Raw genomic sequence first — 72089 nt, forward strand, 5'->3', positions numbered from 1 at the left:
TCTCAGTAAATTGCAGATCACAAGCAAAACGTGGTCTCTTGTGTGTCTTGCATATTTTTCATCATGTTTAGTGCCTATAAAACCTGAATAACATTACGGGGCCCATACAAAGTGCCACTAGTGAGACTAGAAGTGCTTCAAAGAAGCAAAGTCATGACATTACAAAAGAAAGTTGAATTGTTTGATATGTACTGTAGATTGAGGTCTACAGCTGCAACTGCCTGCCATTTCAAGATAAATAAATCCAGCATAAGGGCCCTTGTAAAAGAAGAAAAGGAAATTCATGAAGCTGTCACTGCAGCTATGCCAGTAAGCACAAAAATCTTGCACTTTTTGTAAAATGCCTTCTTATCTTATACTGAAAATACAGCTTTTATGTGGGTGCAAAACTGCTATAAGAAAGGCATACCTATAGACTCTAATATAATTTGAGAAAAAGTTAAGTAATTGCATGAAAACTTAAAGGAAAAGGAAGATGAAGGATCTACATCTGCAGAACTTACCACCAGCAAAGGATGATTTGATAAATTTAGAAATTTAGATGATTTGATAATTTAAGCCTAGCCAGAGGGATTTGGCTTAAAATATGTCAAGATAACAGGAGAAGCAGCTTCTGCTGACCAAGAGGAAGCAAAGTTATCAGAAACCATTAGGAAAATCACAGAGGAGAAAGGGCATCCTTCCGAAAGGTTTTAAATGCAGACAATAGTTGACTGTTCCGGGGGCAAAAGCCACAAGGACATTTATTAGTAAGGAAGAGAAGTAAGTATCACTATTTAAGGCAGGAAGGGATATAGGCTAACCCTACAATTTTGTGAAAATGTAGTCAGGCTTACAATCAGGATATAAAGCTGCTAACCCCTGAACCTTGAAGGGAAAGATAAACACAAGCTGAAAGTGTTTTGTCTCCATACCAAGAAGGCCTGAACAGTAAGAATCCTTTTTTTTTCTGCATTGGTTTCAATGATACTTTGTCCCTTAAGTCAGGATGGACCTTGCCAGTAAAGGGTTGCTTTTTAAAGTTCTTTTGACGTTGGACAATGCCCCTAGCAACCCAGAACCTCACGAGTTCGTGTCAAAGTGGTCTACTTGACCCCAAACACACCTCTAATTCAGTCTCTAGATCAGAAGTTCAATGGTACCATTAAGGCTCATTACACACTGTACTTTTTGGAAAGAATTATTAATGCTATGGAAGAGAACTTCAATAGAAAGAACATTATGAAAGACTGGAAGGGTTACATCATGAAGAAGTCATCATTGTTAGAGAAAGAGCTGTGAAAGCCATCAAGCCTGAGATAATAAATTCCTGCAGGAAAAATCTATGTTCAAATGTGGCTATGACTTCCCAGGATTTAGGACAGAACCAATCCAGCAGAACATAAAAGAGATTGTGGATATGGCAGGAAAAGGAAAAAAAAAAAGCTGTGTGGGGGTTGGCGGGAGTGCTAACGACTTTCTAGATATGAATCTTGGAGGAATTTAAGAACAGATAGACACTGCAATGGAGGAATTAACAGAAGATGACTCGGTGGAGGTGACTGCTTTCAGGTCAGTGCCAGATGATGAGAAAGAAGAGGTGCCAGAGAAAAAAAAATGACATTATCTGTCAGAAGAGTTCCAATTATTCACAACTGTTTTTGACATCTTTTACAAGATGAACCCTTCTATGATAAGAGCACTGAAACAAAACAAAACAAAACAAAAAAATAATGCAATAAGGATCGGTACTGTGTAGAAACATTTTTGGAGAAATGTGAAAGCAAAATGTCAGAAATTACGATGTTTTCCAGTTACATGGAGTGTGCCTGCCTCTCCTGCTTTCCCTTTCAGCTTCTTTCCTCTTCTACCTCTGCCACCTCTGAGACAGAGACACCAACTTTTGTTTCTCCTCCTCCTCCTCAGTCTGCTGAACATGAAGCCAGTGAGGATGAAGCTTTGAATAATGATCCAATTCCACTTAATGACCAGTAATTATGTTTTCTCTTCGTTATGGTTTTCTTACTAACATTTTTTTCCTCTAGCCTACTTTATTATAATAGTGTATATCTATATAACATAGAAAATATTTGCTGACTTCTGGAAATACATAGAAAAATAGGAAACAGTACCCATTTTTTAAGACATTTCAATGCAGAAAAGAAACTGATTATTTATACTGAGATGTGATATCCTATATTAAAGGTATAAACAAAAGGTTATGGAATGTAAAGAAGGGGATAATACAGATTTCAAGTTAAGGGGAAGGGATTATTTTAAGAATTAGAGACTAGCTTAGAGTTTTCAAAAAATTAAGGGCTGCTGAGAACCCCTCTCTGCCACACTGTTATTACATATACCAGTAACAGGAATATTATTCATTTATAAGTTAATTATTTTGAAGATGTTCAAATAAGGACTTATTTCCTCCTAATTATAGAGGTAACTAATTTAAAAATTCTGAGTATTTCTATATGGTTTTGTGCTTAAAGAGCCAAGATATATAATTCAACAAATTCTAACAGTGATACTTTTACATTTGGCTAGAGATACTTGGCAATTTGCAGAATTTATCTAACTTGAAATAAAATCTGATTGCAACTTACCCTCATTCTTATATATCCATTAATATTAATAGAAATCTTTAAAGTAGTATTTAGAAACTAAATGCAAATTAATCAAGGCTATCACTTATGAACCACTTCAAATCGAATCTCTTTCATATGCCCTTTCTCCTCTACAGTGAGCAATTTCTACCCTTTCTAACCATTCAGCATTCACTTTTTGGGGCTACATTATGGTAATATTTTATCCTATGTAGAATCTACTTTTCCTTGATTGGGACAGTCTTTTTCTCTTTTTAATGTGTGTTGTTTCATTTTTCTTGGCTTCAGAAAATTCAACCTTGAGCATAATAAGAACTCATATTCCTTTCTTAACATTTTATTTTGAAAAAAAACTCAGACTTACTGAAAAGGTGAAAAATAATACAAAGAATCCCCATGCAAATCACAGATATTCTCCCAAAGTTAGCATTTTACTGTATTTGCTTTATTATTTTCTCTTTATTTCTATTCTCTCTCCAAGTGAGTACTTGTGTGTACGTGTGTGTGCGTGTGTACTTTCTTCTGTAATGTTTAAGTGTAAGTTGTCGAGCTGATGACATATTGCTAAATAATTTAATGCATATTTACTAGAGTCAAGAAATTCTATTCCATAACTTCAGTTAAATTTTCGAAATCAGAAAAGTAATGTTAATACACTATTAATACCTAATATATAGGCATTCTAATTTTGTAATTGTTTCACTATTTTTCTTTATAGAAAGAGAAAGAAAGATTCTCTGGTTCAGGATCCAATCCAAATGAAGATTGCATTTCATTTGGACTTTCTGTAGTCTCCTTACTTCAGAATAGAAGTCTTTCTTTGACATTCATTACTTGACTGTTTAGAAGATTAGAGGCCATTTGGTGAAAGGTCCCTTTATTTGCATTTATTTGGTGTTTCCTCATGATTACATTAACTTGATGCAATTTTGTCTAGACTATCACAGAACTGATCCTCTGGTTTTTTTTTTCAGTGAATCCTATCAGGAAGTTTAAGATGTCAGTCAAAAGTCATAGTCTCTTATTTGTGTTACAAATAGATGAACATTCCCCCAGTCCCCAGAAAATTGGACATAATTAGATTAGAATAGTACAAATCAGGATATCTAGTATTGGCATAATTTTATTTTTTTACTTTTTAAATTTGTTTATTTTTATTTTACTTTAAGTTCTGGGATACATGTGCAGAACATGCAGGTTTGTTACATAGGTACACATGTGCCATTGTGGTTTGCTGCACCTATCAAACCATCATCTAGGTTTTAAGCTCTTCATGCATTAGATATTTGCCCTAATGCTCTCCCCACCCTTTCTCCTCACCGCCTGACGGGCCCTGGTGTGTGATGTTGCCCTCCCGGTGTCCATGTGTTCTCACTGCTCAACTCCCACTTATGAGTGAGAACATGCGGTTTTTGGTTTTCTGTTCCTGTTAGTTTGCTGATAATGATAGTTTCCAGCTTCATCCAGGTCCCTGCAAAGGACGTGAACACATTCTTTTGTATGGTCGCATAGTATTTCATGCTGTATATGTGCCACATTTTCTTTATCCAGTCTATCACTGACGGGCATTTGGGTTGGTTCCAAGTCTTTGCTATTTTGAATAATGCTGCAAGAAACACACGTCTGCATATGCCTTTATAGTAGAATGACCTATAATTCTTTGGGTATACACCCAGTAATGGGATTGCTGGGTCAAATGGTATTTCTAGTTCTAGATCCTTTAGGAACTGCCACACTGTCTTTCACAATGGTTGAACTAATTTACATTCCTAGCAACAGTGGAAAAACACTCCTATTTCTCCACAGCCTGTCCAGCATCTGTTGTTTCCTGACTTTTCAATGATCGCCATTCTAACTGGCGTGAGATGGTATCTCATTGGGGTTTTGATTTGCATTTCTCCAATGACCAGTAATGATGAGCTTCTTTTTTATGTTTGCTGGTCACATAAATGTCTTCTTTTGAGAAGTGTCTGTTTATATCCTTCGCTCACTTTTTGATATTTTGTTGTTGATGTTTGTTTGTTTGTTGTAAATTTAAGTTCCTTGTAGATTCTGGATATTAGAACTCAGTCAGATGGATTAGATTGCAAAATTTTTCTTCCATTCTCTAGGTTGCCTGTTCACTCTGATGATAGTTTCTTTTGCTGTGTAGAAGCTCTTTAGTTTAATTAGATCCCATTTGTAATCTTAACTTTAATTTGACATTGAATTTTTAACTTTCATTTGGTTTCCTAAAGAACAATTTATAAATAATTAGGATTTGTTTTATATATGCTGAATTAATTCATTGCATAGAAATACTGACAAATACATAATGAATCTATGTGGAGATATATATATATATAAACACATATATGTAGTTTTTTGAAGTGTATGTATTTCACAGGGGTAAAACACTTCAAGATCTGTAAATATGTTGGGCATAGGCATGAAATAGAATATCACTGAAATAATTTTGATCATATGTTTTATTAGTGATAACATATGTATTTTAATTCAGGAGAACTGGTATCAATTCTGGGTATCAGGATTCTTGGGTTCTAACATCTGTGCTGACTTTACAATGACTGTAAAACTTTGTGTAAGTTAACAAATTCATCTAGGTAGCACGTTCCACAATTATTTAGCGAAGATAATAGAATAGAATATTATGCCTTTTTTCCCTCTCAGGGAGTTTTAAGGTTAAAATTAAGCTAATACATAATATTGACTTTAATTAAAATTACTATTGGAACATAGTATTAGTTTATAAATCAATAGTTCACAAGGGAAGAAATTGTGCTAATATAACTGAGAGAAATGTTATCCCATTTATTTTGTTCGTCAGTAAGTGGATGTGGTGTTTCATTAAAAAATGATTGTCTACCTACCATAAAAACTTTAGATCATTCTTTGAGAGAAATAGACCAGTAAAACTCTGGGATTTTGACATGAGTTCACTTTTTAATATTTCAGTTATCAAAAGTCACTGCCTAGATGAGAAAACAGTAGAATGTTTATGAAGGTTTATAGCTGGCTCATTTATAAATACCCAAAACTCTTTGCAGACAATAAAACTGCATGCCAGGTTAATCGTAAACCCCACCTGCCTCTCATATATTTTTGGTAATTAAACTTACAGAGCTTTCAGAGAATTTTCAGTCGTCTCTTAATATGCAAGGCTGCTGCAAATGCCTTTCCCGTAATGCTTATATTTTCGCTTTTGGTAATGTTGGTTGTTGGTTATTTTTACAGTTGATTTTTAAAAAAACTTCATCAATACCTCAGAGAGCACATATAGCTTCAAGTGTCTTCCCTGACTAAATCTGTACTAATCTTTTGTCCAATTGTTGACCCCTCCACTCTCTACATATCTCATACACATTTGTACTGTCTGTTGTTGGGTCTTACGTTAAGTGTGTAAGTTCCTTTAAATCTGCTCCCTGTTCTCTAATTTCTTTGCCCGGACATAATTTCAGGTCTCACCCTTCTTGTAATGGAGTATGTTAGTGACCACAGGATGGCATCCCTACCTTCTCTCGGTTCTTTCTTCAAGCCACTCAAATGTTTCCAAAGTGCAATTAAAATCATTGTACCTTCTTGTCCACATCCTTCTAGGAATATCCACTAAATACCAAATCAAATACTAGACCTTTGTTTAAAAAGAAGCATTTGGTGAAGTGTATAATATATGGGCTTTTGAATAGGATATGGATTGACTCTTCGTTTTTCCCTGAGCAAGGTTTTGAAACTCTGAAAGCCCCACCTTTCTTATTTGTTTTAAAACCTACCAGATGACTATGAAGATTTATATCAGTTAATTTATATAAGGCATCCAGATCACTGCTTGATGTACTGCCTGCACTCAAATAAATGCATCCTTCCCACTGCCCTAAAATAGTCACATACTTCTCCTTTTCGGCTTCCTGTATATACAATGTTCTTTCTTGTCTCCTACAAAGAAGCCAAAAGAGGGGTGTGTGTATGTGTGTGTTTCTTCTTCTCCATTTTTTGTTGTTTTTACTTCTCTCTTTCCACAACTTAGAATATTCACTGACTGTTATGTGTCTTCTTGTTTTCTCACCTATAAAAATGTTATCTGATCTTCAAGGTTCATTTCACATTCCAACTACTGCGTGCATTATTTTTCAATTTCTTTCCACTGAAATGTTGATTACTTTTTTTTTTTTTTTTTTTTTTTTTGAGACGGAGTCTCGCTCTGTAGCCCAGGCTAGAGTGCAGTGGCCGGATCTCAGCTCACTGCAAGCTCCGCCTCCCGGGTTTACGCCATTCTCCGGCCTCAGCCTCCCGAGTAGCTGGGACTACAGACGCCCGCCACCTCGCCCGGCTAGTTTTTTTTTTTGTATTTCTTAGTAGAGACGGGGTTTCACCGTGTTAGCCAGGATGGTCTCGATCTCCTGACCTCGTGATCCACCCGTCTCGGCCTCCCAAAGTGCTGGGATTACAGGCTTGAGCCACCGCGCCCGGCCGATTACTTTCTTTTGAAACTCCATAGTTCTATATTCTTTGCTTATGATATCTGGCACATTCAACCTTGTATTATACTATTTGAATTTTTGTTGCTGAACTCCACTCCAGATGGTTAGCAGATTCAGGGACAACGTATCTTAAGGCTTCCAGCAATTTCACAAGCTAGAAAGCCAATAAATATTTATGTGACAGATTATACTTTCCAAAGATGGCTGCAACAATAACTCCCATTGCACATATGTTATGTAATGTAACATTGGCTATTCCCCATCAAGAAGTAGAGTATCTCTCTTCTCTCTCTTGAACCTGGGCAGAAATTTTGACTATTTGGGGTAATTAGAATAGGACAGAAGTGAGGCTGTTCCTCTTGGTAGCTTTCACTTCCTGACTCTTAGAATGTTTGCTCTTAAGATTCTCCCTTCCTGGAACTCCTTTTTCTCTTTGTGTTTCAGTTTGCATAATTTCTGTTGATCTATCTCTATATATCTCCAATACACCTTCAAGTTTACAGATTCTTTTCTTGGCTGTGTTGAGTCAATAATAAGCTTGTCAAAGTCAGCCGGACATGATGGCTTATGCCTGTAATCCCAGCACTCTGGGAGGCTGAGGTGGGCGGATCACCTGAGGTCAGGAGTTCAAGACCAGCCTGGCCAACATGGTGAAACTCCATCTCTACTAATAATACAAAAATTAGCTGGGCTTGGTGGTGCATGCCACTAATCCCAGCTACTTAGGAGGCTGAGGCAGGAGAATTGCTTGAACCAAGGAGGCAGAGGTTGCAATGAGCCAACATCACGCCATTGCACTCCAATCTGGGCGACAACAATAATGAAACTCTCTCTCCCAAAAAAAAAAAAAAAGCGCATTTTTCTCATATATTTTATTTCTCACATTTTCATTTGATTATGTCTTGTAGCTTTCATCTCTCTGCTAAAATCACCCACCAGATTATGCATACTCTCCACCAGAGCACTTAACATAGCAATCGTAGTTTACCTAAAATCAGTTTGATACTGTAGCATCTGAATCATATTGGCTATTGTCCTCTTGATTACCTTCTTTACACTGCTTTTTTTTTTTTAATTGAAATCTATTTTGTGTAGGATATTGAAGGCCAAGATAAGCAGCTTTATACCTGGAAATGGGCCTGCCTTTCCTTCAGCTGAACCCTTCATGTGAAGGCCAAGGGATAAAGTAAACCTAGTGACACGGTGAACTGGATTTGAGATTTGTTGTTGCTGTTGTTATCTTTAGTGTACATAGGCCTCGGATACCTCAAGTATTACCTTATTTTTAGTGTGAGAAAAGCTTTGTCAGTGGGAGTTTCTCAATATCTGTTCCATCCTCAACTTTAGGAGTTTCCTTTCTGCTTCACCTCAGACAGCATACTCTCCAAATTCTTGCCACATTCCCTGCCATAGTCAATTTGTTAGCTGGTTACCTCGCCAGATGGCACTCTCTTTCATTCTCATTAAGTTCCAGTATTAGAGGTGGGGACTTCTTAGTAACACTGTTTCAGTCTTAGTTAGTAGATCTACTGGGCCAACATGTATGCCTGCCACAGTTCCAGGAGTAGATTTTATTTTCCTATTAACTTTCTGTAGATGTAGTGAGCTTTCAGTGATGGAATATGGGTGACAGTTTTTGTTGCCTTATTTAAAAAATATATATATATATATAATTTGAACTTTTATTTTAGATTTATGAAAGATTTCTACAAGGAGAACTACAAAACACTGCTGAAATAAATGATAGATGTTTGTTTTCTTTCTCCAAAAATCGAAGGATTTAATTTGCAGAAGAGACAGGAAAAAATGATCTAGATGAGGCTTCCTTTACACAGCAGCTGCTGTTCTCTCTGTCAGGTCTGTGCCATGAGGCATGGGCTCCTGTTTCATGGAAACTCTGGGATAATTAATGTTTGTTGTTTTAAATCCTAAGTTTTGGGCTAATTTGTTACCTAGCACTGGATCTCAATAAATATTATCTGCTAGCTGCTATCATGTGGTGAAAAAACTTAAGACTCTTATATTAGGAAGACTTGCCTGAGGAAATAGTTTTAATAGGAAAGCTAGAATTATAAGTTAATTCTCACAATGCAAGATCTGGGTATTTGTCTACCGTATTATACTATATCTGATTATTTAACTCTTAATTAACATAAATCTATTGATTAAGGTATGTCTCCTATCACTTCAAGTTTACATGCTTTCAACTAGTCATCAAATCAGCTGTGTTTAGAAGTAACCTACCTCTTCTAAGAGCAATAGTTACTATAAGATGACATAGCTGCTTAGGATTCAATAGAAGTTTATTGTCTGCATAGAAAAACCTGAGTCTAAATGAAAGCGAAGATATCAGTGATTCTGTGAATAGCTATCACATGGCTTCTGAATAATAAAAGGGGAATTTCTGTGAATTTACCAATGCCAAGTAAAGTAGTTTGTTTTAGCTGAAGTGAAACCAGTAGAAATAAGCGAAGCTAAAGCCAAATGTTGATCTAAATAGCTGAAGGTCATACTAAGTGAGTAAACATACTGCAATTTAATAATTATGAAATACTATATTTCTTAAGTATCTGTTTAGCTATAATGTTTGGCTTGATGATTTAAAAACTAAAGATGTTTTTAGTTAGGGTGGACTAACTGCTATAAAAACAAACCTAAAATCTCAGTAACTTACCATAATTAAGTTTTATTTCTTACTCACGTCACTGGTCATTAGTAAACTAATGCCTCATTGAAGTAGGTGTTTTCCGATTAGGGCTGCTTCATGCAGGTATCATGGATCCAGGCTTCTTGTACCTATGGTTCCACACGTTTTAAGGGCTCAGTTTTCTAAATCTGTCTAGCAGAGAAGTGAAATTCAGACTGTGGTGAAAATACATATGCTCTCAATTACTTTTGCCCAGTGGTGACACACATCAATTTCATTTTCATTCCGTTATTGAGAACAATCACGTCTGATGGGTAAGAGGTCTGGTCAAGAAGATCTAACAGTGTGTCAAGATGAAATAAGTGTTAGGAAATAGCTAGCCAGTTTATACTACAAGATACATGTCTATATAATTGCATTTATGTTTTATGATTTCCTTTTACATCAAGAAGAAGTCAGAAAGGATTATGTATGAAATTGAATGGGAGAAAATTGTGATGTGTGAAGTAGAACAGATTAGGTAAATACATCTTTAATATCACTATTATTTCTTCTTCAAATGTTTGCTATAAATCCTTAATGTTGGCTATAATTTGATATAATTTACCAGTAAATCAACTGGAATTCAAGTTGTTTTTAAGGCATTTATTTACAAATTTAATTTAAAAAGACAGATATAGAACCATTTAATTCTCAATCTTGTTGGACATAAAATTTTGTAAATAGCAATTAGCTCAAATTAGGTTGTTCAGATTTGTATACTTACTCATATTTTGTCACTTTAATTTCAACTACTAAGAGGTATTAAAATATCTAACTATGATTGTGAATTATTTCTTCCTTTAGTTTGGCCAGGTTTTCCTTGTGTATTTTGCAGCTCTGTGATTAGACACATATATGTGAATGCTTATTACAACTCCCTGATAAATGATTTTTTTCACAATCATGAAATGTTTCCCTCTGTCCCTGCTATTAACTTTTGTTTTCAAGTTTATGTTGCCTGATCTTAATATAGCCATACAAGCTTTCATGCTTACTATTAGGATGGTACATTGCTTTACATTCTTTCATTTCAATGAATCTGGGCTTTTATTTTTTATTTTATTTATTTTTTTTTTTGAGACAGAGTCTCACTCTGTCACCCAGGCTGGAGTGCAGTTGTGCAATCTCAGCTCACTGCAACTTCTGCCTCTCAGTTCAAGTAATTCTCCTGCCTCAGCCTCCGGAGTAGCTGGGATTACAGGCATGCACCATGAGGCCTGGATAACTTTTATATTTTTAGTGGAGACAGGGTTTCACAATGTTGGCCAGGCTGGTCCCGAACTCCTGACCTCAAGTGATACGCCCGCCTTGGCCCCCCATACTGCTGGGATTACAGCCATGAGCCACCATGCCTGGCCTGTGCTTTTATTTTAAAGTGTATTTTTAAAGGCAGAAATAGTTGTGTGTGTTTTTTTTAAATCCAGTATGACAATAATTTCCTTTTAATTTGAATAGTCCATTTGTGTTTAATGCAATTATTCATGTGTTTAGACTGATTTCTATTATTTTGTTATTTGTTTTGTATTTCGTCTCTTTTTTGTGTTATTTTTAATTTTATTTCTGCTTTCTTTTGAATCAGTAAAGTACTTTGACATTAATGCATTATTTCACTTTCTTTTATTTGTCCTATAGCTATGTCCCTTGTATTATTTTTTATTTGCTTTTCAAGAGATTGCAATAGATATCCTCAAACTGTTAACATCTATTTAAGTTGTTATTGTGTCCCCATTTAGTGTAAAATGTGACTTAAAGAATTTTTTTTTTTTTTTTTTTTTTTTTTTTTGAGATGAAGTCTCACTCTTTCACCCAGGCTGGAGTGCAGTGGAGCAATCTCAGCTCACTTCAACTCCCATGTCTCAAGTTCAAATGATTCTCCTATCTCAGCCTCCCAAATAGCTGGGATTACAGACGCATGCCACTACGCCTGGCTATTTTTTGTATTTTCAGTAGACATGGGGTTTTGCCATGTTGGCCAGGCTGGTTTCTAACTCCTGACCTCAGGTTGTCTGTCTGCCCAGCCTCCCAAAGTGCTGGGATTAGAGGCGTGAGCCTCCGTGCCCAGCCAACGTAAAGAAATTTAATAAAGTTATTATCCTTCCCTGTTTTTGGTCATGTATTTTACTATTACTTCATACTGCCCCTCAGCTATCTCAGGTCTTTGATAAAGTTTTAATATTTTTATTTATTATTTAGATTTAATAATGCTTATTAATTTTTCTCCAAGTTCATCAGTCTTTTCTTTTGTAGGTGTTTAATGCTGTTATTCCAATCCAGGCTACTTTTCGTTTCAGATCATGTACTTTTAAGTTACAGAATTTCCATCCATTTCTTCGTAACTTCCTATTTCTCAAGATTTCCCACTTTTTCATTCACTTTATCCATTTTCTGCCTTGCAGTCCTTTGATATATTTTAGCAACTTAAAAAACAAACAAACAAATAAACAAAAACCTTGTCCCTGCTAATTCCAACATCTTTTCACCTTGGTGTCTCTTTTGATTTTTTTTTTTTTTTTTCTTGATCATGGGCTGTATTTTTCTACTTCTTTACATAGATTGTAAGTTTTTATTGTATGTTGGACATCATGGGTGACACTTGCAATATGTGAATTATGTTGTTTTCCTGTAAAAGTTATGGTGATTTGTTATGGCAGGCAGTTTGATTATGAAGCATCCTCTTCATTCTATCAGGCTCAATTTTATTTTTTCTTAAGACAGATCTATTTTAGTTTTGTCCTAAGAATTGCCCTTACTCTCACTTACTTTTGTAGTCTCTCAAGGTTTACCAGAGCCTCCCAATTTTTTATATATATCTGTACTGAGAAAGTTATCATACCTATGTTTGGCTTCCAAACCCACAGCAGCCATTCTCAGGTAGTGCTCATGGAGTCTACTTGCGCATATTACAGCCCAGCCTTTATTTAAAGATTCCATGCCAATGTCTGCTATTGCTCCTATGCACAGGTTTTTCCCTTTCAGACCCTGAAATCCTCGCCTCTTGTCCAAGCTTGAAACTTGCACTAGCAGTGTGGTGAGATTGTTGTCTCTTTTGGATTTGTTCTCTCTCCAGTGTGCAGTGAAAAGTGCCCCCACGCTGGAATCCAATCCAGAAACAGGTATAAAATGATATGTTTTCCTTTTTCAAAGTCATATGCCTGCATTTCAATTTTTGTTGTCTCAAATTTTTCCAGTTTCATAGCAGTTTATAGAGGGAGACATATCTTTTTCCAGTTCCTCTATTATGATAAAAATTAGAAATCCCAGTTGAATCAACTATCGTAATAAATAATTAATAGAAGGTGAAGTCTGTTTTTCTCTTCATGTCTTGTCTTTTTTTGCATCATGTAGCTCAGGTAATATTATTATATGAATACAATGTAGAGTCCTGGGTGCTCATTTTTACAGCTAATTACAATGATTATAATTAATATATAAATACTAATCACCCTATCTAATTTTTAAAATTAAAAAACCAACAGCAATATCAATTCATCTTTAGATGCCACTTATTCAATAGACAATCACAGCAATTGCCTTAATTAGAAAAGTTATTGGTAGAAGAAAAGACAAACAATAAAATGAAGACTACAACTTTCTGAAAACCAAATCAGGCCTTTTTTTCTTTTTTCTAAAAATAACTGTGTCCTTTGATGAGTACTTCTATAGATACAATACCATAGGAAATAAATGACAAGTGGGAAAGGGAGCTTTTTCAAATTCACACAGGTTCTCCTACTCTGCCAGCATGAAAATGCTGTTGATTATAATAAAATGTGATTTTGTTTTCATCATACGCTTCCAAAAATCCGGTATTAATAATAAATAAATTAAACTGAATAGGATTTAATATAGGAAATCCTGAGTTATAGCCAACTGGAAACCAGAGGTCTTAGAAAATGTAAGTGCCAGTTCCAATGAAAAAGTATGTAGTATATCCTACTAGTTGTCTTTGGAGTATATACGCAGTTAATTAAAATAATTTGACTTCTAAACCCTGTACTGAATGAAAATCAGAATCGAAACCATCTTTCTTAGCGAACTATCACAAGAACAGAAAACCAAACACCGCATGTTCTCACTCATAGGTGGGAACTGAACAAGGAGATCACTTGGACTCGGGAAGGGGAACATCACACACGGGGGCCTATCATGGGGAGCGGGGAGGGGGGAGGGATTGCATTGGGAGTTATACCTGATGTAAATGACGAGTTGATGGGTGCTGACGAGTTGATGGGTGCAGCACAGCAACATGGCACAAGTATACATATGTAACAAACCTGCACGTTATGCACATGTACCCTAGAACTTAAAGTATAATAATAATAATAAATTAAAAAATAAATAAATAAATAAATAAAAATTTTAAAAAAAAGTTTTAGTTAGCTACAAAGCTAATGAAATTTCAGTTTTGTTAAAAGAAGCATTTAAAACCATTTTTACGGCCGCGCGCGGTGGCTCACGCCTGTAATCCCAGCACTTTGGGAGGCCGAGGCGGGCGGATCACAAGGTCAGGAGATGGAGACCACGGTGAAACCCCGTCTCTACTAATAATACAAAAAACTAGCCGGGCGTGGTGGCGGGCACGTGTAGTCCCAGCTAGTCAGGAGGCTGAGGCAGGAGACTGGTGTGAACCCCGGAGGCGGAGCTTGCAGTGAGCCGAGATCGGGGCCACTGCACTCCAGCTCAAAAAAAATAAAAATAAATAAAAATAAAAAAATATAAAACCATTTTTACTATGTTGGGAGTATTATCTATTCTTAATTATTCCAAATTTATACTGTATATCTTATTAACTCCTATTTTCTTCATTTTAAGACTACACATTAATTTCACTGGTTTATTATTTGGATTCAGACACCACAAAAATTAATTAGAAGATATTTTAATGTAACTGTGATTTATTAATATTCTTATATTTATATTCTTAGGTATCTTAGAAAGGTACTTCAATGTGACTTTAAATTCTGTAAGAGCGTCTTTTTAAAATCTTCTCTACTACTTTTATTTATCACCACTTATTACACATCACAATAAATACTTATTTCATATATTTTTCATGTTGTATGTTTGCTAGTATGTATCAAGAAGAAAGAATGGAAGAGCACTCAAGCTTTCTCCAATGCTGACATTTTGAAAATGTCATAGTTTATAAGGAAATAACGAAAAACCCTATTACATGGCAGAACATTCTGACCTTTTGCTTGGAAATTGATACGAGTTCTTGGGCAAACTCTGTAAAGAAACTCAGAGGTAAAATTCAGTTACTAATAAGTAATCGAAGATTTCAAAGGTCACAGCACAAGCAACAATTTGGTCTACAAGCTAGGGCATGGAATAAATTTATTTTTCAATTATCAATTTCCTCTCTAATGTTATTTCAGGGCAGCAGACATGTGAAGGTGTGTGTGCGTGTGTGTATGTGTGTGTGTGTGTGTGTGTGTGTGTGTTTTAAGGCAGCTTTGGATATTGATTTTTAAAGTATTTTTTAAAGGTTACATTGAGATATAGTTGGCATATAACAGGTTGCGCATAATTAAAACAAACAACTTGATAAAATTTGACATACGTATATACCTGGGAAACCATCATCATGATCAAGATAATGAATGTGTACGTTACAGGCAAACTTTCCTGGTGCCTCTTTGTACTCCATTCTTCCCTATCCCAACCCCTAAGCAGTAACTGATCTACTTTCTATCACTGTGGACTATTTCACATTGTCAAGATATTTTTGTAAATTAAATCATACTGTATGTTCTTCTTAATTATCTGGCTTCTCTCAACAAAATTATGTTGAGACTCATTCATGCTGTAATATATATCAACAGAAGATTGTTATTTATTGCTGAGGAATATTTTGAATGTACATAATACGGTTTGCTTTTTCACTCACCTGGTGACGGAAAGTTCAGTTGTTTCAAGGTTTTGGCTATGTTAAAGTTGTATAAATGTTTGCATACAAATGAGATGGCTGGATGAGAGTAGGCATATTTTTAACTTTTAATGAAACTGCAAAATGGTTTTCTAAAGCTGTTGTAACACTTTACATGCCTCCCAGCAGTATATAAAAGTTCCAGTTCCTCAACCTCCTTGCCAGGATTTGAAATGTTCAGGTTTAAAAATACTTTTTTCAACTTTTATTTTAGAATCAGGAATAACACATGCAGGTGTGTTACAAGGATACATTGCATGATCCTGAGGTTTGGAGTACAAATGAATCTGTCACACAGGTAGTGAGCATAGTACCCAACAGGTAGTTTTTTTCAACACTTAACCCCCTCTCTCGCTCTCCCCTATTACATTCTCCAATCTCTGTTGTTCTCATTTTTATGACCATTTGTACCCAGTGTGTAGTTTGCCCTTACAAGCAAGAACATGTAGTATTTGATTTTCTGTTTCTACATTAGTTTGCTGAGGCTAATGGTTTCCAGCTGCATCCATGTTGCTGCAAAGATCACGATTTCTTTCTTTTATATGCCTACATAATATCTGATGGTACATATGTACCACATTTTCTTTATCAGATCTACTCTTGATGGGTACCTGGGTTGATTCCATGTGTTTGCTATTGTGAATAATGCTGCAATGAACATATGAGTACACATGTATTTTTGGTCAAATTTTTTTTTCTTTGGATATATATACTCAGTAGTGGAATTGCTGAGGTGAATGTTAGTTCAACTCTCAGTTCTTCAAGAAATCTCCAAACTACTTTCCACAGTGGCTGAATTAATTTACATTGCCACCAACAGTTCATAAGTGTTCCTTTTCTTCACAGCCTCACCATGTTATTTTTTTTAAATAATAGCTATCTGTATTTTTTAAATAATAGCCATTCTGACTCATGTGAGAGTTGTCTCATTGTGATTTCGATTTGCATTTCTCTGATGATTAGTGATGAAGAACATTGTTGTATGTTTAGTGGATGCTTGTATGTCTTCTTGTGAGAAGTGTCTGTTCATGTTCTTTGCCACTTTGCTTTTTCCTTGTTGATTTAAGTTCCTTATATAATCTAGATAATAAGCCTTTTTTGGATGCATAGTTTGTGAATATTTTCTCCCACTCAATAGGTTGTCTGTTTACTCATTTGATAGTTTCTCTGTCTGTGCAGAAGTTCTTTAGTTTAATTACAGCCTATTGTTACAGGAAAGGGGTTCCGATGCAGATCTCGAGAGAGGGATCTTGGATGTTGCACAAGAAAAACTCAGGGCGAGCCTGTACAGTAAAGTGAAAGCAAGTTTATTAAGAAAGGAAAGGAATGAAAGAATGGCTACTCCATAGACAGCGCAGCCCCAAGGGCTGCTGGTTGTTCATTTTTATGGTTATTTTTTGATAATATACTAAATGAGGGGTGGAGTATTCATGTCTCTCCCTTCTAGACCATATAAGGTAACTTCCTGATGTTGCCATGGCATTTGTAAACACAGTAGGTCAGCTGTGTCTAAACTCCAAAGGGAGGAGGCTTCAATGAGTCTTGTCTAATCTTCCCCACTTTCTGTAAGGGCCTGAACTAATTTTTCAAGTCTTTGGAATCCTCTTGGCTGAGAGGGGCATCAATTCAGTCAGTTGTGGGGATTAGAGATTTGTTTTTGGCTTACAGTATTGTATCCCAGCAATCTTTGCGTAGTCTAGAAATTTTAAAATTTTACATTTCACATGTAGGCATATCATCATTTGACTTAATTATTGTATATGACGTGAGATTTGGATAAAAGTTAATTTAAAATTTTTTATTTTGTATAAGTTATTTCAATGGTTCTTTCACAGTTTTTGAAGGCTATCTTTCCCAACTAAATCGCCTTGTAGAAATCTGTTGTCCATGTATATGTGGCTCTCTAATCTCTTCCATTCAACTATGTGTCTATCTTTATGTCAATACTACACTGCATGATTACTATGACTTTATGCATCTTTTGTACTTGGTCATTAGCTACTTATATCCAGATGGGTCCCCAACTTATGGTGACTTGATCTGTGAATTTTCAACTTAACTATGGGTTCATCGAGGTATTAAATGCATTTTAAACCTACAGTATGGGATTTTATCTTGGGTTTATAAAGACATATCCCCATTATAAGTCAGGGAACCCCCGTATTTGTAATTGTTATTTCTCTTTGATATCCTGACCCTTTATCATTATAAAATATTCTTTAACTCTGGCAACATTTTTTGTTTTAAAATCTATTGCCTTTGTTTTAAAATCTATTAGTACAGCCACTCCAACTTTCTCTTGATCACCTCAGCATCCCGAAGCTGGGAGTAGGATGAAAAATGCTAAACTCCTTATCCTCTGGAGAAGGAAATTCTCCAACTGGGTGCTAGGGTGGGGAGTGGGAGAATGAGGGAGACCTGTGTTTTTGGCTACTGCAGTCTGGAGAGGAGTCTGCTTCGCTGAGCTGGAGAGGAGGGAGGGACTGGTATAGGTTCAAGTTCTGTATTATCACCCTTCTTAACCAATTTTTGTAGATTTTCTTGAATAGGTGTTTCTTCTTTTACTTGGTGCTCTTAGGATCAATTCCAGAAGGTTTAAATGATTGGATTCGTTTTTGGAAAATAATTTCTCCCAATTTCCCTGGGGATTGTGTCAGTGGAGCTCTTCATGTTATCATACCTAAAGTGAATCTCTGGAATTTCTAATGTATACATAAAATGTTGCTTTTTAAAAAGCATGAAGTAAAGATGACAATATGTTTACATGTATTACAACTTGGTACTTACATGGGTTTCAGTTATATTATTTTCTCTGATGTTTTTATGTCTATAATATTTTATAGTTTTAAAAACTAAGAGAAAATTACTAAGAGGGTGTATATCACTGAAAGTGTCATGGCACTGACTGAACTGTTTTGCATCTTTATTCCATGTGTAAGATAGATAGGTCTATCATAATCTGGCAGTATTGCTCAGATTGTGATTCATCACAATGAAGATTTATTTATGTATAACTTATCACTATTACTGCCTACTTCAGACCTCCATCGCTCATTCTGGGTCCCCATTGTTTACACAATCCAGTCCACATTTATGTGCAAATAATTTACATTTTTTATTATCAGGAACAAGTCTGCTTCTCCAGCCTTATCATCCACTGCTCTGTTTGTATGGCTTTTAGCCACTATAGAATATTTAATGTTACCCATGTGTACTACATTTTCATTTATATCTGTATTTTGTATTTTATTTGAACTGAAATTAGCATTCTCCATACTCTATCTGAAGAAATGGTAGTCATTTTCTAGGATGAGCTCATATATTATTCTCTTTGTGAATACAAGTAGTAGCTAAAAATTACTGAGCTTGTGTATATGTCAAGCGAACCGCATACAATTCCAGATTTAATTTACTATCTTTGGAAAGAAGGCAATTTTACCCTCCTAAGTGCATAAAGTACATTAGAATGAGGGAATTAAATCCCAGATTGCTATGTCATAGCCAATATGTCAGTATTTCTGACATCATAGATGAGTATCTTTTCTCTAGAACATTCAGGTTTCCACCAAGTTTTCTTCAACATTTTCCTCTTCAATTGTCTCACTTCACTTTCCACACCTATTGTACTTACTTGCTCCTTCCCCTCTGTTAACCAAGAATGTTCTTCATAATGCTGAGCTAAATAATGCTGACTTCATATTCTGATCACTTTGATATTTGATATTTACAAGAGGGTATAATTCATTTAATAAATTCTGAAATTATTGAGGCTTTTTTTTGTTATATTCAGCAAAAAGAATCATGAGAAAAACAGAAAAATTCTCAGAAAATATTTGTTGAGTCTTCAGATTTTATGGTTCTTAATAGATAAGTAATTATGAAGGTTTGGGACTTGTTTTTACAATGTGACAGTATTTCTCTTTTTACTTAATTAAATTTAAAATTTATTCCACAGAGGCCAATAAAACATTATTAACAAGGGATATATATGTATGTATATGGTATCCAGTAAAAGTTATGCATTAAATTATACCTGTAACTTTAACAATTAGGCTTAAAATTTTATGGAAATAAATCAGATTCACATGGGTACATATGAGTAATACAAAACAGATAGCTAGAATAATTTATTTGAATTATATTGCAGTGTAAACATATTTTACTTGATTCTTCATGTATTAGCTCTGACAGATAGGAAATTTATTTCAAACCCCTGGGTTCAATTTTTCAGTCTTTTACTTTCTCCCTAATCTTTAATAAAATAATATTTTAAAAAGTCATACTAGCAAAACATGAGGTAATAGATATCATTAACCATTTATTAAAAAGGACACTTTGCTAATAATTATCCTGATGCCATTTGAAACGGCATCTTCATGTATTCTGTATCTTGCTGCAATTGATCTCACATTAATCGATTATAATGCCCAGGAAAACTGATGTTCATTCATTTTGGTCAAGGACAAAATGTGAAACTGTGTCAAGTCATTGGAGGATTCTTTTTTTAATAAATATCCTATTCTCAAATTTTACTATGCATATCTACTTCCATTTAGGCATCCTGAATATTAACAAATCTCAATGTATAAAGTATGCACAACAGGGATTTTTAGCACATATAATGAAGTCAGAAATTTATAGTTTATTTTTTGGTTAAATCTCTTGCCTTCCAAATTTCTTTTTTTCTGCTTTCTTCTTTTCTTCATGAGTATTTTTAACACAAAGTTAAAATTGCTGGCATATTTCAAGCAACATTATAACCTTCAGAGAAAGAGAAACAAGGGCTGTATGCTTTTTTTTAAAAAATGTAGTCTTAAATAGACAAGCATTGCCAGTAGATTATATTGCATATAATGACAATGACAGTTATTTGACATTGTGTGTGACGTGTGCATGAATGACCAATTGTGTATGTATCAAAGTAGTAATTTGAAATAAGATGGAGCAAAGCGTTCTGTTATCATTTAATCATATGCTACATTAAATGGGTATATAAAATATTTAAAAATCAGAAAAATTATGTTTATTTAAATTACAATTTAGAACAATACAGTTATTTTCACTTGTTTTCTTCACCATTTTCTCTTACAGTTTTCATACAGATTTCAAATATCATTTAAAAATTGATGTATCTAAATAATATAAACACAACACTTTACTGTTTTATGCAGTATATAACTATACCCATGTCTTTCGTTTTCAAAAGCAAACCACATTTACACGTATTCCACTTGCCTTTAAAATTGATACAAATAAAGTGAAATTATCATCATCCTTTTGTCAGAATGAAAATTCTCATTTTTAGTGGATAAATTAATAGGATCTATCATAAGAATAGCAAATGAACATAGCACTCTCATATCAGTGAATAACCAGTAAAAACTTCCCCCAATGCAAATACTACATGGGTTTCTTTGGATGCCACTTTTTTCCTTCCTGTAGGGGGTGATTTTAAGCAAGCAAGGATAAAGTCATGAGGTGTGTTAGGTGAGGGAGTAGAAATTAGTGAAAGTGATTTGTGTCCTGAAATACCTGGAGTGTTATCAAGTAGCCCTAGCCTACCTACTCCTTTTTGATTATTTCCTTGGGTAAGCAATGCATACTTACACAACAGCATGGGAATAGCTTTCATAGAACTATGTGTGCAAAGCATTGACTGCATCAGCTTAGTTTTGCTGCTTTTTCTCATATATTATTTCTTTTGATGTTCACAAAACTGCAGGACAAGTTTCATTCTTTCAGTTTAGTAAATAAGAAACGAGCTCTCAGAAGGTGTCATATATAAGAATCAAATAGCTAATGATTGTTTTGTTAGGACTCAAATCAGAATCATATTATCCCCCATCGAATTATCTTTTCACCATATTGCATCTATTGTGGCAAATTTAGTAAGCACTTCAAGGATGGCAGGTGATTTAAAAGCTTCTTTATCCCCCAAACAACTCTGGAGTTTAGTGTTAGAATGTCTGTTTTTCAGATGCAAAACTGTAACTGAGATAAAATAAATTATTTGCTCAAGAAGTTAGTGGTGTTCAAAAATTGTGCATGTGTTTCAGGCTGCAAAGTCTCTATCATACATTTTTTCTGTTGCAACCATTCACTGGAAAAGTGGAAGTTTATAAAACTGAAAATTGTATAGCCCTATAAACAAGTCTTGAATTCTTTCATTAAACCTGGGCTGTGAACAGAGGCAATCACACACGGGAGTGTGGCAAAAATTTATAGGAATATATAAAATATTAATTCATTAATTAGTAATTTGACTTTAACAAGTTGAAATTTCGTTTATTACTTCATGTGCATCATAAAATAATTATTAAAGCATGAAGTAATCAATATTTAATAGGCAGCCAAATTTATCTTTCCAAGCATTACTCAATATTTTTTTTAATAAAGTGTATATTTAAAAAATTTTAAGCTCTGTCCACGTGCAGCAGCTCATGCCTTTAATCTGAGCACTTTGAGAGGTCAAGGCAGGAGGGTCACTTGAGTCCAGGAGTTCAACACAAGCCCAGGCATATGGCAAAATTGTGTCTCCACTAGAAATACATAAAGTAGCCGGGTATGGTGTGACCCTGTAGTCACAGCTACTTGGGGGTGTGAAGCAGGAGAATCGTGAACCCAGGAGGCAGAGGATGCAGTAAGCCGAGACAGTGCCACTGCACTCCAGTCTATTTTGAGTTATTAAATTAATTACATTAATTTTTAAAATATATATATAAAATAAATATATGCCACATATATAGTTAATATCACATATTAATTATATATGTGATATATGTTTATTTTTTAGTGTGTGTGTGTGTGTATATATAAGACTAAAATCCTCTTTGGCCACTTTTCGGAGCCATTGTTTACTGTTAAGACTTCAGAGCCATAATTTTTTCCCTCCAAATTTCTTGAACTTTGAAATATCTACCAGGTAACACTGTTGCATTTTCTCAGAAATCTGGAAGCACAGAACAATAATGACAATTTACTCACATTCATGTTTTGAGTATTATTCCATTTTAAATGCATATATATGTGCAGATATATGTGTTACTATTTGTATACATATCATCTAAGGGTATGTGTGTGTATGTGTTTAATCACCCTCCATTCTTCAACTGAGGAACTATTTGTATCACATAGAGAAACATAGAGGAATAATTTTTTTATATTGTTAAAGTGGCCCTTAACATTTTTATTGTGAATTCCTTATTATTTCTTTTACCGGGTGTTTCTTTTCTGCTTTCCCAAACCTTCGCTGAGTAAATTTTTAAGTAAATATCTGTCTTGAAGTAACTCTTCTTAAATGGATAAATGAGGTCATGTGTCTTTTATATGGCCTCACACAATTGTGTACTTTATGTTTATACATTTACCATAATTATAATTTTCTATTTATTTGTGATAATTTAATTAATATCTTAGTTTCTTACTAATATGACATTTGTGAAGGTAGAGGCAATGTCTACTTTTGCCCACTTTTTATCTCTTTGTGCTTAAGTTAATATCTGAAATATATTAATACATATTTTTAAGTGAAATAATTAGGGCTAATTCCCAGTTCATTTTTCTCTTCTCTCTGAAACTTTATAATAAACATTTTTCCATGGAGTTAAATATGTTTAACTTAAATAGCACATGTAAACGTTGTGATATTTTTAATAATACAGAGCTCTTTATTTGTTCATACTCATTTTAGATAATATTTTTGCATTTCACTTTATTCTGGCTTTACATTTCCAAGAAAGATACTTTAGCTCTGGAGTATATATTGTTAGTCTGCAGATGACACTTCATTTTATGAGGCTAACTTGCAACAACCTTCACAACCTAACAAGCCCTTTTTGTGTTCAGTATCAGAAAAGTTTTAGAAAAGTTTAATAGTTAGGTATTACACATAAAGGACTCAAATATCTCTTTCCATATCCCTTGACTCAATTTTCTTTCATGTTATGTTTAATAGTATTAGATATGGTATCAGTAGCATTATATGTTAAACTAGTTGAGTTTTAAGAATGTGACGGTTTAGCCTAACAAGGATATATCGATTTAGTTTTGAATCTGTGTGGCCAATTCTTACTTTTTCCTGAGTGTCATCAGGAAAATTGCTTGTTGTCTCCGTTTCCTCATCTTTTATATGAAATTAATAAGGATCACTAGTTAATGTTGGGATAGATGAAATTGGAAATAATTAAAATATTTGTATTTTTGTTTGTGTGTGTGCATCCTGGTGGATAACAGACCTTTACAAATGGTAAGAATAATAGGTACTAGTACAGCTTTAAATAAGACATTAATAACATTGATAGTAATGTAGTAATGACATTTTAAAAAGAGAATGTCAGATAAGTAGTGAATACAATGAAATTTGTAAGACCTACTATTCCTTTACCTAACACACACGCATACACACACACACACATACACACACACACATTTAGAACTAAAGCCGCTAAAGAATAATAGTACTTTCAGCATAGAAGTATAGCCATCCTCACCTGGTTACTTAAGTAAAGTGTCCTGTAAAGGGTTACATTGTTAATATTTGAAGTCACTTTTCCAGAAGAGCTATTTTCTCCATTCAGTAGACTTAAAAACATATGCACCCATTCATAGCTATAGTGGATGTTTAGGATTTAAAATGCAAAATAGATATTATTTAGAAGTTCTTGCTTGCAATTAAAAGGGTAGAAGAGAGGCAGAATCCATCTTCCCATCTTTTTGGCTCTTTCTGCTAGTAAGCAGAGTTAGGAAATTTTGAGTTTTATCTGTGACAGTATTCCATTGTTCATTCTCTGGTCTTGGTTTGTTGTCTATGCAATGTCAGTGGTATATTCATGTATGTTCTTTATTTCCCAGATTGAAGACATTGTTTTGTGTCTATGAACTGATGCCTTCAGTGGTCTCATGGGATCATTATAAGGTAACTTCAGCATTTCCAATAATTTGGTAACACCCAGTTCTCCATATTAGTTTTTTTTTTTTTTTTCTTAGACTACTTCAAGTAGTTTGTTTCTTTCCTTGGACTGATTTTTGCTGCTATGAGTCTCGTGAGGAACTCTGTAACCTTCTAGCTTTCTTTCCTCTTACCTTTAATCTTATGTATTAACATATTAAGTACAGTGATTCTTAGAAAAGGCATGTATTATTTGCCACCTCCCAAAATTATACACAAAATTCAATTTATAAAACTTGAAGCCTAATTGCAATATTGTCATTTTTATTTACTCTTCTTACCTAGTAGCAATAAAGAATTCAGGGCAAAATTTAAGTGTTTGAAAAAAGAGTCTGTAATAGTTTTTATTAAATATTTTGAAAAAAGGATTTACTCTGCAAGTTTTTTTCATAGCATTTATTATCTACATTGCTGGTCCTCAATCATAATATTATGAGATGTATTACAGATTACATATAACGAATGATAAGGTGCTTAGTATTTTGATTGTGTAGCTTTGCAAAATTTGAGAGGTTTCAAAGTTTTCCTCTCATTGATGCCACTCTTGATCATTTTGTTGAAGCACTATTTTTTAAATAGTGGTGAAAGTGGAAGGCATATATCTTGAATACTAGTACTTAAGCATTATGGGCCAGCTAACTACAGAACTGTGACAGAACTCTTTGGGAACATTAAAAATGGTAATTACAGGTTAGTTTAGTACTGATATTGCCATGGCTGTAGGTTGGATTTGTGCACAGTATACATTTTTAGGTTCAAGAAATATTTATTGAGCTTCTACTCTGCAGGGTAGAGATGGTGCAATGATGAAACAGATATAGACCTGGCCTCAAAGACAGTTTTAGCATGGATGATGGACATCAACCAGCCAAATATGCAACTTGTTATATATTAATAACTGTTACAGTTATTAACAGTTATTTGAAATTACTAGCAATTAATTAATTATTTAATCATATGATTGGGAAATTGAAAGTCTCAAAGGTTAGGAAACATTTTCTTTATCATGGGCCATTTAAACTGAGGTTTTGGGGAATGAGTAGAAAGATGATGTTGAATGAAGGAGAGGAGAGCTTTGTCCAAGCATAGGGAATAATATGTGCTCTGTGTAAATTCATAATGGAAAGAAATGAGGCAACTCTAACAACAAAAAGAGGACTTGTAGCTGTATTATAAAGATCACAGGAGCAGATTTAAAGAATTCAGTTATAAAAGCGATGTGGAGCTATTGGAGGTTTCAAGGAGAAGAATGACATAATTAGTTTTGGATTTTAGAAAGATACTGAGGATGGAAAATTGATTAGAGGAAATTTGTGGGAAGACTAATTATGTTGCCATTTTCTTAATCCAAGCAAAAGGTGATAGTAAACTGGATGAGTGTATTGGTAGTGTGTATCAGCTGAAAGATGACAGAGAAGTGTTGTATGGATGTTATTCAAAGTTCTATTACTGTAAATTTTATCAAAGAAAAAGCACCAATTTTAATCTCTAATGTGACCAAATCATATTTTTCCAGACTATTGTCATGTGCACTAAATCAAAACAAATGAAAAGTTGAATTATTTGTGTTGTGATGCGGTTCAGCTTAGAACTAAGATAAGAATTTTCAAATTTATTTCATTTGAGAATAAAAATGTTTTTCAAACAAAAATAACAAAATAAAGGTAGGTGGCATAATCACTAATCCTTTTTAAGTAAACAATAATGTGATTCTTGTTTGTGTAATGTGTAGGGAGAAGGAAAACCCGGCTGGGTTTTCTAATTTATTGAAAGTCTTTTGAAATTCAACAAACAGGATTAAGATTGTTGAAAGCCTAAGGTGTCTAGAGAGTTTGTGTAGTCTAGCATGGAGACTTTGCTTGTCAGATGTCTCAACTACAGTGAAAGGTAACACTAGCATGACAGAAATGGTACTTGTTGAACATGTTTATAATGCCCCTGGGATGAGATGTCTAATGCAGACATAACTACACAGTTCCCTTCCTGAGTTATTTGTTTCTAACATCAGCGTTTTCAGGAAACTAGACAGTTTTTCAATGTAATTTTTCTTAAAGTTCCAATTAACCACATAATTAACGAAAAATATTGAGAATATGTTTTAGCACTTTTAACTTACAAAAATCAATGTGGTGTGTTTGCTTATAGCATGTGTTTTCTTTTTATTTAGTAGCAGCTAACAACTTATATATTGTCACATTAAAATTGTTGATATCTTTACTGGAGACATTTTCAGTGTTTATCACAGTCCCTATATTTATAACATATTGCAAGAAGGCTGTTAGAGCTTAGAAATACGTTGATTGTAGTTCTCCTTATGTAGAGATTTTGATATAGATTACTGAAAGGAGTATATAGTAGTGTGTGATCTGATGTGTGATCACCATAACAACAGTAAACAAAAAAGCAATCATGAGAAGTTGAAGCAAAAATCTGGGTTCTTAAGTTTAAGAAAGTTTAATCTATCAAGATTTAAAAAGCAAACACTGATTTTTAGAGTCACAGTTAGAACATTAGAGAGATGATGAAATGGAAAGTTCTTTGAGCAATGTTATAATTTGCTGCTCTTCCTATTTTTTAAGCCATGACTAGCAATAGACTGGGGGTTTTCTTTGAAGAGATTGGTTTAGAATGTCTCTGGATTCAAGAAAATGGGCGTATTTTAAGATGAGGGTGAAGTGCTGGAATGAATGGGGATGTAGAGCAACAGAAACTCTCATTCCTTGCTGGTGGGCAAGCAAAATGGCACAGCCACTTTGGGAGACAGTTTGGCAGATTTTCACACAACTAAATATAACCTTACCATATGACCCAGTAAGCTTACCGTATGATCATCCTTCTTGGTATTTACCTAAAGGAATTGAAAATTCCTCTAAAAATGGTTGTTTATAGTAGCTTTATTCATAATTGCCAAAACTTGACTGATAAACTGGTACCTTCAGACAATGGAATATCATTCAGTATTAAAAAGAAAGGAGCTATCAAGCCATAAAAAGGCATGCAGGAACCTTAGCTGCATATTACTAACTGAAAGAAACCAATCTGAAAGAACTACAAATATCAGGAGTTTGGGGAGAGAAAGATGATTTTTAGGGCAGTGAAGCTACTCCGTATGGTACTTTAACAGTGCACACAGGTTCATTATATATTTGTCCAAACCCATAGAATGTGCAACCCCAAAATGGACCCTAATGTAAACCACTGACTTTGAATGATAATGATGTACCAATGTAGGTTTATCTATTCTACCAAATGTACCTCTTTGGCGGAGGATGTTGATTAAGGAGCTATGCACATACCGTGGTAGAAGGTATGTGAGGAAGTCTCTGTTCCTTCCTTCAATTTTTCTATAAACCTAAAACTTCTCCAAAAAATAAAGCCTATTAAAAAAAACAACAGGAGGAAGAAATGAAATATATACCGCTGGTTGAGATATAGTTTGTCATAAAATAATAAAGAAAACACCAGTGAACCAACAAATTTTACACAGAAGTACACTGACATTTCCTGAATACAATTTATAAACTCATCATTTAAATATACATAGTTTATTCCACTATAAATTTAGTCATTTTAATAAATCTCTTGCTTTTTAATTTTATTATATAAGCTCTTAGTTTCATTACTGAGTCAAACACTTTGAGGAGAGTTAGCTAAATTGGACAAATGTACTTGAAAAGAGTAGACAAATATTTTATACCCCAAATGAAAGTCAGAAAAAGAGAAGCCCTCACAAAATGGTCATTGAGTAGTGTGCATTTTTTTGAGCATTCTGTCATTTGCATTCTGTCTTTATATTGCTCGTGCTCTTTTTCTTTTTTGTTTAAGGCAACCAAACTACTGTGGCTAAAAATATAGTTCTTTCCCAGTTAATGTACCCTGATGAGGTCTTCTGAAATATATCTGCTATAGGTCTCTGTCATTGCTCATGTCTCCTTTTTGTAGTTGGCTATATTTTATACACCTCTGACTTTCCACACAAAGAGAACTACTTATAGATTCAGTGCTAAAGAAATCTTCCCCTCTTTATGGCTCTAGAACTCTAGCTATCAAATTTCTTTAATAGTTAATATACAGAAGTAGGTACACATAAAAAATGAAACTTACACAAAGGCAGATAATTATTTATAGATAATTCATCAACTGTGATGCAAATATCTAGAGTGCTATTAGATATAAAATACTGTGTTGTAGGCCGGGCGCAGTGGCTCACTCCTGTAATGCCAGCACTTTGGGAGGCTGAGGTGGGTGGATCACAAGGTCAAGAGATTGAGACCATCCTGGCCAACATGGTGAGACCCCATCTCTACTAAAAATACAAACATTAGCTGGGCATGGTGGCGTGTGCCTGTAGTCCCAGCTACTCGGGAGGTTGAGGCAGGAGAATCACTTGAACTGGAAGGTGGAGGTTGCAGTAGCAGAGATCACACTACTGCACTCCAGCCTGAAAACAGAGTGAGACTCTGTCTCAAAAAAAAAAATAACAATAATAATAATAATAATAATGCTGTAAACTACCGTGAAAACAGAAGCTCTTATTTGGAAATGTCATGGGAATTCAATATTTAATGTATTTTCCAATATTTTCCACTTTATTTTATTTTAATTATGTAGTAGAAATGTAATGAATCTATTTTCTGCAATCCCATAAATCTTCCCAAGTCTGCTCCTGTATGGTAGCATGCCATCCAAACGTGATTACTTTCTCTTATGCCATGATGTGAAAGAATTTCACTAACACTGAACAATGGATTGATGTCTTTAGAGCCATTCTTACGTAAATCATAACTCCCAGGTGGCTTGAAAATAATGACAAGTTATTTTGGCAATTATTACAAGAAACTCTTTTAATATTTTTAAAAATACGTTTGTAACAAATGGAAGAGATCCTTGAGAAGACTAAATTGAAGAAAAGTTGTATCATGTACATTTTACTTGTTTAGTACTGCTGTACACATTCTGCTTAGAAAACACCCATTTACAATGTCTCCATAGAGTAGTATCAAAAATATAAAACATTTAGTGATAAATAATACAAAATATGTGCAAGACCTGTATAATTAAAAGTATAAAATACTGCTGAGAATATTAAAAAGATGTAAATAAATGGAGAGAGACACTGTGTTCATAGATTATAAGATTCAATATTGTTTAGATGCCAAAGCTCCTGATAGTAAGTGTTGTGTTTGTTTTTGTTTTTGAAAAATGTGGGAAGCTGGTTCTAAAATTTATATGCAGATGTAAAATTGGAGGACTTATACTATGTGAATTCAACACTTATCATAAAGCTATAGTAATTAGGGCAGACAAATAAGTCAATGGAATAGAACAAAGAGTAGAGAAACCAATCCACACATACATGCTCAACTGATTTATGGCAAAGTTACAAAGGCAATTTAGTGGCAAAAGGGTAGTCTTTTCAATAAATGGAACTGGAACAATTGCATATTCATATGTAAAAGTATGCTTTTGATCTATTACCAAGCACCAAGAGCAAAAAATAAATAAAAATGGATTGTAGACCTAAATGCAAAACTTAAGGTTATAAAATCTCTAGACAAAAACATAAGAGAAAACTTCTGTGGTTTTGAATTAGCCAGTGATTTCTTAGATGTGATAATATAACCATGATCTACAAGGTAACGTATTTACAAATTTGACTTATTTAGTCAGTTTTAAGAGGATGGAAAAAGAGGCTGCAAACCAGGAAAAACGATGTGCAAATTACACATCTGCAAAGGCTTAAATGTAGAATATTTCACAAAACCTCAAAACCCCATAACAATGGAACACACAATCCACTTTAAAGTGTGCAAAATATTTGGGTAGACACTTTTTTTTTAAATACTTTAAGTTCTAGGGTACATGTGCACAACGTGCAGATTTGTTACATATGTATACATGTGCCATGTTGGTGTGCTGCACCCATCAACTCGTCAGCACCCATCAACTCGTCATTTACATCAGTTATAACTCCCAATGCCATCCCTCCCCCCTCCCCCCTCACCATAATAGGCCCTGATGTTATATTCCCCTTCCCATGTCTCAGTGATCTCATTGTTCAATTCCCATCTATGAGTGAGAACATGCGGTGTTTGGTTTTCTGTTCTTGCGATAGTTTGCTGAGAATGATGGTTTCCAGCTGCATCCATGTCCCTACAAAGGACACGAACTCATCCTTCTTTATGGCTGCATAGTATTCCCTGGTGTATATGTGCCACATTTTCTTAATCCAGTATGTCACTAATGGACATTTGGGTTGATTCCAAGTCTTTGCTATTGTGAATATTGCTGCAATAAAGGTAGACACTTTAAGGAAGATAAACTGATGGCTAGCAAGAATGGGGAAAGATGCTCAATATCAGTATTTATTAGGGAAAAAAATTAAAATTACAATGAGATACCACTACAAACCTATCAGAATGGCTGAAATTAAACAGATTTACATATCATGTGTTGACAAAGGTATGGATTAACTGGAAGTTCTATATTTTGGTGTTGAGACTGAAAAATGATATCACCACTTAAAAATGTCTAGTAGTTTCTAAAGAAGCCAAACATTTACTTACCGTATAATCCAGCAAGTATACAACTGAGTTTTTACACAAAACAGATTTAAAAATAAGACTTGTACATCGATGTTTATAGCTGTGTCCATTATAATAGCCAAAAATGAAAGAAAGAAAAAACAAAAGTCCATCAAGAGGTGGATGGACAAACATGATACATTCAACAAACTATGGTACATTCATATGATGGAGTGTGGCTCAGTCATATAAAGGAATGGTCTATTGACATGCACAAAAACATAGATGAATCTCAAAATAGTTGTATCAAGTAAAAACTGCTACATTTTGTAAAGAAAAAATTATATGATTCATTTAGATAAAATTCTAAATAATGCAAATTTACCTTTAGTGACAGAAAACAGTTCAGTACTTGCTTGGGAATGGAAGGTAATGACGAGGGGTAGAAGGAAGGGTTTATAAAGCGACAGAAGGAAAATTTTGGTGGGGGCTGGTGATGCATACATTCATTATCTTGATTGTGGTGTCAAAATTCATCAAAATTTTATGCTTTAAACATATAAAATTTATTAGATGTCAATTATACTTCAATAAAGCTCTTCAATTTTTATAAAATCACCATGTTGCTAATGACTTCCATATTAAGAAGAACAGCTCCAGAAGTTTGCTATTCCTTTCAAATCTTGCTCTCATCATCCTACTATAGAATTTTTTATGTCTATCTTTAATGCGAACAGAATTTTAGTGTCAACTTTGTTATTTTCTCTGCCTTGACAAATGCTTTATTATACAACCAAATTTCCTAAAATAATGCTCCTAGCTTGTTATCCCAAACAAAACATATCCTTTTCTATGTAGATTCTTTTTTATACAGCTGAAAACATTATAGCTGAGAAGAGTCTTAATAATATTGGAATATAGTGTATTCGTTTTATAGATGGGGAAATTGAGGTTTGGAAAGACTGACTTACCTATGTTATCAACAAAAATGATGCTATTGTTGGAATCCACTTCTCCATATTCTTCGTTCAAATTTTATTTTAGATTTTCTTTTTTTCACTAAACCACACAGATTCCACATGTCCTCTTCTTGAAGCCCTCCAACACCTCTTGAGGGTGGATCTTTCCTACTTACCCAACCTTATTTATCCTTGCTTTCAAATATTTAAGCCTATTATGTGTGTTATAAATATCATGTCCTCTCTAGTTCTAACATTGTTGTCCATATTTTACGTTATGGACACCCATTGCCTTCGTGTGTTGTATCTTTTCTCCATACTTTATTGTATTTTCTGCCTATCTCCTTAGTTTTGTTCATTTGCAATTGGGTCTTAGTGTAGGTCAGTGCCAAATACTGCTTTCCCAAAATAACTTGTCTCCTCTTCTTCCATAATACAAGTATTGTAGTCAAGTACTTGACTACTCAGATATACCCTATTATACACCTCTTTCTCCATTAAATGTAAATCCATTATTAAGTTCTCACTTAGTCCATTTTGGCTGCTATAACAAAATACCATAAACTGGGTAGCTTATAAACAACATGTATATATTCCTCAGTTCTGGAGGCTGGGAAGTATAACATAATGTGTTGGCAGATTCAGTGTCTGGTGAGGGTCCTGATCCTTACAGAGGGTGTCTTTTTACTGTTTCCTTACATGGTGGAAGGGCCTAGTTGGTTCTCCACAGTCTCTTTTATAAGGACACAAATCCCAGTCATTGGGGCCCTTTTTCATAATTCGGTTATTTTTGTAAAAGTCCCATCTCCTAACATTATCATTTAAAGGTTAGGATTTGAACATATGAATTTGGAAGGGAGACACACACGTTTAAACCATAGTAAGTGCTCATCCACGGAATTGGTGGAAGTGTCCCACTTCCTTGGTAAAGCCTGCCTTCAAATGATAATAGGCTTTCCCAAACTCTTTTCTTTTAAGGGGGAATATGCATATATCAGCCTATCTTTGTCCTTGACAATGGTAATACTCAAGGAAATGGGAAAGTTAAAATCTGTGAAGTATTCCTATTTCTGAAAAACCACATGAAATATAATTCACTTGCTTAAAATGCTGTGAGAATAACAAACTGCTTCTTCCCCACCCCCAATAAGGTACTGCATTATTGGTACCTCTTTACTTTATCCAATTAATACAAGGCCAGAAGTCCTTCACCTTGTGGACTCAGCTTCTTTCTCTGCAGGGACCAATCATTAATCGGCCTAATAGTACAGTAATGGCCCCATTTTCTCCAGTAACTACAACTGGAAATCAGGCTTATTGCCCTAAACTTGAGGAGGGTCCTCAGCTTAACTATGCCAATAAACTATGTGCTTACGAAGATTCCACCTTTTGGAAAGCAGTGGAGTTTAGAGATTTGCATTAGAATTTCTTAAAATCTTCCTTCTAGATGAGAGTTATTAGGTGAATTATTTAACTTCCCTATTGTATTGTCCTGTAAAACAAAAAATACTTACGTAGATAAAATGTGAGAATGTAATAGAATTTTGGAAAAAGTTAAGTTAAATTTACTTTTCCTGTTGTCTTAGAGTTTTAATTGATGTCCCTGTATTGACGATAATGGATGTTAAACAGTCACACATTCAAAAGAGTGATGCTGGTGCGTCCTGCTAAGACTCTAAAAAGTGGCCAACAATATGTTCTAGACTCTCCAATCCATCCCCTACTTCCAGCCTATGTATGGGAGAAAGCTGGAGGGCCGTGATAGGGTTTGATCAAAGTCAGGAGTTCTTTGAAAACAGATATTTGTGTAACAGAGAATACGATGGTGTTTTCTACTCCCAGCCATTGGAGAGGGGAAAAGGACGATAATTCCCACATGCCAAACCCAGGACCATGGGAGGATTGGTGCCATTATAAAATCCCAGGAGAGTGAGAGATATCTAACAGTGTTGATATGTATCCCTAAGATTTTGGAAGGTAAAAATCTGGTGTCTCACTCGTTCAAAAGAATCAAAATTTAGAAGACAACGGGAGGTCTTCTGATAGCCTAGGAGTGAGGAATCAGTGCAAGGAGAGTTAAGCCACAGTCGACTACAATAAACTCAAGCTGTGTTAGATCCATTTTGAAAAGACCTGACCAAGATGCATACCTGAAAGGTCATGTGTGTGGGCAAACTGCTTGTTTTATGAACACAGTGTGTCATTTTTTTTTTCCTTGATGGCTCTTTATAGATAAATTTTCTCCCTTTTGTACAATGAAATAAAATAGAAAGAGATCATTTACAGGTTTCTTAGTTTAGGTTAACAATCAACTTGCAAATTAAAGGTAAGGTGTTGAATCAGAGTAATACTTGATCATAAAAATAAAATAATGATACCAAATTTCTATGTCTGACATGATGCTGATTCCTAATATAAACAGGGAATTCATGTTTGACTCTCAATGACCATCACATAGTAGTGTAAATCCTTTAACAGAAACAGACTTTGTAAGTTTAACTTAATACTTATTTTATCTTTGCTTTAAAAATTAATCAGTTACTATTTTTCTACTGTTAATATTTTTGATAAATGGCAAAAATGAGTCAGTTTTTGCAAGATAAATAGTTGTTATTTCAAAAAGAAAAGGAACTTGAAGTTAGGAATAATTTTGTGATACTTTTCATATCATTCACAGTAGAATCACTGAGGATGGTTCAATAATAAAGAGCTTGTTGATTCAATGGTCTGTGGAATTGCATCAGCCTTTCATCTCATATTGATGTTAATATCGTGCCAAGATGATTCACATAAGAAGCCATGCACATGATTTTGTCTCTAATTTTGGTTCTGAGCCAAGTAATAAAACATTGTGAATCCAATCTTATCACTAGCATAATGGTAAATATTAGCTGTGAAATAAAAAAAAATTAATATCATTAATTTTAGAGATCATGATCTGCAGTATAAAAATATTGCTTTAATTAATCAAATTGTATTTCAGACAATGTGAAAATACTTTCACTTCAACGGCATGAAGATTACATAGAAGAAAAAGCCAGATGCAAGTCCTTATTTTTCCTCATTCATTGAATTTATTTTCACTAAGTTATTTTAAAAAAATGGGTATGTATTAGGCATTTATATTTATGGGGTTTATGCAATATTTTAATACAAGCATAAGTTACTATTTTTTAAGAAGTGAAAGAGGAGAAAAATTAACAGTAAAAGTGTTCCTGGTAATTTTCACAAAAACTTTATTCAAGACTCGTAATAATCTTACAAGCAAGTCTTTATTATCTCTGTTTTTATAGACAAAAAATTCTAAGTGTCATAGGTTAAACGATTTCACCAATTCAAAAAGGTAGTAAGTGATTTAGCAGGACTAAACATTTTTTCCAGATTCTAAATAGTGTGTATGATTTTCCCATAAATATTACGTATTCTTGAAGCTAAAGAGATTGTGGAGACAAAAGTGACTCCATCTTGATCTGCCATGTTGATTTCTCATTAACTCTGGTCCCATGAACGCCTCCTGAGTCTTACTTTATTTACCGTCCTTATAATTCTTACACTTTAAGGACTTTAGTGTAAGAAATGTCAGTCTTCATGCTTTTGCACAAATTATAGGCTATGATACGCGTAACATTCTTGCCAGTTCTGGAGAGTTGTCTGTAATCGTCTTGCTGAAGCACTGTACCTTTTTTCCCTATGGCATATAAGCCTATGGAATAAGCATAGGGAATATATTCCCTGTGGAATATAAGTCTGGGAAGTGGCAGTGTAGAGATCTACCTGCCTTGTGGCCTCCCAAGGCCCCACTTCTGTCTCTAAGTTCCCACATTAAAACATCTTTAACTGACAAACTGGATATGTCTGCCTCGTTCTTTGGTTTCTAGGCTCCTATGGTGTTTGGGGGCCACTTTGCACACGTGACCCTTTCACAGAACGGAGATATAAATGGGAATAAAGCTACAATCATAATTTAGGAATAATCAATATCTCTACAGGCAAAAGAAGGTAGAACTTCAGTTGTTCCTTAGAACAACATGGACTGGTGTTTTCGAAAAAGCAAAGTGGAAATGATCAGGCAGCAGGGACTCTATGCAGAAAAAAGTAAGAAGCAAAGAAGAATTTCTCAGAAAAGGAGATCTGAAGCACAATTGTCATCAGTTCATAGAATTTTGAAGGTAAATAGTTTAACGGTTATCACCTTACCCCTTCCCCAGAGTTCCAACCGCATATCACTGATATCCAGAAAAGTGATGTTAGCTTTTACTCACCAGTGTCTTAGATATTCCATACCTTACAGTCCACTAAGAGCAAGTGTATCTCATATGCTGCTTTTATTTTTAATATATGGAGATCATGATCTTACTGGTTGGCAGCACAATGCATTTTGATATGCAGCATAGGGAATAATTGTCCTTTTTGCTGTCTATTATTACCTCGTTCACAGTTTGCTATGTAACATCGCTCAATGCCTTGTATGGCACTGCAACCTTCTAAGTAACTTTTGACCTTTTAATTTGAATTTCAGATTATTATTATTTTTACTCAGATATATTATGGTTCCTAACATTTTCCTCAGTAGAATGATACTTTATCATTTTCTCTTAATTATTTCTTAGTTCTCTATCTTGTTGAAACCAAGTATTTGAAATGCAGGTAAGTCCATAATTAAACTCTGTGTGCCTGAAAGTGAAGAATCAGGGCAATTGCCTTAATACATTCAACTCTAATGTAAATTTCAGTAATTAGTCATGTGTATTTGTTTAAGCATACATAAACATAGAAAAGGTACAATAAAATATATTATTTTAATCTTATGGTACCACCATCGAATATGTGGTCTGTCATTTATCAAAAGTCCTTATGTGGCACATAACTGGCAGGAAAAGAGACGAAGAGTTGTAAAGGTGTCTTAGTCAGCTACACCTGCTATAAATAAATAAAAAAAAAAAATCCATGCACTGCTTATAAGCAACAGAAAACTATCTCTCACAGTTCTAAAGGTTAGGAAGTCTGAGATCAGGATGCTAGTATTGCCGGATTCTGGTGAGGGTCCTCTTCCAGGTTGCAAATTGTCAACTTCTCACGGTGTCCTCATGGGGCAAAAGGGGCAAGAGAGCTCTCTGACTTCTCTTTATAAGGATACTAATCCTGTCTGTGAAGGTTCTGGTCTTTTAATGTAATCACCTACTGTAGGTGCCATTTCCCAATACCATCACAGTGGGGGTTAACATTTCAACATGTAAATTTTAGAGGGGTCACAAATATTTAGTACATAGCAAGGGGTGTATATTTTTGGCAAGGGTTACTTTTATTGCTATCGCAGGGATTAGTAAAAGCTATAATGTTATTGCTTTAATGCTGTAGTGTTTGTTGGTATTGGCTATGAATTATAGCATTTTGATTGTAGCACGTGTGAGCATTTTTATTGTAATATTGGGTGAACACAATTTCTGGACATTCCATAAATAAGACTTGATAGACAGTGATTCACTGTTCTGTTTGTTTGATAGCACTAGTTAATAAAGTGTGTTTTATTTTGTTGATTTGAAGTAGAAGTTGGCTGATAGGACTTAGAAGGTGTCATTGAGTCACAAGTGATATCCAAGACTCTGGTTTAGCTGGAATGAGTGTTGCTACTGGAGGTAGAATAGGAGGAGGAGTGCTAGCCTAAATGTTAATGTTCATGGTGATGTTACTAGGACTGACCTACCCAAATAGTCAACAGTGTGGTTCCATTATCCCCATACTGACTCGTGTTATTTTCCTGGTGTACAGATTGCATGCTGTTTTCAGTCATATCTTGTCAGTGATAGGGTATAAATTACCAAGACTAACATGATTCTGCAGTGGATGTGTAGTTACCACTAGCAAAGGTAAGAACTTTTCACATAAGAAGGAAGAACAACATAGTAGAGGTTAAAGTTGGAGGTCATCTTCAGCAAGAAGCAGGAGATCAGATTTTACCCTTAGTATCGACCAAATGATATTATCTGGTCTGGGGTGGGGGGCAATTATTTCTACATCATGTTGAATTTCTACATGTTGAATTTTCTACAAGAGACAAGAAAAAGATGAAATTATCCGGTGATATTCCTTTGGTGTCGGCAGTACTGCCAGGGCTCCCATGCAAATTGGTTTGCATTTTTCTGTGCAAACTAGCAATTGTGGTTGTGTCTATTGTGGGTGTATATACCAGCAGAGATATCAGTGTCTCTCCAGGTGGTCTCCTTATTGGCTGTGAATTTAAATATGATGTACTTATGCCATAAAACTGTGAACTTAATATTACTAAGTCTGTGGCGAGTATTTTTAACCACTTGGAAGGCCATTGTCATCCAAGTTCTCTCAATAGGCCCTGTTTTAAGGCCCATATTTCTTTTATGATACATGTTCCTGTAAAATAGTAGAGTAAGTGAAAATACCAAGAAATATTAACGTGTAATGTTGATTGTTCAAATAACCAAGAGCACCTGCAAGGCTTCTCCCATGCTTATAGCTTATGACATTTACTAATGGCAGTTGGCAGGCAATTCAAGCGCCAGTATATACCAATCTGAACAAAGAGGGACATGCAATTGTCCACCAAACCAAACGTGCACATAGTCATTGACTCAGAAACATGTACTATGGCATATTTAACCACATGCTGGGGTTGCTTCTGCCAACCTGATTTTAAGTAACATAGAATAATACTCTCCCCTGTCCAGGTTCCCCTGCAAACTTCATTGATCATAATGAGCCTATTCCAATAACTCTCCGCATCCAACAATAATGTACAGAGACTGGTATCATGCAAATATCTGGACAATGATAAATTGAGCCCATAACCGATTTAGTAGACCCAAGTGCTCATATCATACATGCTTATTTTACCCTAACCTTTACCAACACTGTCTGCAATTGCACCAAACTATAAAAACTTCCCTTCATAGAGACACAGAATAGAGGAAGTCTTATGGGCCTGTAAGGGAATCAAATGGCTTTCCCTCATCAGACCCTGGACGTTATTTCCTGCACTTGGATTTGGATCAAAATTCCAGTACCTTTTTACTCGGCAGTGGAAGCCCACCATGCCTCCTCCTTCCAAAGTTCTTGCCTCTATAAACCACACTAGCCACAACTCTCCAATGCTGCAAACGAGTTTTCCTAATAGTCTTCAAAGTGCTAACCACTTTAGGATCACACATTTCTAGGACAATAAGAATAGCATATGTACAATGTACCAAACACAATTAAAGAAACATGGTTATCCATGTGTAAGGTGTTAGCCACACAAATTAAATGACCCAAGGACTAGAACCCTTGACTGAATCTTACCATACATTAGCGGTCATTATGTTAGATAATTCCATAGTCCTAGATTTTTTACTGGCTACCAAATGAGGGGTCTGTACTCCAGTTAAACATCTTGCAGTATGTGGATAGACAGGAACATGCAGCAAAGGGGCCATAATAGCACTGTACTGCCCAAAGAGATTGAGCAAATTAAAGTCTTTTCTGAGCTGTTTGCTTTGCTTTTCCTTAGTACATGGTCAGACAAGCTGCAAATTCCCTCTGAAATACTAGTTCACATCCTTTTAAGAGTCTGAATCTTAAAGGTATTTCATCACTGGCTCTAAATGCAAGAATTAGATTGTAAAACAATACGAGACCAAGGAATGCGTTGTGATATACATAAGATAAGGATACCCTCTGTGTTATTGACCCTCTGCTGTTTATTTCTTCATAGTAAGCTGGGGCCAATTAGCTCAGAAGGCCTCCAGCATCAAACCCAAAGCTGTTTGTGGTTTTACACATAGCTCCAAAAAGCAGATTATAAACAGCAACTTAGGCTATCTTCTATGTATATCATGCAAAATTGCATTTAACATCCATAAGCCATTGATAAAATAAACACTGTAGCTAAGAAGGAGCCTCAGCTGCTGCTGCCCTTTGGTGCTCTCCGACCCAGAGACCACCTGCTGTGTTGCTGACTGATGTCCCCCAGACACATAATCCCCCTAACTGGTACCATATCCCGTGGGAGTTCCTTTGCCTTCTTCTCCTTCTGTGTCATAGCCTCTGGATGGTCGTAGGCTATAATGGTCTTCCCAAGCATGCAAACTTGTTAAACTGTTACCCAAATAAAGCTCATTGTGTGTTTCTGCCACTTGGCGATTATATCTTTTTCTCTGATCAGGCTCCAAGTCCCTTAAACTTACTATACTGGAGCCATAGGGAAATAGAAAAAAGAGACCTGCAAATAATTAGTTGTATTTATTTTTTATTACAAAGTGGTCAGTTAAAATGCAAAGTGTTTTGACCCAAAAATCTGGAAGGGAGAACTTAGTCTGTAAGATCTAGGCAACTCAAAGCCAGATTATTTATTTGAATTCCTTCCAAAGGCTCAAGACTACTAGGAAATGGTCTTGAGCCTTTGGAAGGAATTCAAATAAATAATTAGGCTAATTGAAACTTATCATGTACAACATGATTACCCTACTTAAAGCAAATTACAATTAGAACACTTTAACTTGAGAAATAAAGTCCAAATTGGTGTAAATCTATAGCTAAAATAGATATCAAGAAAAAATTAAAATGTTACTTGTCTATTTACTTTAATTCCAGGTCCCTATAGTCATATTTAATTCAGTTCTGACCATATTGTAGAATAGATTAAAAACAGCTGAAGGCCACTTATGCTTTTGACCAGATGGATTAACAAGGATCAGGTTTACCCTCCTATAGGAATAAATAAAAACTAACCAAATATATAAAATGGTGACCTTAGAGAGTTATTATCAGGCAATAGATAACAGTGATTCTGAAAGATGAGAAATAATGAGGCAAGTCCTAGAATTACTCCAGTGTATTGCCTTGAGAGAATTTCCAGATCTTGATATAGATAGAGAGAACCAGATGGAGACTATGGAATCCTTGAGTTAAAGAGATGAAGCTAAGGGTTGAGGAATGACAAAGAAACTAGAATTTTTAGGACAGCATACCATAGACTAAAGAGATACTCAGAAATAGAATTCTGGGGATCTATAGAGGATCACCCTTAAATATTCCATGAGTCTTGACTAGCAATATGTAGGAGGAAACTACCCAAGGCCAGGAGAAGAGCATGAAAGATTAGAAGAAGAATATCTAGCACTCATAGAGTTTGTGGAGTAGTGTCTGTTCCCACTAAACAGGATGGAAAATAACATAATTGACAAGGCATTGGGTAAAGTATACAGAAAAGTAACGCTTTAGCAGTGGAGAACAATTAGCCGTAGAATGAGGACTGCTCCAGAACCACCTAGCAAACTTCAAAAGCAAGACAAAAAAGGGTAAAACTCTTTCCAAGTAGTTAACTTCATCACAAAACAAAGCTTAAGAATATTTATAGGCCCAGCGCGTTGGCTCACGCCTGTAATCCCAGCACTTCGGGAGGCTGAGGCGGGCGGATCACGAGGTCAGGAGATCGAGACCATCCTGGCTAACACGGTGAAACCCCGTCTCTACTAAAAATACAAAAAACTAGCCGGGCGAGGTAGCGGGCGCCTGTAGTCCCAGCTACTGGGGAGGCTGAGGCCGGAGAATGGCGTGAACCCGGGAGGCGGAGCTTGCAGTGAGCCAAGATCTCGCCACTGCACTCCAGCCTGCACAACAGAGCGAGACACCATCTCAAAAATTAATAAATAAATAATATTTATAGAAACATAAAAATTTCCATCCTCCATAAAAGTAAAATTCAAATGTTTGAATCCAATGAAAAAATTAGCAGGCATGCAAAGAAACAGAAAAATGTGACCTATAATGAGGAGAGGAGAAAAACTAACAAAACTGTTTTCCATGCATTTAAAAAGAGAGAGAAGACGTTTAAAAAGACTCAAATGGAACTATTAAAGAAAAAACTACAATGTCAAATTTGAAAAATAACTTGATAGGTTAATGACTATGTAGAAATTGAAAAAATAATAAACTTGAAGGCATAGCAATACAAATCATCTATAATTTTACATAGACATTAACGAGGAGAAGAAAATGAACAGCATCTGTGAGCTGTGGTACAACTTCAAGTTACCTAATAAACCTATAATTGGAGTCTCTAAAAAAGAGGAGTCCGGGAGGCGGAGCTTGCAGTGAGCTGAGACCCGGCCACAGCACTCCAGCCTGGGTGACAGAGCAAGACTCCGTCTCAAAAAAAAAATAAAAAAATAAAAAAAAAATAAAATAAAAAAAAAAATAAAAAAGAGGAGTCCAAAAGAAAACTAACATAGTAATGGCTAAAGCTTTCAAATTTGGTGAAAACTACATACCTGATGATCTGAGAAGCTCAGTAAATCCCAATGAAAGACTACTATACCAAAACACATAATAATCAAATATTTCAAAACTAGTGATGAGAGAAAATCTTTTAAAAAATCCAAAGGAAAGAAACATGTTATGTACAGAGGAAACAAATTAAGATTACATCAGCTGTCTCATTTGAAACAATGCAAACAAGAAGAGAGTAGATACAAATATTTAAAGATCTAGAGTGCTGCAGAAAAAGAAACTGTCAACTCAGAATTGTATAGCCCGTGAAAATATCCTTCAAAAATTAAAAAAAAGAAAAGTGAGTTTAAAAAGGGAATAATAAATACAGTTTAAGGCAATGAAAAATTGAAATAATCACTGGCATTCTCTCACCATCTAAATGTTAAGCTATATTTTTCAGGCAGAAGAAAAAGTGATACTTGATATAAACACAGATCTATGCCAGGGATTGGCAAACCATGTATCACAATCTGCCTAGCACCCTCTTTTTGTATAGCCATGAGATAGCCTGCTTTTTATACTTTTAAAGGATGATAAAGAAAAAAAAGAGAGAGAATCTAAAACAGAGACTGTATGTGACCTGTAACTCTTAATATGCTTACAGAAAACTTCAAATGCATCAGCCGTACAAATAAAAGAACGTACTGGAAATGTAAATGTGAATATGTGGAGAAAAAAATATACATCTATTTTTATTTAAATTCATTTAAAATATAGTTGACTACTTAAATATAGATAATAGCAACAAAATTGAAAGTGAAGTGTATCAAGTAGATGTAACAATAACAAACAAGTCCCAGCTGGGGATAAAAGGGAAGTCCATTATTTACCGTTCTTATAGTATAAGTGAGGTAATATAACATCATTTGAAGATAAAGAGTAATAAGTTAAAAATGTATTCTATCAAAATAAAGAGTTGTAGCTAATATGTTGACAAAGAAGGTAAAATGGAATCACAAAATTAAATAAATCCAAAAGGCAAAGAAATAGAAAATAATCAAAAGAAATAGAATAAATAATAAGTGACTGATAGTTTTAAACCTAAAATTTCCATAGTCACATTTTATGTAAATGATCTAAAAAGTCAAAATGTACAAATAGAAAAATTAAAGAGAAGAGTAGCATAAAAAAAAATAAATACCACCTTTAAGAAAAATACTTTAAATGTAAAGATATAAATATTTTAAAAATGTATACCATGCTAAGACTGTCATACTATCAAAAGAAAGCTAAAGATTCTTTTTAAATATTAGAGTTCAGAGCAAAGAATATGGCTAGGGGTAAAGTGGTCCATCTCATAATAATAAAAGCATAAAGCATTAAAAGTTTAGATGTTTATGTATTTAAAAATGGTTTCAAAATAACAGAACTTAAGAATACATAAAGTCTAATAGGATTTTAAGACAAGATAGATAAATTAATAATGATAGCTGGAGACTTTAATACCACTTTCTATATAAGAGTTGATTGAATAGTCAGAAAATCATCCCAGGTATACAGTAGTTGACTTGAACAATATATATTAATTGAAATTAGGTCAACTTACTTGATTGAATTTAATGTATAGAGTAATCTACCCAATAAAATCAGAATACACATTCTTCTGATGTTGAACACATGGAATTATTTGGGAAGTATTCATACTTTGTCATTTTTTGGGAAGAGTTTCTGCATGTAATAGTTTTACAAAGATTGATCATATGCTAGCAACTTTTAACAAATCAGCTATAATAACTAACAACTTTTAATAAATCCAAAATGATTCAAATCTACTAAGTACATTTTCTGGCCACAATGGAATAAAATTTGATATTAAAGACAGAAAGATTTCTGAGAAACCCCTAAGTAGTTTCAAAATAAGCAGTCACTTCTAAATAACTGATGAGCCAGTGAGAAATCTGAAAGAAAATTACAAGTATTTTGACCTAAATTAAAAGGAAAAGATGACATTTGAAAAGATACATTATATATTGCAAAAGCAGTATATAGGAAAAATTTATACCACAGTGGTAAAAATTTTATAGCATGAATTCCTATAATAAAAAAGAAGAAAGGTCAAAATCAAAATCAATAGTTTTTTTTTAGCATAATTAATGAAGTTGATTTTAACCTTTAACCAGATTAAAGGTTTAAACCTTTAACCTAATTAAAGATTTATTAGGAAAAGTGATATTAGTACAGTTTCTTTAGATACTAAAAGAATATTAGGAGAATGTTATGAACACCTTTATACAGATATATTTAACAATTTATATGAAATGTACCAGTTTTTTGAAAGACATCAACTACCAAAGCTTACCCAAGAAGAAATAAATTGTAGAGTCCTATATATAAAGGAATTACATTTGTAGGAACAAACCTTCCAACAAATAAAATTCTATGTCCAAATTACATCACCAGTGATTTCTACAATATATTCGAGAGAAAAATAATACAAATTCTAAACAAACTGTTCCAGAAAAGTGGAAAGGAATACTTTCCAAGTGAATCATGTGTGAGGAATTAACCTGACACAAAAACTTAGACAGAAACACTTCAAGAAAATTACATACCAAAATACTGCCTGATGAAAGTTGCAAAAAGCTAAAACAAAAACAATCAGAATACAACAATATGCAAAATGAATAATACATGGTGACAAAGTGGGTTTTAATTAGGAATGCAAAAAATGCATTGTAGTTCACCATATTAAATTATTTAGAAAAACGTCATCTCAATAGCTATGGAAAAAGTCATTTGACAAAATCTAGAATTCCTAATAAAAGTTTTCAGACAACTAGGCATAGGAAGGAGCTTCCTCAACCTGATAAGTACCATCTATGAAAATCTATATATCTCATCATATTTAATGATAGAAGACTGGATGCTTTCTGCCTAAATCAGGAACAAAACAAGGAGGTCTACTCTAATCATTTCTGTTAAACATTTTACTGGAGGTTCAAACAGTGCAATAAAAAAGAAAAATGAAACAAAAAGTGTCCAAATTGGAAAGGAAGAATTAAACTATTTTTATCCACACAAGGCATAATTGTCTTTTTAAAATGTTTGCTGGAATCTACTTAAAATCTAATAGAACAGTAGTAATGCATATATGAAAGGATATACATAAATATAAATAATCTATTACATTTCTATATATTAGCAATGAAAATAAGAAACTAAAATTTAAAAATACCATTTACAATAGCATCAACAAGTGGTAAACACATAGAGATAAATCTGAAAAAAAATGTGAAATATACGCATGCTGGAAACTACAAAAAAATTGCTGAAATAATTAAGGAAACATAGACAGAGAGAGATTACCACATTCATGAGTCAGAAGACATATTAATCATTGAAATGTCAATTCTCCCTAAATTAGTATATAGGTTCAATACGATTCCAATGGAAATTTCCACAAAAGTTTTAGTAGGGATTAACTAACTGATTTTTAACATTCATGTGAAAATACAAAGGGCCTGGAATAATCAAAGCAATTTTGTTTAAAAAGAAATCCCACAAAACTCTCAGAAGAGACAAAGAGTATTAATACTATCTTTCAAACACAATGTAAAGCTACATCAATCCAGAGTATGATGGATTGATGTCAAGAAAGACAAATTCTTCAATTTACTTTATGTCAAAGGTATTTAAAAAACAACAGAGGCCATGTTTGGGTCATATTAGGAAGACATACTTGAAAATATCCAGAGTCTGGTGATACTCAATTGAAACTAAAGCTAAAATTTACATTAAACAAATTTATAAGATTGAACATGTATTGATACTAAAAAATAATAATTTTTGAAGCACCATGTTGTAGTAGACATAGTGTGCATACTATTACATCGTGGTACATTTAAATCTTGGCCCAACTGTTTAAGACTCACATCTAATGTTTAGAGCTCTTCCTATTCATAAATAATAGGTGATAACACCTCTTAAGGGTAGTCATTTCAACATGAGAGGTTATGTCTGTCATAAATATCAGAGGCGTATTATCTAATAGTAGGAGCTCAATAAATGCTGACTTTCTCAATTTTTTGTGTGTGAATAGTGAAGTCTAGAGTCTGTGCTTATTTCATGTGCTTACCCTTTATGACTAACATGTTACTTGGCAGAATTTCAACAAATGCCAGCTAAGTTAAATCTTGAATCAAAATAATCCAGAGTTGCAAATAATTGCCAGAAAAAATATGCAAAAAAGTGCAGGAAGAACAACAGAAAAAATAGAGAAGAATAGGAATAGAAAATGTCAAGTATTTTAGAGCAAAGAACATTTGCAAAAGTTGCTTTTATTTTTTTCTGGTTGACTAACCAGGAGACTAGAAACTAGAGTTTCATTGAAGACAGGTTTTTCATTAAAGTGTGGTATTTATTTATCATTTTTAGAAGTATGAAGTTTAATATCAAAATTGCAAGCCAGAAATAAAAACTGTGCTGCTACCGTCTGAAAAGTGAACCCTTGTGCCCTAAATTCAAGGAATAAATTATATATAGCTAATCTTAAAACAACCAGGTTAGAAAAATAAAACTTACAGCGTTTAAAAATCTTGATATCCTTAAATGAATTACTCAACAACATTGCTATTTGGGGGAAAAAGGAATAGAAAACATCATAGCAAAAATGAATATGATTGTTAATTTCTTTATCTCCATGTACTTCTAATAATGATGGTAAATCAATTTAACTTCAGGTTAAAAACTGACTTTTAACTTTCCATCTGCAGGACACTGGCTATTTTTTATGTACATAGAAAATATAGTTAAAAACCATGTATCCAGAGAAGGAATTCTTTTTTTTTTTTTTTTTTTTTTTTTTGAGACGGAGTCTCGCTCTGTCACCCAGGCTGGAGTGCAGTGGCCGGATCTCAGCTCACTGCAAGCTCCGCCTCCCGGGTTCACGCCATTCTCCTGCCTCAGCCTCCCGAGTAGCTGGGACTACAGGCGCCCGCCACCACGCCCGGCTAATTTTTTTGTATTTTTAGTAGAGACGGGGTTTCACCGTGTTAGCCAGGATGGTCTCGATCTCCTGACCTCGTGATCCGCCCGTCTCGGCCTCCCAAAGTGCTGGGATTACAGGCTTGAGCCACCGCGCCCGGCCTGGAGAAGGAATTCTAACAGAATAATCAGAACAGAGACTGTGGTCCAAATGATATTCACAATATTTCTGAAATTGAAGAGTTCATTTGCAATTTTAGATGTGCTGTTTTTGACTAACAGAATAGAAAAATGAGGAAATTCACGGTTACATAAAATTTCTGAGTTGAATAAATATATCAATTGAGAGAAAAAGAAATAACCCATATTTTTCATTGCTATGATAGCATTCAACTGCACACATGCATAAAAAAACTGTTCTATTTGGTTAACATAGTTTTTATATTATTTATTGCACTATGAATAAAGTGGAAAACTTGTATATCTTATGAAGCATGTTTTGTACATAACATGTAGAGTAGTTTGGATTTTTGTTTTGAAAATAAGGAGAACACAAAGGATTTTAAATAAGAGTATTGCAGAATCAGGACTGTACTTTTGAAAATTCATACATAATGCATTGAGAAAAATAGAGAATATTAGTTAAAATTATTAATACATGAAAGAAAAGATAAAATACTAAGTTAATGCAGTGGTAGCAGTGATGGCAAGCAAGGGGAAGTCTGTTATATTTTGGTGTAGAGAAGTTATATGTGAACAAGAAGGTACATCTATTTTATATAACTCACAGGCTTCTAGCTTAAGAAAGTAGGTAATCACTGGTGTCTTTCACCAGCAGTGAATATAGGACAAGTATGTTATGGGGGAAGAGAAGCTTAATTTTATACCTGATGCATATGGGACACTCACGTATAAATGGAAGTTGAATATATAAGACAAATGCAGAAAATAGAGGCCTGAGCAGAAGAGAGATTCATCAGAAATAACTAGCATATTACAAGTAGAAATTCAGTGTTGAATATGGAACAAATTTTCCAAAGGAAGGTGATAGAGTGAAGATAGATGACTAAGGAAAAAACTCTGGGTGTCACTAGCCTTTACCAGTTGAATGAAGAAACAAAAGAGTTACCATGTAGTTTCCAAAAAACCTGAAGAAGACAATTCTTATTGATTATGACAGAGACACTGAGATGTATTCATTAAACACCTATTTATTGAGTATCAACTATGATACAATTGATCAACTATATCAATTGTAGCAGATACTCAAGACACAGGAGATAAAATTAAAAAAGAAATGGTAAGAGTCTGCCCACAAAAAAGATTTAAGTCTAGAGGGAAATAAAGTTAACTATATAAGTATGTAACTTGGAGGTAAAGGGTGTGCATGAAATAGTGGAAGACAAAAACAGCCTAAATATAACTAAAAAATAAAGTGTAATAGAGCAAGGGCCATTAGTAGAGGTAATGAAAGAAGCTGAGAAATTAAGAAATAAAACAACTGACCACGTTCTCTTCTCTCTTCTATTTATTTCTCCAATGGATAATGATGGAGGAAGTGTCTATAGCACAGGCTGAGGATTAAATCTGATGGAAAGAAATAATATTTATTCCCTTTCAATTTAGGTAACAGAGAGATCTCCAATGACGGTGGTGAAAATTCTTGTTCGCTACGTATTAACTACGTGGATATTAATTAACCTCTACAATATTACCTAACCATTTGAAACCTCAGTTTCATTATTTTTTTAAAAAAGATGCCAATGTGAGTATCTATCTGATATTAAATAACATAATTATTGATAATGACTCTTTTTAGCACAATTCTTTGAATATATTAACAGATCAGTAAAGAGTATTATTATGCTTTTTATTGTTTCTGAGAGTGTAGTTGAAAAGGAGAACACATATTTCTCTATGAGAATAAAAATTTGAGAAAATTCATGAATCGTAAATTATCATTCAATAATTAGCAGAATGTTCACCAGAGATGGGGAATTGAAGAGGGTAATGAAGTATAAAAGAAAAATTGAGAAAAGAGACTAATAGGCAGGGTCAAATGTCCTGATGAGAAATTAAAACATTAAGTTCTTAAAATACATAAAAATACAGAGTTTATTTTTCCTTGGGTTTGCTGGACATCTTAAGTGTAGGAAAAGAGCCCCCCCTTTTTTTTTTATGGTTTGCTTGTTTTGTGGTTATAAAGAAATATCTTGTGAAATGACCATTCTTAATTATCAAATAGAAGGTTATCTATGTTCTCATTAGGTAATTACCAATACAGCATACAGTTGAGGGTGGTATTGCAGAATAATATGTAACTAGAACATTTTGTAAGCAGTATGAGTATTTTCAGTATGGCATTGATGATTTCCAGCATAAGCCAGTGCAGGTTCAAATGTATCCCAGAAACTCTGTAGTAGCTCTGATGCCCTTAGTAGTAATTGGAGAAAGATGCATGAACCAGGAGATGAAGGGTACTGAGAGGAAGGGCGAAGGCACTATAGGTAAATGTAGATAGTAAATGTTCTAACTTCTCTCTCCCTCTAAATTAACTTGACAAAGATTTATTAAGTACCTTTATTAAGTGATTGGGACTATTTTAGGCACTGTTTATATACAAATATACCAAAAGAAGCTTGTATTCCAATATTTAGCAAACTGGCTATCTTTCACTGTTGTGTTTGTGATGTATTTTAGTCATAACATTAACAGAAAATACTAATTTTAAAAATATAATTTATAGTGTGATGCAATCTGTTGTGCACTTTGATAACATCTTAGCATTACAATTATTTTCTAGAAGAATCCAGTTTCAATTTTATATGGAGTTAAATAGAAAACTAAGCATAATGCAAAATAATTTACCTTAGCAGGAACTCAAAGATTTTATCCACTGCTGACATTTTATATGAAACTATGAAATGACTTAGAAAACATTTCAATGAGCTATCATTCCTTTTCAAAGAAACATAATACTCAAATATAACACTTCATAATTTTTTTCATTCAGAGATTAAGAAAAATAGAAAACATGTAGACACATAATTCTTCAAAGTATGTGTTACAAATCCTTTCTAAATGAAGTACATTTATAGTTTTTAAAATGCAATTTCCTTGAAAACATTTCGATGCAGTATTTCTTCTCTTTCCTTTTAAATTGCCATCTTATGAATAAATTTATCTTCAGTACTGAAAGCTAGATCAAAACATTTAGCACCATAAGATCAGACTAGACTATGTATGAAAGTATCTGTAATAATCCATTGTAGAGTACTAAAGAAGTACTATTCATACTTGCTACTGTATTGCGAATTATGTGCAAGCACAGTTCACTGAGCAAAGTCAATGTTCAGTCATTATTAGTAGAGTGATTGAGCAGATATCAGTTCCATTTTGTGGTTTGTTACTAAGTGTTTTAAAAATATCAATAATAAAATCATACAGTCTAAATTTTGATGAGCTAATTTACATGTTTATTTTCACAGAAATTTATAAACATTTAATGATATATAAAACTAAAATAGTAAAATACATTGACTAGTCCAAATGTAGAGTTTGCATTATGAAATCAGTTTTCTAAAAAATTTTTCTTCATAACCATTCTGATATCCCTAATCTTTCTTCCATGCAGTTCTGTTTCCAGAGGCCTATATCCTTTCTTTCTAGTTCTCTGCCTGCCCAGAGATTGCACATCTTTAGAGAGGAGCAAAACTCTGCACTCTGCAATATCAGCACCCTCTGACTAATCAAAAGTTAACTTGGCCCAGGTTTTAGTTTCTCTGTTAAGTCTTGTTGGAAAGTAATATAATAAATCTTATTACAAGATACAGCTGGTTATGTATACATTATGTCTCTGGAGAAATTTTCATTTTAAGAGAAAGGTCAAGGATGCCTTAATTACAAATATTGCATTTTTGGTTATTTAAATAGTATCTGAGGAAATGGTGAAGATATACAGGAAGTGAAGAAAGATACTTGTAGCTACCACGTGTGAAAGATTATCTCAGTAAATAGAATTGGTTGCATATTCATCTATTATAATAATACCAAAAAAGAAGATATATATCTTCAAAGTTTAAAAAAATTCAGAATTTTTATAGTCAGCAAAATGACTGGCAAAGATAATGACACAATAAAGATACAAAAATGAGTATTTTAAAATAGAATTCTGACAGGAAAACTGCTAATTTTAAAAATTATGTATGTAAAGGTGAGGTTGCTGTTAAACATTTTACACCAATAGAGAGATCAATTGGAATATTTTATATGAAGAAAAGAAATAATGGCTTAACTTTGTCAATAAAGCAAGCATCTAGTTGTGTTCTCTTGTCTTACTCTCTTTACTTCTATTGCACTCGAAATGATGGCAGAACTTTTGATTTATCACACTTTTAATTGGTCTCCTTGGTGACATGTTCCATATGCTTATTATTCATTTAGTCAAACTTCTCTCTGAGTTTACTATGATACCTGAATACTAATGTTTCTATTTCCCAATCCTTAATATATCATTTATTCAAAGACAGATCCACTATAAAGTATCTCCTTTTTATTATTTTCAGAAACCCCTATCCCTATTTTTCACATTTCTTGCAGAATCACTGGAAATATTTTTTAAATAACAAATAGTATAAGAATGACACTCAAAACCTGGGAAAAAGAAGTAAATTATTTGGTTGCTCTGATGCATTTGAAACCATTATAAGAATGTGTTTTCGGGCCGGGCGCGGTGGCTCAAGCCTGTAATCCCAGCACTTTGGGAGGCCGAGGCGGGTGGATCACGAGGTCAGGAGATCGAGACCATCCTGGCTAACATGGTGAAACCTCGTCTCTACTAAAAATACAAAAAACTAGCCGGGCGTGGTGGCGGGCGCCTGTAGTCCCAGCTACTCGGAGGCTGAGGCAGGAGAATGGCGTGAACCTGGGAGGCGGAGCTTGCAGTGAGCCAAGATCGCGCCACTGCACTCCAGCCTGGGTGACACAGCGCGAGACTCCGTCTCAAAAAAAAAAAAAAAAAAAAAAAAAATTAAAAAAAAAAAAATTAAAAAGAATGTGTTTTCTGGCTGGGCACGGTGCCTCATGCCTGTAATTCCAGCACTTTGAGAGGCCAAGGAGGGCGGATCACTTGAGGTCAGGAGTTCAAGATCAGCCTGGCCAACATGGTGAAACCCCGTCTTTACTAAAAATATAAGAATTAGCCGGGCGTGGTGGCACATGCCTGTAATCTCAGCTACTCGGAAGGCTGAGACAGGAGAATCGCTTGAACCCAGAGGCGGAGGTTGCAGTCAGGAGAGATTGTGCCGCTGCACTCCAGCCTGGGCAACAGAGCAAGACTCCGTCTCAAAAAAAAAAAAAAAAAGAGAAGAAGAATATGTTTTTGAAATGAAATGTCTAAACCATTTGTTGAATGTAAAATCTACACAATTCAATTTAGCTTTGTGTCAAATATCAATTCACTTAATATATTTTTATCATATTGCAATCTTTTTTTTTTTTTTTTTTTTGAGACGGAGTCTCGCTTTGTCGCCCAGGCTGGCTGGAGTGCAGTGACGAGTCACCGCGCCCGGCCCATATTGCAATATTTTTAAGCAAAATTGAAAAAAGATTTCTTTAGAAATATTATACATTTATAGTAGTTTTAATTTTTTGTATCTTACTTTTGATAATCTGGATATATTACAAACTATATATAAAGTATTTATTTGTATTATGTGTAGATAAAAGATAGTAAGGGCTTAGAATACATCAAAGTAAGCAAGGAAACTCACTTATTCCATTATTATATTTTAGATAAACATCTGAACCTCTGTTAGTTAATTACAATTAACAGGTTTAGTTTTGTATGTCTAGTTGATATATATATATATTCAGATACTTAAAGATGATAGTTGATATCTTATTTGAAAGTTATACAGGGATATATATATATATCTCTTCAAAATTAAAATTGTATTTGCACATCCTAAATACCTTCCAACCAAGACACCAATGGCAGAACTTCTGGTGGTGTTCTACCCCTCTGTCAAATTCAAATATCAAAATTTTCACAGCTAATGATACCTGAGGACCATTACACAGGCATTGTGGTAAAGTTGAAAGGATATATTATAAATTTTGAGTTCGCACTCAGAAGATTGGATTTGTCTTGCAAAAGGACTTAATGCCAGTGCCATTAACCATCTCCTTTCCATTTTCACTGCATCCAACACTCCGATAGATGAACAGAGCTACACAGTCAGCAGGTACACTGTAGGAAGACAAGATTTTTCCTTAAATGCAAAATATTTAATATAAAATATTATACTTTAAGCAAAGGGAGGAGGAGTAAGCTAGCACACCTAGTTAAAAAGAGACAAATGTATTTTTAGACTACATGGAATATGACAAACTATGTAGGACACTATGTAGGACCCAGACCAGACCAGGCCAGGATGGTCATTTCAGGAACGGGAGCTAAGAGTTTCATCACTTACTGATGAGGAAGAGATGAAGATTTAAAATTCATTGTGCATTTAGATTCTCATTTCAGAAAATGAATTCAGTTATCAAGAGAGCATTTTTATCATCTTTGTAAAATTTCAAAGAAAAAATCACTGTAGATATTTTTATATGAGAACGTTTTGAATGATTAATCCTACAGAGCTATTTTCTATCTCATCATCTAGAAAACAAAGTATACAAATGCAGGAAAACAGCCACTGTTCAGAGTCCAGATGAGGTCAGCTACATTATTTTTATACTTTGCTCATAATCTGTATGAAGAAATGAATAAATATCAGGTGCAACTTTCTAATTTCAAAGCTGTCCAGCAAGAAAATGAACTCCTTAATAAAGCAGAGATTTTCCCCACTGCGAGAATTGTTCAAGCAAAGACTATTAACCTTTTCTTTTTATTTTCTGGGATATTATTATAGGATCCTTTTTACATTAAGGAAAATGATTCATACTTTCAGTAATTAGATTTCCATAATCTAAAATTTTTTATACATGAATTGATTAGCTTTTATGTTGTGATATTGTGACTAATGTTTTTCTTAAAGACTTTCTTTTGTTTCTTAGCCATATAGAGTGGTGTCGGGGTGAGAAAGGTGAAAAGGAGATATAATTCGCCCCAAAGAGACACTCCTTATCAATGAGAGAGAAAATTAAGAGTGTTTGGCTTCAATAAATAACCAAAACTATTTGATGACATTGAGTATGCATGGAAAAGTGGTTAATGTAGTTAGATAATTCAAGCCACTATAAGAAATGTGTGAAATAAAAGAAAGATTGAGAGAAAGGAAAGTCTGAATAGAAGAGAACCTATCCATAACTGATAATTGAGAGTATTTTTGAGGCTTATGGAATTACATTGAGGAATTCACATATTATAGCTAAAATAGAATGATAAAATTATGACTATAATTTATAGAGAATCAGAAATATGATGCAGATTATGATTCTGAGAAGTGAATACTGTTTAAATCGAAATAAATATTTTTCTTAGTATTTTGTTGGTGGGCTGCTTTCTAATGTTTTGCTATAAACAATGTTTTTACACTACATTTATGATTATTTTAGGAATGCCTTCTCTTACTTGCTAAATTTGAAAAACTATATGATTTGAATAAAGATTAATGTTTATGATTATTTTAATTGTTACAATATGACTTTAATTTTCCCAAAAAAAATAATTTACAACTTTATTAAGAGATAGAAAATAACCTTTCCCATGTGTTCTGAACTTCTTAGAAGGCCCCACAAACTGCCTCATTTATGTGATAAGGTGTTTATTAAAGAAGAAAATTACGTACTGCATATACAGTAGTAAAGTAAATTAAAATTAAGAGTTATTTCATGGATTTATAGTTGATTCTCATGTTTGATAAGCCTTTTAAAGGTTGTTTTGTGTAAATTATTCCAGAAATATTATACAGTAATTATACAGTAGCATAACAAGTATATATAGTAAAACCCTAAAATTAAATGATTAAATTATTTACACTTTGGACATTGGATGGATTCAAGTCCCAACTCCAAGACTATAAAGAAGCTCTACAGGATTTCTTAGCATGTTCTAAAACTAAATTTAAATTATAATTATAGTCTTCCTCTTCATACTAAAAATATGTAAACCACGATGAATAATTTGGAATAATATCTGCCTAGCAAAATAAATATCCAAAAAAAGGTTTTATTGGTCCTATTGTAAAAATTATCAATTAGACCACAAATATAATTATACAGTATTCTGATCAAGTAATATACTATATTAGTTCAAATTTAATTTAAACGAGTATTAAAATACGATGTAACAACGCAACTGATATGAAATACTAAGTAACTGAATAAAGACATTGCAATGTTGTTTCAATTCTCTCTCATCTGTAATAAAAAAGTTAAAATCACAGATATTTGAAAAGTACTCCATCTTCCAAGTTTACAATCTCTTTATGTCTTTTTACATATATTGAAAGATGTCAACTTATATATCCCTTTATATTCATTTTATTATAGTAAAATGCAAAATAATACAGCCTGCACACACAGCTATAAATTAAGCTACTGAGGAACTCACAGATACTGTTGATGTTGATTATAGCCAAATAAATAATGTAAAGGCTACACTGCTCTGCTCATCCAGAACCAAAATCAAATTATCCTGTGTAGCAGATACCACAGATGAATCTACAGGAAAATCCACATTTTGGGAAAATCTACATTCTTCCAAATTGGAATAAGTGACTGTTACAATAGATGCATAGATATTAATATTGGTACAAAAAATGAAAAATAAAGAAATAATACCTCCAAAGGAACATGTTAATTTCCCATGAACAGATCCCCAATAAAACAAAATCTATAAAATTTCTACAACTGAATTAAAAATACTGATCTTAAGAAAACTCAGCAAGCTAAAGGAGATAATAGGTAGATAATACAAAGAAATCAAGGAAACAATTCATGATTCAATGAGACTTTCAAAAGGGAGAGTGATATCATAAAAAAGAACCAAACAGAAATCTTGGAAATGAATAATTAAATCCATAAAATAAAAATACAGTTGAAAGCTTCAGCAATAAACTAGATCAAACAGAAACAAATAATTTATGAACTGGAAGACACATATTTTAAAATAAATTAGAAAAAAAAAGAAAAAGAAAAATCAGAACAAAGAAAGCCTATGTGACTAATGTGACACCATTAAGCAAACAAATATTTGCACATTGGAATTCACAGAAGCAGGTGGGAAAAGCATAGAAAACATCTTTAATAATAAAATAGCTGAAACATTCTCAAGCCTTGGGAGAAATATAGACATTTAGATATAGAAGGCTCAGTGAGTCCCAAATAAATTTAACCCAAACGATCATCTCTGAGGCAAATAGTTAAACTGTCAAAAGTCAAAGACAAGGAGAAAATTCTAAAAATAGCAAATGTGTCAAGTCACAAATAAGAGAATCTCCATCAGACTAACAGCAGATTTCTGAACATAAATCTTATAGTCCAGGACATGAATAATATATTTGAAGTGCTGAAATAGGGGGAAAAGAAACCAAAACAAAAAACTTTTAGTCAAGAATACTATTTTGAGCAAAGCAATTCTTCCAAAATAAAGAAAAAATAAAATATCTCTCAGACAAGCAAAAACAGGGCATTCATTACCACTGGCCCAGCCCTGTGAGATATGTGTAAGGAAGTCCTACACCTGGAAATAGTACAAATACCCCACTTAAAAGACATAGAGTGGTGAATGAATAAGACAACTTGACCCAACTATATGCTAGCTACAAATGACTCATTTTACCTGTAGAGGCACACATAGGCTGAAAGTGAAGGAATGGAAAGTTATATTCCATGCATGTGGAAACAAAAAGCATGCAGAAGTAGCTATCTTTATATTAGGTAAAATAGGCTTTAAGTCAAAAGACTTAAAAATATATAGGCCGGGCGCGGTGGCTCAAGCCTGTAATCCCAGCACTTTGGGAGGCCGAGACAGGCGGATCACGAGGTCAGGAGATCGAGACCATCCTGGCTAACTGGTGAAACCCCGTCTCTACTAAAAAATACAAAAAAACTAGCCAGGCGAGGTGGCAGGCGCCTGTAGTCCCAGCTACTCGGGAGACTGAGGAAGGAGAATGGTGTAAACTCAGGAGGCGGAGCTTGCAGTGAGCGGAGATCCGGCCACTGCACTCCAGCCTGGGCGACAGAGCGAGTCTCCGTCTCAAAAAAATAAATAAATAAAAAATATTAAAAAAAATACAAAGGTAGTTATTATATAATGATGAAGGAATAAACTCAGCAAGAATGATTAAATTCATATATATCAATTGTAAATATATGTGCACTCAATACTGGAGCACCCAAATATATAAAGCAAATATTAGAGCTAAAGGGAAAGAGACCCCAAAACAATATGAGTAGGGGACTTCAACGCCTCGCTTTCAGCAATGGACATATCATCTTGACAGAAAATTTTTAAAAATCAGACTTAAGCTGCACACTAGATCAAATGGACCCAAACGACCTTTAGAAAACATTTCATCCAAAAGCTTCAGAATACACATTTTCCTCCTCAGCACATGGAACATTCTCCAAGATAGACTATATGTTGGGCCACAAAACAAGCCTTGACACATTTTTTAAACTTGAAATTGTATAAAATATTTTCTCAGACGACAATGGAATAAACCTGAAAATCAATAGCAAGAAAAACTTTGAAAACCGTAAAAATATATGGAAATAAAACATCATGGTCTTGAACTACCAATGTGTCTATGAAGAAATTTTTTAAATTATAAAATATTTTGAAACAAATAAAAATAAACTGTAAAATTATACCAAATCCTATGGGATACAACAAAAGCAGCACTAAGAGGGAAATTTATAGGAATAAATGCCTTGATCAAAAAAGTAGAAATATTTCGAATAAACAGCCTAAGAATGCACCTCAAAGCACTACAAAAGCAAGAACAAACCAAACCCAAACTTAGTTGAAGGGAAAATAATAACGATCACAGCAGAACTAAATGAAATAGAGACAAGAAAATATTTTAAAAATGAAATCTAAAGTTGTTTTTTGAAAAGACAAAGTTGAGAAACCATAGCTAGACTTACTAAGGAAAAAGTGAGATGACCCTCCAAAAAATAAAACTAGAAATGAAAAAGAAGGCATTGCAACTGATATCACAGACATAAAAAAGGTCATTAGAGACTATTATAAACAATGATACACCACGAAATTGAAAAATCAATAAGAAATGAATAAATTTTTGAACACATATAACCTACCACGATTGAACTAGGAAGAAGTGGAAAACTCTAACAGAGTAATAACAAATAATAAGATTGATAGATTGATTCAGCAATAAAAAGTCTCCCAAAATGAAAAGCCCAGGACAGAAAGGATTTACTGCTTGAATTCTACAAACTTTTAAAGAACACCAATTTTTTTCAAACTATTCCAAATAATTGAAGAGAAAGGGCTTCTTCCTAATTCATTCTATGATGCCCACTTTTATTTAACACAGTACTGGAAGCCCTAGCCAGAGCAATCAGGCAAGAGACAGAAACAAAACCATTCAAACTAGAAAAGAGGCCTAAGCTCCGCCTCCTGTCAGATCAGAAGTGGTATTAGATTCTCATTGGAGTGCGAAACCAATTGTGAACTGTGCATGCAAGGGGTCTAGGTTGCATGCTCCTTATGATAATCTAATGCCTTATGACCTGTCACCATCTTCCATCACCCCCAGATGGGACCATCTATTTTCAGGAAAACAAGCTTGAGGCTCCCATTGATTCTTCAATATGGTGGGCTGTATAATTATTTCATTATATATCAAAACATAATAGTAATAGAAATAAAGTGCACAATAAAGGTAATGAACTTGAATCATCCCAGAATCATCCTCCCACCCATCTACGGAAAAATTGCCTATAACAAAACTAGTCCCTTGAGTTCAAAAATATAATTTCTTGAATTTCAGATAAACTGCCTTTCATGGGTACCAACCACTGTGCAATATATTTTGTTGACATGTGGGAAAAATTATGTACCTCATAGTCCATTTAATCAAGCCAATATATGTATGTGGATTTTAAATCATGAGTTTTCTAACAAATGAATGCAAGCAGCAAATTGAGTTTAGTGAAACACGCTATTTTTCCACCCAATTATAGTTCTTAAAACTCTAAAAGGGAAACATCTCTTGAGCCAGTTATAGAGCTGGTTGCTGACTGAGAACAGCAGGAGAGCTTGAAGTTAATCATCTGTACTCCTACCAGGAGCCCCGCTCACCATTGTGAATTACTGAGGATGGTTTCTTGAAGGTAAGACACTATGTGGTTTGCATATAAAGAGCAGTAAAAGTCACAGCAGGGAGAAATGGGAATTGGCACTTTAACAAAAGGAGGAGGAGTTCTTAACAGTTTCATTAGTAGCTCAGAGGTTTGTATCAGCACCTCTTTGGAAAACACAGAATAAAACCTGCTGTAAAATAAGGTATTAGTCTTAAATATAGCAAATAAATTAGTCAATTTACTGTATCTTAACAAGGTGTTAACTTGAGTAATCAGCATGTTGAATAAACCTTCAGTTTAATTTGTGTATGTACATTTAGCATAGAGGGAAGCCAAATGAATTATCCAAGTTAGAAACAGATAAAGACAAGCAAGAAATACAGCAGAGTATATTTTATTTTTCTCTATTAGAAATCATCTGTTTACAACAAACTCAAGTTTCATCATACTCTTAAATATTTCTATAAATATTTATTATTTATGGATTATAAACATGAATACAAAAGTGAAACTGAAGGAATATAAATACCTACCTGTCTTCTGGGTTTTTTTGATTCTATGTATTATATTTTCAGTGCTGAGAATCTATATCTCTGTCTCTCTCACTTTCTTTCTTTTTTCTTCTTTTTTCCTTTTTTTCATCTTTTTTGTTTTTGTTTTTTTTTTTTTTTGATTCACTGAAGACAAAATTTCTGCATCCTCTTCAATAAAATAGTCAGTTTCTTTTGGCCTTTCCTTCTATAAATTAAATAATGAGCATTGCATTAAGTTTTCCCCATTATTTGTGTTTATCAATCTAATAAAATATTTTGGGGATTCTCATATACAGCTTTTTGATGGTCTATCTTAATATTCCTTCTCTAGAGATCAGTATGAACTGAATTTACTGAAATTTACAAACTTAATGCATCAATATTTTTTCAGAATTTTTTACTGAAGAAATTACCACATAAGTAGACTCCCAGGTACACATCAACACGTGGACCACAAATGGAAGTATTGATTGAAATACATTTTGTTTTTAATTTGAAAACAATCAAATCTTTAAAGAGTGGTAGATAGACAGTTTTGAAATTCCCTGACCAAGTATCTTTATAAGTATCTCCAAATATGATTGAATTTTTATTATTTAGGAATCAGATTATGCCTATATAATATTCAATTTGTTATGTTTCCAGGAAATTATTTCAATGACCATAGAAGACTGGAGACATTAACAGAAATTCCTATTTTGGTGTACTACTTCAACCTATTTACCAAATTACCTCTAAAATCTACAGTTATGGATGGGTTCGGAGTAAGAGAAGGTTCTGCAACAGGTCCAGGCCAATCTGCTGTGACTGTGAGATGTTATGACCCACCACATCTGATGGTGGTTAAAGTGTTGGTGGCAGATAGGAGTGCTGATTGGGGCCTTGAGCAGTCCACTATAGGAGAATCATTATGCACACCATTAGGCTTTGGAGCAAAACCATGTGGATACCTATTTTCCTTTTGAGAGAAACAGCTTTTTTGGCTTGCCTTAGGGCTTTAGTTGAGATTGAAAGCTTGACCGCAGACCACCAAGTTATTATATGATCTAAACTACCCATCATGAAGTGGGTGTTTTCTGACCTACCAAGCCATAAAACTGGTCATGCACAACAGCAGTCCATTATCAAATGGCAGTGGTACAGATGAGATGGGACTTGAACAGACCCTGAAGGCACAAGAAAGTTGAGTTGACCAAGGAATGACCCAAGTGCCCATGGTCCTTACTTCTGCTTTGTTAACTTATCTCTCCCAGTGCACAACTATAATCTCATGGAAAATTCCCTACAACTAATTTAATGAGGAAGACAAAATTTGGGTCTGTGATTTATTGGTGATGCTGCAAAATATTCAAGTATTTGTCAAAAGAGGACAGCTGCTGCCCTACAGCCTGTCTTTCAAATATCCCTGAAAGACGGTGGTGAAGGTAAATCTTCCCAGTGGGCATAACTTGAACAGTGCACCTGACCGTTCATTTTTTTTTTGCCTGGAAGAAGAAATAGGTTTATATTGACTCATAGGTTGTGGCCAGTTGTTTGGTAAGATGGTTAAGAACTTGGAATAAGATTAAATTTGTGATCATGGGAAGCATGTGGAGATACCTCACCACACATGATGTGGAAATGTTAGTAGCTCAAGTGAAAGATTACCAAAGGGTAACCTCAACAGAAGAGAGTTTTAATAACCAGGTGTGTAGGATTACCTGTACTGTAGATGTTAGCCTCTTTCCCTAGCCACTCCTTTCGTTGACCCACAGACTTATGAAGAATGTGGCCATGATGACAGGGATGAAGATTTACATCAGATCTGCAGTGTGGACTTCTACTCATCAATATTTACTGGTCACAGAAATTTCTGAGTTCTAAATCCAGCCAGCAATACTATCTGTGTGCTACAGAATATCTTATTCAGGATCATATTATTCCTCACACCATCATTGCTGACCAAGGAATTTATTTTACAGCAAATAAACATGGCAAAGGCCCTTGCTCATGAAATTAATCTTGCTATAATTTTCTTGATAGCATAGATAATAGTATGGTGGAATGGTTTTTTGAAGACTCGTTTATGATGTCAGCCATATGGCAACACTTTTCAGGGCTGAAGTAATATCCCCAGGATATTTCGCATGGTCAGAATACATGTGCGGTGCCATATCTCTTATAGTCAAAATGTATGGGCCAGGGAATCAAAAGGAGGGAAAAAAAAAATCAGAGAGTACTATAAATACGACTTCAGGTGATATACTAGCAAACTTTTGCCTCTCATTGTCATGATTTTAGGCCCTGTGAATTTAGAGATCCTTATTTCAAAGGAAGTAATGCTTCCATCAAGTGATAATGCAATAATGATTGCATTGAACTAGACACTGAGATTTGACCCAGCCAAATTAGGGTCTTCAATTAACAGGCAACGAATGGAGTTTCTGCACTAGTTGGAGTTATTCTTCTGGTTATCAAGGTAAAATTGGGTTTCTACTAAAAATCAAAAAAGATATGTATTCCTGAAACGGAAGAGATCTTCCAGAGTGCTTCTTAGTACGCTCATGTCTTATGATTGAAATCAGTGGAAAGCTAGCACAGCTCAATTCAGGCTAGACTGATAATTACCCAAATCCTTCAGGAATAATGATTTGGGTAACTTCATCAGGCAAGAAACTACAACAAACCGACGTTCTTGCTGGGAGCAAAGGGTATAAAAATAGTAGTGGAAGAAGTTATTTAAACATACCAGCTATAACAATGAAACCAGTTGCTGATATATGGACTAATTTAATTATGAATATTTATCTCTATATAAATATGACTCTTTTGTGTGTCTGATATCACATACACAATGTTTCTTTTCTTTTCTTTCTCCTCTTATTCCCTAATCATGTAAAAAAGATGCATTAATAGTGCTTAACTTTATATCTCAGTATTTAAGTTATACCATGTCAATAATGGAGCATGAATAGAAGAATGAATATCACCCAAAGAGAAAAAAAGGGACTTTATATTTTTTCTTTTAAAAGATTAATGTGTTTTCAGCTGTATCTGAAATAGCTGCAATATGTTATGTGAAAGCATGGCTTTGCTGTTTTCAATATCTGGAGATTAATATGATTTAAGAAGATGTATATGGATGCCAAGTTGACAATAGGTGAACTTGACTGGGCTTAACTACTTTTTCTTAAGTTTTTCAGAATTTTATTTTCTGTGCGTTTCTGGTTAGGGTGGAGTATGACAGAGTACCTTATGGGAGGTTTGGAGGGAGAATGTGAGCAGCAACCACTTTGTAGCTCACAAATGTTGTCACTGCTGGCTCACTTCATTGATGTGAGGCAGTGGCAGTCTGCATTTGTCCCACCTTCCACCGGATCCTCTTTCAGCTTCCTTACCTCTTGGACTTGTGCGGATGCTTAAGTCCATGACAATGGGCCTCAACATCTGCAATATAATCATATAAACAAGATCAGAGGCAACAAGAATTGACATAGGTGACAGTCTGTTCTTGGAGCCTCTAGCTTGCCTTTATGGGCTCCTGATTGCTCTTGCTCTAATTTACATCCATCTTCCCTCCCCAGCTGCCTATCTTGTGAACTCCAAGCTCCAGCATCAAACCCCAACCCCTAGGGATTTGGCCTTCTGCATTTGTTAAGGTAAGACTGCTGCTTTTGTCCTATGATGGGCTTGTGAAGTACACAAGACAGATAGTCGGGGAAGGAAGATGGATAGATAGATATAGATTAGCATTGGTTCTGCTTCTTTGGTTGAACCCATAATAAAGTATTTCCTTTGTGTCCTGGATTCATTCTTAAACATATAGAAGAAAGAAATATGATGTTACTAATTTATCCTTAATTTTCCTAAAGACCCAGAATTAAATTATTCCGTCTTTTTTGAAAGTTAAGAGTAGCACAATACTCTGAATATTTCTTGTTTTTTCTTGCTAGTAATAACTAATACAAGAAAAAAAGTAGGGAAAACTGGGGAGTCAGTAGAAAACAAACGGTTCAGAAAATCCACAAAAATATTGTTAGCTCACTAAAAATTCAGTTATTACTAGAACATGCCAGTTTTCTGTCTTTAAAACAGCAATACCTTTCCACCACTGAAAGGTGCCCTCACACCTGGAGCTACAATATTTCCAAATACTATCATATTAAAGCTTGTGCACATATTTTTCAAACATAATATTAAACATAGGACATTTTGGCTTAAACATGCTTGTATGCCATAGTATGAAAACAGACAATTTTGTTGTTACACAAACAATGGTTTGCCTGTGATAAAGTCATCCTTATTTAGTCGCCCTTTAGTCAGCATATCAAAGGAATAATAATCCCTAACATGGTAAATTCTTGATGTATTATGTTTTAAAGCAATACCTTATATGTACTCAATTAGTGAGATTTTGGCATTGTCTTAGTACATTGTAAGTGTACAGAAACTACTTATTTAGACTTGTCCTTTTATTTGTCCTCCTAAGCTGCTTAAAAGCTTCTTGCTTTGTCATAATTTTTACTTATTTATATTACATATTATTAACATTTGTAAGCTTCTAGTGAATTTGCCTGAAAGGACGACGGCTTCAGAGAAACATTCTTCTTTTATTTGGCTGGGTATTTTATAACAGGGGAAATATGGTGTTACAATCAAACATTGGACCTAATTGCTGACTTTAAAGCCTGGCTCTGCTTCTCACCTGTTCTGCAACCAACAGGATGAATTTAAACATCTCTGTATCTCATTCCTTCTCATTTGTAAAACCGTAGTGATAACAAAATATGTGTCTGCACGATTTGTTGTGCAGATCAAATGATCTAATTCATGTAAAAACCCTTCAAATAGGGCCTGGCATATGGTAAATGCCCCATAAATGTTACCCATAATAATAACTTCTTCTGTGCATGCTGATAAACTATGAGAACATATGGACCTAAAAGACAAGGCTTATAATTAACAAAGAAAAGTGTAAAGATCTTAGACAATAAAAGTAAAAATAATTTTTAAAAGTATCTTTTAAATATAGCCCTCTGCACAGAGATATTGCAAAAACAGTAAAAGTCAGAGCAATAGATGCACATAACTGTTTTATAACTAGCAGTTAGGTCCTTAACTCTATATAACTTTGAAATGAAATTGTAAAGCACAATACATTTCTCTCAGTAAGTTTCTCCAGATTCCCTTTGAATTTGTGTAGGACCAATAGATATATCCAGGCACTATTTGACAAAACACTTCTTTTCAAAAAGTAGGAACAGCATGTAATTACCTCAGCATGATATTTCTTTGGTAATTGCAGATAAATTGATAAAAATATCTCGACTACTAGGCAAGCAGAGTATTGATTGCAATTTACTAGGCTATAAGAAAAAGTGATTTTCCCTCAAGTTTTAATATAAGTACTTACTTGTTTTATTCTATGACAAATACAGACTTTTTCATTTCAGAAACTCAGAGTCTTCATGGAAAAATCACGATTACTAATCCTCAAGATTGTCTCTATACATTTTTTGCAAGTATTTGACTGCTCATTATTTTCCTGCTGGGCAATTTTCTAAAAATTACAGTTTCTATAATGGAGCATTTTATTGTGTTGCATTTTATCAATGTATTTCCTAAGTGCAAAATCTCAGAATTTCATGAAGATATTTTTTTAGAAAGAAAAGTAGGAAGGTGACGGATCCTTCTTTTCAATAGTTTCTCATTACACATATACTTGCATACACAAATCATAGAAAAGCTCATTCCGTTTGTATTCAGTTCTTTGTTTCCGATTTCACTGACATGTAGTATCCTCCAGTACAAGTTGTTCAACACTTTGTTCTGAAGTAAAGCAATGCTCTATATTAATTTTAATTTGGGGTGTACTGTTTGGATACTATACTGAATTTTGTCTAATTACCTTTTCCACTGCTTTCTTGAATTGATCTCAAAAGAAACGTGTGCATTTATAGTTCACTTATCAGTGACATTTATTCTGAGTATAACAGTATGCCATCTATTTAGCTGTAATTATAAGTTGTTTCACCTAACCAAAAATGCACTTCTCTCACTGATTATAAGGTTTTGGATTCACAACAGGTAACAAAATAAGAGAGTACAATGAGATTTAATTAGTTTATAGAGTAGGGGTTGTGTACTTACAGAAGGAATTTGATCAGTGATGACACTGTTTAGTTCTGACACGAAAGTTCTAGCATGCAATTATTTTCCTTTGCGGAAGTAGTGTATACTTAAGCATCATGGCCAATCAACTGTTCCTCCTCACTGCCATGCATTCCTATTCTAAAGTCTAGTGGTAACCCTTATGATGAAATTGGGTCACTGTAGGTAGTTCTACATATACAGACAAAGGTATGGTGAAGATGATACAAACCAATATTAATTTATCAAGGACCACACATGAAGTTAATATTTGTCAATCATTCATTCTTGAAAAGATTTTTCCATAAATCTATTGGCATATTCAGTTATTTCCTAGAGAAATATACATGATAATTGAGCATAATGATGCTAAATAGTGGAAGTTCGAAGCCGCTGCAAGTAGAAATGGTAATTAATAATGTATAAAATTATAACATTATTCAAATTCCTTCCCAATTTACAATCCTTTCTCCAATTATAGTTTTTTTGGAATACACTCTTCTTAGCCAAAAGCACTGAGAATGGCAATTTTAAAAATTATTAGAGAAGAATGGTAGCTCGTAGAAAACCTGTGTGTAACAGGTAGCTGGTGGCAGGCACACTGAAGAGTGGAAGGATTTAGCCAATCAGTTGATACATTATTTAAAATCTGAAATGTTGAAAAACTGTAGATGAAGTGTCCTAAAACATATGAGGTAGAAGGAGGTAGAGTTGTGTCTTCAGCTTCTCTCACTTCCTTTATCTTTCCCTTTTCACTCTTGTGGAAGAGAATTTCCCTTATTACAGTAACTCAGCTATGCTATGAAAGAATGGAAATGATTTTTTTTTTAAAGTTTGTTTGAAAGATGCTTCACTCTGAATAATCTGAAAGAAACAGTTATTTCCATTGAGGTTTATAAAATATTTTCTATGATCTTTCTTCCAGAATGGAGTCAGGGATTAAATCAGCATTTGTTGGAACGCCTCTAGAATGAAGTCAGGGCTTCATGAAGGCAAGGGGGGTAAAAACACTGATGGTGACATGGCAGGAGTGAGAAGTGTAAAGACTGCTAAAGAAAAAACCTGAGCCCCAGACACTAATGTGAGATTGACCCTTTATGAACTGAGGTGCAAATCAAAGAAGTTATTCACATGACCTTGGTCTGATATAATATAGCATCCTTTCAACTGAGTAAAACTCTGAGCAGTAGCTTTGCTCAGAAACTGTGCCTGAAAGAAAACTACCTTCAGAACTTATGGTAGCAGCTGGAACAGGGGACATAAATACAACTAGTGTTCTCTAGCTATGACCTCTAAGACCACTCATAGCTTCAGGCAATTCTGTCTCACCACAGCTTATATTTCCCTCCAGAAACTTATCACACCGTCACTGCCCTTTGCCCTGGGTGAGACAACTGATGCTTCAGTGGCAGTGTACTGTCACCAGAAACTCTGTCCCTGATAGCTTGTAATTTAAGGCCATCTCTACTCCTTTAGCCATTAGTGTAATAAACACAGAATTACAACATATTTGACGCATCCTTTTTCTGAATTGTGGCATTAGGAAATTCCAGACATTTCAGCTAAAAACTTTTAGATGTTGAAAGGAAAAGGAGAAGAGACTATTTTATAATACTAGTGTGTGGGATCTGAATACTATGATTCCTGATCCACCCATGTTATTTATCTGTGAGAAAATTTGGAACAGAAATCATCATACTGAAACAATGCCACTCAATAAGGACAAATATGCAAGAATCTTATTTGTAACCTCCATTATCCATTCACTCCATGCTGTAGGACTCATTTTGCCTTTTCTTCCCTTGGATGAAAACTAGGGCAAGTCCCATGGCTGTCATTGTCACTTTAACATAAAAAATTCTCAAGTAACTTCCAGTTTTCATACACTGTCTCATTTCAGTAATTATTTTGTTCAATCCATTCTATTAATTTAAAATTATAAACTTCATCCAAAGTTGAAACACAATAATCTTCCCTATTAAAGGAGAAGCTTTCCATACACAACGAATGTTGGAATGTGACATGAACCTTCCCATTTGATTAATGATGTGAGGGAACATCGGGCTGTCCTGCAGGGCAGACATTTAAAGCTGACACTGACTTTCAGGGTGTGTGGGTTCTTCCGTGCTCACTGCCCCACCACTGGGAACTCTCATTCATGGTTTCTGTAAGGGAGACAAAGAACAACTCTATTCTGACTAGTTACACTTGGTAATGGCTGTGTCTTGTCCTGTGCAAACAGACTACCCATTCTTTTGCCGGAAAAACCTATGAAACTTCAGATCTTATACTGTCAGTAATTTATTGAAAAAAATTCAGCATCATGAGTAAAACTTTTGGAATATGCACTGATATTTTATTTTATAAGTACTTGGTTAACACTTGAAATACTTAGGAATGCTCACTATAGGGGTAGTGAATTAGCATTTGAAATTAATAACTTTTCCCATTTTTACTGATATAAAAGGAAATCCATGCAAGAATTTTAAAGTCATAGGTTGATTTCAACTAAAAACTCTTGAACTATCATTTTCTCAATAAACAATGGAAGACTTGATGACCAGTATAAGGGAATTTAGAAATATATGTATTTGCTGAAATGATTAATGGTCAAGAGGTGTTTATTAGCTAATAATCTTATATAGATTTGACCCTTGAACAAAGTCTGGAGAGCTCTCAGACTGACATCTTCCTGAGTGAGGGTCTTGGTCAAGGGCTTTATTCAGTCCACTGTGCCACAGTGTTTTCGAGGGATCTGTCGTCTTACTGGATGAGAAGGTTAACTTAATACTTCTACCACAACAGGTCTCATGACTGTTTGGGACCTGTTTACAAATAAATTTTCTGTGAGAGGTAGAATTCAGTCTAAGCCTCGCTTTCGTTGTAACATATCACCTAGCTGTGAAACTATACGAAAGAATGCCTATTGTAATTCATGTATCTCTAATCATTTGAGGCCTTTGGTCTCACAAGCAACAGAGTGAAGATACTGACTCATGTCAGTTCTTATCAAAAGGCTGATTCAACTCAAACACCTTTATCCTTGATTTGCCCTGATAACAACTAATAATCCAGTCTTATTTTTTTAAAAAGATATTGAGTCAGACAACAATATATTATACTTTCTCAAGCTCCAGGGGAACCATAAGAAGTTATCTCGGTGGGCTTTGAAAAGCCCCTATGGTTTCAGATTACATGAAGAGGGAAGTGCCTCCTGCTCTCTTCCCTTTGGGATGTGGATAGGACTCAGTATATTAAGATCTGTCACCAAAAGTCTTCTCTTTATCTTTAAATAGCAATACTTTTATTGTCTTTGTGTTGCTTGAGAAGCTAACATTTTTTAAAAAAAGAGAGAAATTTTCTTTCCTTTCCACTTAGAATAGTGTAATCATAATTCAATTTGGAATATGGGAACAGTTGGTTTTTATTGTGTTGGGGCTTTAGCCTAAATTGAGATGAAAATGCATCAATTTTTATCTCACAGTATATGTAATAAATATAATATAACTGCCAGAAAAAATGTGCCAGCCAAGCTATATATTTATAATCTATTACATAATCCATTAGAACCAATACTTTTCAGGCAACCACTGAACCAATTACTGTAGTACAACAGTGATTTAATCTAGTAGACCCATTGATTATGCCAAATATAAATTTTAAAAATATTATTCATAAAAGACAAAATGAATGTATAAAATGAACAAAGATTATTTTATTTTTGAGGCAAGCAGAGGAATAGTAAAGCTAGTTAAAAGAGCATTTGAGTAACTGTTGTCTGTAGATATTTAAAAATATTAACATAAGAAATATTTATAACTGTTTAGTTGAATGTGATGCTGGCTAATATTTTAGAGGACAACTACAATCATAAACTTCAGGTTTCTTCTTTTCTTCTTTTTTACTGGTAAGAAACCTGCAAGCTGTCACTTTGCAGGTTCTGGACAATAATTATATAGAAAAGGGTAAAAATCTAAGACAGCTATATTCTCCTAGAGAATGTAATAATCTTTGGGTTACCCTGTTAAACAATGCTCTTGATTGACACTGAAAAGATATGTTGTTACATCCCTTTGCCCATTTTCAAGTTTTGCATAAGTTTCCCCAACTAGTGACAACATACTTTTCCTGATACAATTATGAAACATTTTCACCACTTTAGATAAACAAATGAGAAAATGGTAATGGATACTAACTATAACATGAGATAATAAATATACTTTTTATATTTTCAGAGCACATGGTATAGTTGATGAGAAAGATATTTTTTAAATTATAAATATTTAGTTATAAACTGGTATGTGCTGTGAATGAAAGTACAGGGAGTTATGTAATCTTAGAATGGTGGAAACTGATTTAATGTTAGAGGACACTTTTCAGGAAAGCTGAAACCTGAAGGATGAGTTAAAGGGAATTAAATCAGCTGTGGTGGAGGTGTGGGTGGGAGGGTGGAGCACAATCCACGGAGAGGAAATACTGCTGTATGTGTAAATACTGGGGTGGGGCTGAGCTTGTGTACTTGAATAATGAAAACAAACAAACAATATTATGGCTAAAATACAGAGATGGAGAGGGAGATGATCATGAGAAGACAATGAAAAGATAATAATATTAATATTATAATTTGATGTTTAAATTGCGTGAAAGGCATTAAATCAAAGTAGTTTATATGTTGTAGCTAATTCAATTTTTAAAACAATTATATGAAGCAGGTACTCAATATTAATAACCCATCTGAAAACCGAGGCTCAGAGAAGAAAATATCTTGTATAATTCACACAGCTAATGACTGAAGTATTTCAGATTTAATCCCAGGCAGTCCGGTTCTACAACTCCTGTTTATAATGGTTATACCAAATGTGCTCAAACAGCTGGGGAAGGATCATGCAGGACTCACACGCCAAATGAAGAATATTTTTTGTTTCTCCTAAGAGAAATGGGAATTCATGGAAGGGTTTTAAAGGGCAACCTGAACAGATGTGATTTCTAAAATGGTTATTCTTTTTGCAGTGTGGAAAATTAACTGGAAAGCAGAAACAAAGTGTTAGGGAGACCAATTAGAAGGACTCTATATTCATCCAAGGCAAGAGATGGTTGTCAGGCCTCTGAGCCCAAGCCAAGCCATGGCATCCCCTGTGACTTGCACGTATATACGCCCAGATGGCCTGAAGTAACTGAAGAATCACAAAAGAAGTGCAAATGCCCTGCCTCACCTTAACTGATGACATTCCACCACAAATACCTCCCCTTGGCGACTGATCATGCACCCCTTACCATCTCATTAAACCCAATCACCCTTACCCCACTCAATGCCAATATCCCACGCCATAGCATGCTTTAAAAGGATTAAAGTCTATTATCACTCACTTGCTACAGCATGGCCTTTTAAAGACTGTAAACTCCCCTTACAATTCTCCCATTTTACCTGTCCTAAAACCAGACAAGCCTTATAGGTTAATTCAAGATCTCTGCGCCTTATCAACCAAACTGTCTTGCCTATCCACCCCATGGTGCCAAATCCGTATACTCTCCTATCCTCAATACCTCCCTCTACAACCCGTTATTCTGTTCTGGATCTCAAACATACTTTCTTTACTATTCCTTTACACCCTTCATCACAGCCTCTCTTCGCTTTCACTTGGACTGACCCTAACACCCATCAGGTTCAGCAAATTACCTAGGCTGTACTGCTGCAAGGCCTCACGGACAACCCCCATTACCTCAATCAAGCCCAAATTTCTTCCTCATCTGTTACCTATCTCGGCATAATTCTCATAAATCCACACTTATGCTCCCTGCTGATCGTGTCCGGCTAATCTCCCAAACCCCA

The 72089-nt window shown here is 34.3% G+C and overlaps 1 long non-coding RNA gene across 1 annotated transcript; it reads left to right on the plus strand.

The window, feature by feature from the left end:
* The first annotated feature begins 10017 nt into the window (after nt 1-10017).
* LOC112619481 lies at nt 10018-51638 on the plus strand. Its single transcript, XR_003118230.1, has 4 exons — nt 10018-10230; nt 35095-35216; nt 36101-36280; nt 50950-51638. It is a non-coding gene; the product is annotated as an uncharacterized LOC112619481 (long non-coding RNA).
* The last annotated feature ends 20451 nt before the right edge of the window (nt 51639-72089 follow it).

Source organism: Theropithecus gelada, chromosome 1 (genome assembly GCF_003255815.1).
Source record: "Theropithecus gelada isolate Dixy chromosome 1, Tgel_1.0, whole genome shotgun sequence".
Taxonomy (NCBI): domain Eukaryota; kingdom Metazoa; phylum Chordata; class Mammalia; order Primates; family Cercopithecidae; genus Theropithecus; species Theropithecus gelada.